The 51,586-nt window shown below is 44.8% G+C and overlaps 1 protein-coding gene across 1 annotated transcript; it reads left to right on the top strand.

The window, feature by feature from the left end:
• Positions 1-24,933: 24,933 nt before the first annotated feature.
• LPL (lipoprotein lipase) lies at positions 24,934-47,663 on the top strand. Its single transcript, XM_035141084.3, has 10 exons — positions 24,934-25,230; positions 32,303-32,478; positions 34,099-34,278; positions 35,273-35,384; positions 37,480-37,713; positions 39,146-39,388; positions 41,056-41,176; positions 43,324-43,506; positions 44,323-44,427; positions 45,441-47,663. Coding segments are annotated over exons 1-10 (1,476 nt in total). The 5' UTR covers positions 24,934-25,109; the 3' UTR covers positions 45,442-47,663.
• Positions 47,664-51,586: the final 3,923 nt, after the last annotated feature.

The following is a 51,586-nucleotide window of genomic DNA, read 5'->3' as shown; positions in this document are numbered from 1 at the left end:
TATCCATGTCTTTCTCTACCATACTATAAACTATTGGGGCTCAAGCAAGCCAAATTACGCCCCCCCCCCCGGCTGTTTGCTTTTTCTTTAGAACTGACACTCAATATTCCACGGCTCCTCCTGTAAATGAAGAATGCGCTCAGTCTTCATTGGGCTGTTGTTGTTGTTGTTCATTTATTTATATCCCAGCCACTCTGGGCGGCTTCCAACAAAAGATTAAAAATACATTAAAACATCAGTCATTAAAGGCTTTCCTAAACAGGGCTGCCTTCAGATGTCTTCTAAACGTCATATACTGTAGTTGTTTATTTCTTTGATGGGAGGGCGTTCCACAGGGTGGGCGCCACTACCAAGAATGTCCTCTGCCTGGTTCCCTGTAACTTCGCTTCTCACAGTGAGGGAACCGCCAGAAGGCCCTCAGCGCTGGACCTCAGTGTCTGGGCTGAATGATGGGGATGGAGGCGATCCTTCAGGTATAGAGGACTGAGGCTGTTTAGGGCTTTAAAGGTCAGCACCAACACTTTGAATTGTGCTCGGAAACGTACTGGGAGCCAATGTAGATCTTTCAAGACCGGTGTTATGTGGTCTTGGCGGCTGCTGCCAGTGACCAGTCTAGATTAGTTGTAGTTTCCGGGTCACCTTCAAAGGTAGCCCCACGTAGAGCGTGTTGTAGTAGTCGAAGCGGGAGATAACTAGAGCATGCACCACTCTGGCAAGACAGTCTGCGGGCAGGTAGGGTCTCAGCCTGCATACCAGATGGAGCTGGTAGACAGCTGCCCTGGGCACAGAACTGATCTGCACCTCCATGGACAACTGTGAGTCCAAAATGACTCCCAGGCTGCGCACCTGGTCCTTCAGGGGCACAGTTACCCCATTCAGGACCAGGGAGTTCCCCCCCCCACCCGCCCCCTGTCTTGTCAGGATTCAACCTCAATCCGTTAGCCACCATCCATCCTTTTAGGGTGTTTTAGGGATTCCCCCCCATTGCATTTCTGCAATGCTCAAGTTCCTCCCAGATGTCCTGATACACCTTCTGCTTGTAACTCAGTGGCCTTATTTTGGCTCACGTCCCTAGGGGCTACTGAGTTCGCTTTTCTAGGAGAGATTGCTGAAGTAGGCTCTAGGCAGCCTTCCTCAATGTGGTACCCTCCAGATGTTTTGGGCTATAACGCCCATCAACCCCAGCCAGCATGTAAAGTCCCGAGGGGGGTGGTGGCTAATAATAGGATGAGAGGAAATGTCAGTGGCACAAAGGGAAGTGGGGATGGATGCTAAATGTGGGGGAAATGCAGAAGTGCAGAGGCCAGTCAGCAGTGCCCTCGGATGCTCATAAATGATCATCCGATGAGAATAAACTGTTTCTAATTATGGAGAAGTCACATGTGAAATCCCAGATGCAGAAATGCATCATGGATGCTGCTACTGATGTTCGATTAACACAGGCATCCCCAAACTTCGGCCCTCCAGATGTTTTGGACTACAACTCCCATCTTCCCTGACCACTGGTCCAGTTAGCTAGGGATCATGGGAGTTGTAGGCCAAAACATCTGGAGGGCCGCAGTTTGGGGATGCCTGGATTAACACAAGTGGCAAAGAGGTTTGGAAAAACTAATACCTGTAGTTAAACCACGGGGTGGGAATATTTATTTATTTATTTATTTCCAACTGAGACTTGCTGTGGTGGAACTAAAGACTGTGATTGGCTACCGGACACTTCATGGGCATCATCCTGCAGTCATTTGGACTCATTTACAGTGCACTCCGCAGCTCAGAACCCACCAGGTCTACTGATGGAATCCTGCAGCCGTTAACAGGTCCCAGACTAAGGTCTCTTTTTGCAGGACCCGGGAGAGCTCCTAGGGAAGAAGGATGTAGCTCCAGCAATGTCCAAAGCTCATTTGAAGTCTATATTTTCCTCTTCCCATCTTATGCTTCATCCGCACCATACTTGTAAAGTTCTTGGAAGAGCCACTATCCTTTGGAGTTGTCACTACCGAAATAGGCGGGTCAGTTCTATTTGGCAGGTTCCCATGTTCAGCTGCTCCTGTTCCCTTGTCTGACAAGCCTTTGGGCAGTTCTTGGCAAGGATGGCAAGTTCTGGAGGCAAAGCTGGCAATGACCAAGCAAGCTGTCAAGCTAGCAGAAGGAGTAAGCAGCCAGAAAGACGAACACTCTTGAGAAGAGACCAGTGTTTATAAATCGTGCAGGTGGGTGAGCCGGGACAGTGTCGGGGGCATAACAGGGGCAGGCGAAGACACACCAACACCTTGTGCTGCTGAGTTGGTAGCTGCGGTACCACCCTACAGCCATCTTCCTTTGTGGTGCCAAAGGACAACTGGTGGGCCAGCAGCTTTCTCCCCTTGGAAGGTGCAGAGAAGTGAAAGTACTTGGTCCAGTTGCAGGTCACTGGCGTGAGAATGTCTACAGTTCCCTGGGGATTCTAGGTCAGGAGCATCTGAGGACTGTAAGACCTCTTGAGGGATGGGTTGGTCCTAGAGCAGTCACCGTCAAGCCGTGTCAGGGGTACAAGAGCCAAGAAATTATTTAGCTGAAGATTGGGCTGGTGTAGTACAAAAAGCACAGTTCAAAGTGTTGGTGCTGACCTTTAAGGCCCTAAACGGCTTTGGCCTGAAGGAACGTATCCATCCCCATCGTTCAGCCCGGTTTGTTCTGGTGGTTCCCTCACTGCGAGAAGTGAAGCTGCAGGGAACCAGGCAGAGGGCACCTGCCCTGTGGAACACCCTCCCGTCAGATGCCAAGGAAATCAACAACTATCTTACTTTTGTTGTTGTTGTTGTTTAGTCATTTAGTCGTGTCCGACTCTTCGTGACCCCATGGACCATAGCACGCCAGGCACTCCTGTCTTCCACTGCCTCCCGCAGTTTGGTCAGACTCATGCTGGTAGCTTCGAGAACACTGTCCAACCATCTCGTCCTCTGTCGTCCCCTTCTCCTTGTGCCCTCCATCTTTCCCAGCATCAGGGTCTTTTCCAAGGAGTCTTCTCTTCTCATGAGGTGGCCAAAGTAATGGAGCCTCAGCTTACTTTTAGAAGACATCTAAAGGCAGCCCTGTATAGGGGAGTTTTTAATGTTTTATGTTTTACTGTGCTTGATGTTTTAATTTGTTGGAAGCTGCCCAGAGTGGCTGGGGCAACCCAGTCAGATGGGTGGCATATAAATAAATTATATCATCATCATTCCTCTCATTCAGATCATGAAAAGGGCCATGGTTTACAGGGTTGCTTCATAATTCAACGACAACATAAGGGCACCTGTTCCTCAGCTCAGGACCAGATTACAGACTTCATCACTGTTGACATTAGTTTATTATCATTTTAAAAACCCACAGCTCTTTTAATTGATTAAAGTAGTTCAGCTGAACTTGCTCCAGATTCTCCCAATGTCAGAGTGACGTTTCCTTTTCCAATTGTTTGGACAACAAGGCAGTGATGGCTCTTTTGTGTCTGTACAGAAAGTTCCCTGCAGGGATTCATTAAGAGCTGCCGCAAGGCAAGGAGAGAGAAAAACCACAGAGTCGAGTGTTGGACTTGGCGTTTAGCTGGGACAATCTGAAAAGGAGTTTTAACGCTCAGTGAGTCAACTTGCAAAAGGCTCCCAGCTCTTCCTCTCCCCTACCATTACTTGCTCTCGTTACGGTTTTTGCAAAATATATATTATTTTCTTAATGCAAATCTTTTGGCTGTTACTCAAGTTCCCATGTGGAGTATTGTGCATGACATACCATGCCGGAATCAGTTCTATTCTGCCTCCCCCCCCCCCAAAAAAAACTCTTGTTCCCTTCGAGGGAGACGGTGCCTGAGATTAGCTTTGCTTCATTTCTGAGAATAACTCTAGGGGACTCTGTGGTTCAGTTTCAATTGAAATGGCACAGAATAAACCAATTCCACAGAGTAAACAAGCATGGACGACAGGCCGGGAGAAACGGCTGAGTCAGAAAGTTCCCTTTCTTTCTTTCTTTCCTTCCCACCCACCCACGCTAGATCAGGGTCTGTAATTTGTGCTGGGGCTTCTCAGCGCTTAGCATGTTTTCAGCGCCATAGCTCAGGGCTTGCTCCAGGTTTTGAGGAGGCCCCGAGAAAGGAGACATCTTGCAGAAACCCTCCTCTCGTCAGTGAGGCCTGATGGATTCAGCTGAGCTCCAAGCACTGCTGAGAATTTGGGTCTTGCTCGCCACCCTTTTGATTCCCCACAACAATGCCCCACAGCAATGCTAGGTCAGAGGTGCAGTGGGAACTTGAAAGGAAGGCTCGGTCCTGTAGCTCCCTGGTAGAGCATCTGCTTTGCATGTAGTGGGCGCCAGGTTCAAGTCCTGGCACCTCTAGTAAGGGCTGGGAGGGAAGCCTTCCTGAAATCCCTGGAGAGTCAGTGTGGACATTATGGAGGCAGATGAACTGATATTCTGATTCAGGTAAAGGCAGCTTCCTATGTTCCAAGATCCAGCCACCTGACACTGCTCAGTGCCAGACTAGAAAAAATGAAATAGATAGATAGATAGATAGATAGATAGATAGATAGATAGATAGATAGATAGATGATAGATAGATAGATAGAGATGATAGATTGTGTCAGGGGATAGTTGCGGCTACTCTTGAGTAAGGACGCTCCAGTCTGCTCTGTCTTTAAGAGCTTTATTGTGCATATTATTTACAGTGCAGAGACATCAGAAAAAATTGACTGCCTAGTCTGATTCAGAACATGGCAATGTCGCTTGTCTGCTTTTGCGCCAGCATAATAGTCTGGGAACCCCAAAACGCCGGCCCCTTTCCCTGCGTCTGGAACTGGGCGCCGGAAGGGGCTGTGTCCCTTCTCCTGTCCCTTGGCTGGAGTTTGCAAAGGCTCCGACACCATCCTGCACTGCCCTTCCTCCTCTGGCCAGCTGGGTCGGTGTTGAGGCTCTGATACGTCTGAGAGCCCCCTCTCCACTCCGCTCCATTCCTCGTTTCCTCCTCCTGACCCGCTGCTCGCGCTGTCGCTGGGCGAAGTGCAGGATGACTGGGGGAGGGTCCCTGTAGGGAGTCCCCCCCCCCCGGATAGAGAGAGAGAGAGAGAGAGAGAGAGAGAGAGAGAGAGAGAGAGAGAGAGAGAGAGAGAGAGAGAGATGATAGAGGCCTCTATCAGCTGTGCATCACTCCACCAGGGTGCTGGGGGGGTCTGACAGTTGCCCAATGATGCCAGGTGCTGAAACTGGTGGCCTTGCCACAGCGTAACCCTGGGAAGAAAATATGATCAGGTCCCTGAGCAGGTGCAGAGTACATTGTTGCTCAGTTGTAGAATAAAATCTTCCACAGAGTTAGAAGCACTCAACCCCAATGATCACAATGGCCTCTTTTAACTGCACGATGCTTCTCAATTGTGTAATGATTGTGTCTTTAATTTTATTTTCCAGTGTGGGTTCATAAGTTGCCCAAATCTTGTTTACTGGAAGGGCATTTTGTTTGCTCTTTTGTGCTCCGAGTTTCCCTGGAAGTCCCGCAGGATTACGGCAGCTGTTTAGATTGGATGCTGCTCCTCTCTACCTCTCTGCAGAGAATCCTGCCTAAGCTCTTCTGTTATCTCTGGTGCTCAACTGCCTACAGAAAAACCTCTTCACCCCTCATCTGGTATTGACACAAGCCTTACCAGTGCATCACAGTTGCCCTTGGGCATCTTGCCTAGCACACGAGAGGCTTTTGATGAGGCAAATACACACAGAGCGGCGGAAGTGTACAAGATGTGTACTTGTATAACTTGGGAAAGGAGAGCCAGCCAGCGGTAATAGTACAGTACTATTGAGTTAACCGCAGATAACCACAGGCCAAATATGCAATGGAAACAGATGCGCCCAGCACAGTGGCATAACATGGGGGAAATCACACAGGTAGTTTCCTAGGGTGCAAAATTCTTAGAGGTGCAAAATTTCAACACTGAGAGTTGCCTCAATACAGCTATACACTTCCATCACTGGGCTCTACTGAAAGGGACTTCTCCATGCAAACCAGGAAGTGACTTCTCCAGGCAATGAAATAACCTTTCTTTTCTTATCTCTGCATCTGCGATTTCCTGGGTGACAAGGACGCCATTGGGCAGTTGAATGTGCATGTGTTCTCTGGCTGTTTCCCTCCCACCCACCGCCCCTCGGTGCTGAACACCCGCGCTATGCCAATGGCCCAGCATAATTGAATACAAATATACATTTTTTCTATATAGAAATTTGCATTTGTTACTCAGCAGTTATATTCCAATTCAACAAAACTAGGGAATTCCTGCTCAAGAATGGGAAGGATGGAAAGAAAAGAGATGGAAAGAAGATAAAGTCCCTACCAGAGAAGAATGGCTGATCAAGTTGTTGCGTTCTGCCAAAACGGCTAAAATGACTGGAAGAATCAGAAATCGGGAAAACCAAAATTTTAATAAGGAATGGGGAAAATTTATAACTTACCTTAAAGACCATTGTAAACAGTTGAAATTGTTAGTGGGATTGGAATCTCACTTGTAGTTTAATGGTGAATTTTGGATACAATGGAGAAATAAAAGATTTGGATTATTATAAAAGATGCAGAAGGAAATGATTAACAATAGGACCCACAAAAGGGGGGGTGAGGGAAGTCCAAGAGATTCCTTGGAATCTTGTTTTTATTTTGTATGTTGGATATGTGACTGTAAAACTTTAATCTGAAAAACCAAATAGATATATTTTTTTTAAAAAAAGAATTCCTGCTCACCCAACATCAATGTTTATAACTCAAATTACACACAATTGCCTTTTAAGGTTCTGCCTTTCACCCTCTCTAACACGTTTCATGGTCAGACTTGGTGTGAGGCAGCTTCCTATAGACAAGATCTCATTTATTTTGAAATAACGAGCTTTTACAGCTCTCTCCTCAAATTACTTATTAGTATTAGTGCACTACGCTTGCATCTTTACCCCTTCCTCTGAGGAGCTCAGCCTGATTTCCTGGGAGTTATGCCATTTTATCTCCACAACGTGCCTGTAAGGCAGGCCAGGTCAATAGACCCAAGAGGGAGATGTTCCTGCTAAATGTGGATGGGAAGAGCAAGTGAGGCCACTCCGGGGGAACACGGGGGCAGAGTTTTCTTGCTGCAATGCTGACAGTAGCTGCCTTGGAATGAGAAGAACCAGGGGTGTGTCCAGAAACATGCAAACAAGAGCGTTGCACATATGGACAAAAAGTGTCAAGGCCTTGAGGGGGAAGCTTGGGAGCTCTGAACGAGCTCACAGAGGGTTTCCCTGCTCTCTTCCTGGAGCAGCAGAATGATCCCATGCCCTGGGTGATAAATGACCAGGGGAAATGCAAAGCATGTTCTGTCAGAGAGGGAAAGGGGAAATCCCTTTCAGCTGCCCTCTGACCTGGGAGAGCAGGCATGCAGTTGAAACAGGGAAAATCCATTCAGAGGGGAGAATTTGGAGTGGGGGAAAAGGAATCGGGGTGGGCAGGGAAAGGGAAGGCGTCTCCTCCTGCTTCCACATCTATGCTGTTCGCAACTGTAACCTCCCAAAGCAGCTCTTTCAATCACGAAAGGGTGCACATACTTGCATTGGTGAGGCACTGCCTCCCTGCCCCCCCCCGGTCTTTAGATGCTATAACCACACTTTGCAATGTGATAAGCTAGCCCCTGTTTTTGCACATTCTGCTGAGTTGGGTCCTGGACTTCTGCCACAAAATCCTACCCTGACGACATCACTGATTTCAACAAGAACATGTAACTTTGCCTCGGTGGTGGTACTAGACGTCCCAGACAGCAGTGAACAAATGCCAGAGTCTCATGCCCCAATGCCCATCCTCTTCCATAATGCCAAGTTCAATTCGCCTCGTGTCCTCCACAGGAAGAACTTTCTGGTGGTAAGAGCTGTTTGACAGTGGAACGGTTTCCCTCGTTAGGTGGTAGATTATCCTTCCATGGAAGTTTTTAAGCAGAGGTTGGTTTGGCCACCTGTCATGGATGCTTTAGCTGAGATTCCTGCATTGCAGAGGGTTGGAATAGAGGACCCTTGGGGTCCCTTCCAGCTCTACAATTCTGTGGTTCTTGCTGGCGATATGCTGAGCATTCCCCTGCCCTTGTTCATGATGGCCAATTTATGCTCTGGATCAACAGCAGGTAACCACAAATGCTAATAATAACATTAAGACTGAAAGGTAAATTTACCTAGGCATTGCAGAGAAGGAGGAACCCAACATAAGGTTGCAGCTTTTGGCAACAGTTCCACATGCTTTTTGGTTATATGTATCTCCTTAAATCGACCTGAGTAAAAAGGAAATTTCACCCACAGAAGAGTTCTCAGTGCACAGCAAATTGGAATGTTGCTTACCAACATTTTAGAAGACATCTGAAGGCAGCCCTATTTAGGGAAGCTTTTAAAATTTGATGCTTTCTTGTGTTTTTAATATTCTGTTGGGAGCTGCCCAGAGTGGCTGGGGAAACCCAGCCAGATGGACAGGATATAAATAAATACCGGTAAATAAATTATTATTATTATTATTATTATTATTATTATTATTATTATTATTAACACCATTGACCACTAGAACGATCTCATGCATGTCTACTCAGGTCAGAAGTAAATCCCATTTAATTTAATTTAATTTAATGGGATTTACTCACAGGTAACTTTGTACGACTGAATCATGAGCAATGAAGAGTCTTGTGCAGGAATGTAAACACTAACAAATTTATTACAGCATAAGCATAACTCATGATAACATTCCATGCATCTGATGAAGTAGGCAGCAATTCATGGAAGATGGTGACACACACACCATCATTTTATTGGGTCATATTTCTATTGGTTTTAACTGAAAACTGCCCTGCTAACCCCAACTGAAAGACAAGGTGTGCATTTTACTAAATAAATAGAGGCTCATGGTAACTCCAGGAACATTATCAGCACAGTTCAATGACTTGCCTTTTTTTCTGATGAAAGTAGATGTGCGCCTTTGGCACACATACCTCGCGTACGGGTCTGTTTGCTTGTTTGGAACGGTGTGTGTTGACAGAACCTGTGGGCTAAGCTGATCGGAGATGGATGTACTTCTGGAAAGTAATCACCTGTGGTCCAAAACAAGTGAGTGATAAATGTCCCTCCATCTTCCTAAACAATGCCCCTGAGAATTATGTCTTAACATGTATACTGATCCTAGACACATTAATTGGGAAACGAATATGAACTGGTTATCATAGGAGAGGAGTAGGCAGACTTCAGGTTTATGAGATTATTATTTTTATTAATTAGACCCCAAGATCTACCAACCAGATCCAGATGCAAAATATATAAATGTAGAATTACAGGTGAAACTCGGAAAATTAGAAAATCGTCGAAAAGTGCATTTATTTCAGTAATGCAACTTAAAAGGTGAAACCAATGTAAGAGATAGTTGCATGACATGCAAAGCAATATATGCCAAGCCTTTATTTGTTGTAATTGTAATTATTTGTCGTTAGGCGGGTCAATTATAAATGGAATGAAAATAATGAAATTTAATAGCAATGTTTATTTTTGTATTATTGTAACTATTTGTTTTATTACTGTGCAATTTCCAAAAAAAGCATTTGTAAAAATTAAAATTTAAATAAAAAATAAAAAGTTGCATTACTGAAATAAATGCACTTTTCAACGATATTCTAATTTTCTGAGTTTCACCTGTATAGTGTTAGAATTAGGGGTGGGGGATAAATTTGATCCAGTTTTCTTTTAAAAGCGAACCGAACTGATTCACACTATCTGGAACAAAACAAAGCCACCTTCAGAATTCTCTGAATTTTGCAATGTTGTTCTCTGGCCAAGAAGCACACAAATATGCATATACTAAGGTAAAGTGTACACAGTGATGCATATATTAGTGAAAATACCATACAGAAATGCATTTATATTTGGGAAAACCTCTTTGCAAAAATGTGTACATTAGGCAAAAATTGCATACAAACATGGATATATAAAGGGGAGTTTGCACTAAAATGCTGGTGAATTTTCAGGAGGATTTTTCTTTCTTTAATCACAAACTGATGCAGAATTGTGGAGAACTGAATTTAAGACTGCAAAAGTGAGAAACTAGGAGAAAATGAAATGGACAGATACACCCATCCTAGTTGGAATTAAGGAATAGGGTTCCTTTGAGCACATTCTGAGCCTAGGCATTTGATTTCATACCAGAATTGCACGGCACTCAGTCCTTTCACACAAAACCCCCGCTCCTGGTTATCTTCCTTCATTAATTTATTGTGGGGGGAGCCATTTTCTCATTGTTATTACTGGGAGTCAGAAACCTTTACTGCAAATCATTCAGAGATCTAACAGGAGATCCTGATCTACTTTCCACCCATCCTGGTCTTAGGGAACCAAAGATAATAACAACAAAATCACAGGGGGGGCCTACATTATAATGTCAGCTAATACATTATCTTCCCTCTTGCTGCAAGAGACTTCATTAATTCTCTTTGCCCTCCAAGGGAACAATGGATTCCGCCTCCTGCAGCGTTAAGTGGTTGGCAACTGGAGCCTGAATTTGATTATTACAACCGAGAGCCAAATTGCACCCCCGAGAGCCACACTTGGAGAGGAGGCAAACCACGTCAGCACATGCTAAAAGTGCCTGGTATGTGCAGGCGTCTTGGAAAAGAGACGGAAACAGCATTGGCAGGCACCCATCTCCTGTACACACATACAAAACAAACTGAGAGTAAGCGGTTTGCAGTTGCAAAGGTTAGAGGTGGCCATGGCAAGGATGCATTTTCCTCTCCATCGCCCCAGGCATCCCATTACCAGCTTCGGAGGAAAGGAAGGAAATGTCATTTTGTAAAGGAGACCAAAAAAATGGTGATTGAGAAGATATATGAGAAAAGACAAAGTCATGGCTTGCATGATGTTCAGAGATCTCTTCCTCTTTCTTCAGCCTACTTATGTTTACGATGCATAAATAGTTTCAGTTTATAGTCCATAAATGATGCTGTAGTGAAGTTGGGGAAAATCTTTGTGTGTGTTAAAAACCTTGGTTCATGCAACGAGAAGCATTCTTGGGGGGGGGGGAATGCCAAACTAAGCCAAACTACAGCATCCTGGGAATGTGTCTTTGGCCCCTTTAAGATAAATGATTCTCTGTCTGGTTTAATTGCCTCCTGGCTGTAAAGGCAGTAAGATTTCCTTATCTGATTTATATGCTAAAGTGAAACCTGCATGAAAAGGATGTATATTGGGAGTAGGGTTGCCAGACTCAATAGAGGACAGGACTTCTGTGCCTTTAATTGCCTTTAAATTAAACATTTAATTGCCTTTAAATTAAACAAAGGGTCTGCTGGTTTCTCTTTAAGGTTTCCAGACCCAAAAGAGAGCAGGGCAATTAAATGCACAGAAGTCCTGTCCTCTATTGAGTCTGGCAACCGTAATTGGGAGGTGGCAAGAGCCACAGGAGGTTATCATCCTAAGTTGATTACAGACACCATATGTGTCAAAGAAGAGCTTCAGAAATGCAAGGGCGTTTCCCCTTGTTCCAAGCCTTGAAGCTTAAGGACATGTGATATCTAGGATGCCCTCTGTTGCACAGAGAAAGCCTCGGATTGTACTGAAGCAAGACCTTATTGGACAAACGGCCCCAGAAACAGCGTGATGTGTCCCCCACCAGAGGTACCCCTCCTCCCCTAACACTCCATACACCCCAAATGACTCCTGTTAAATGTAAGAGTTGAGCAGGAAAGGGAATTTCAGCATGTGCAACTTTTCTCAGTCCTGTATGGCTCGAGTCACACCTTCCAAAATTCCCCCATCCATAGCACTATTAAACAGGAACCACAGCAGCCCCCCCCCCCCTGCTGCTGAGTCCCTCCTTCAAAATCCTTTGGCCCATTCCATCTTCCTGATGTTGCCTCTTCATCTCGCCCCACCAGGTGACAAGAGGGCCAAAGGAAGAGAACCCGTGCATGCTCTCCTTCTGAGCAGTGGTGCGGATTGGGGCCAGAGGGCAATGAGCTGAGTCCACGTGGCCTAAAATCTGGAGCCGAAGCTGCTTTTGCAGGCTAGGAATGTGTACATTGCAATCCACCCAACTCCAGAAGACGCAATGCGTCTTTGTGTCCTCTGCACACGCAAAAGCACATCAGCAAGGCCAGGGGGGTCCAGTCCTGGCTGCAACGCTGTCCCCAAGTGCTGTGCTTTCTTGTATTCCTGTCACATTCACTGATATGGGATAAAATAATGGTCTTCCCGGGACTGGGGCACAGGCTAAATCTGCTCCCTGGATGCCCATCCATCAAGCCAAAATTTATCTCCATGGACCCAGCATGGTTTCCGTTTCTGCGTCACAGGATGGAGTGTGTTTTCATTTATTTATCCCATTTAATTTCGTCCATCAATCTCTTCCCATGAGTTGCATCCAGAAGCATTTAAACAACAACAACAACAAAACCATCAGCAATAAAAAACATCTGTAAATACGATTTTTAGGGCCAATGTGGGTGAAGGCCATGATCAAAATCTCCACTTAGAAAGCTAGTTGGAAGAGGAAGTTGTTTAATAGTTGTAAAGACAATGGAGGCAATGGAATATAGAATGGAAGAGTATTCTAAAGGCTGGTGCTTCAACAGGGTGGGTGCTTCCTGATAAGAAGTTATCCACAGGAGGCTGTCTCTTGGCACAGCCCAATGACCGAATGGGTATTCAATGGGTGGGATGGTATTTCAGGTACCCTGGGGCCGAGCTATATAAGGCTTTGTTTGACAGCCCTAGCACCTTTAACTGATCCCAGCTGCTGACTGGCAGCCTGTCCTTCAGCATTGACTTAACTTGATGGTGTCTTTTTGCCCTAGCAAGCTGCTGCATTTTGCACTAGCAGCAGCTTCTGGCTCAACCTCAGGGCAGCTCTGCATACAGCACATTGCAGTAGCTCAACTGAGAGGTTACCAGCACATGAACAACAGTGGTCAGGCTGCTCCTGTCCAAAAACATCCCTAGTTGACTTACCAGTAGAAACTGCTAAAGACGTCACCGTGGCATCTAGAGAAAGATGGTTCTAGGAGGACCTCCAGACTACTAACCTGTCCCTTCATGGGGGTGTCCTTCCAAAGCAGGCAATTGACCAGTTTCCTGGACTTGTGAACTGAGCTCACCCAGGGTGCCTTCCTCTTGTCAGGGTTCAGAGCCAGTTTGCTGGCACTCCTCCAGCCCACTGCAGAGTCCAGGCACTTGTCTAAGACTTTCGCAGCCTCTCCTTATCCAGATGTTACAGAGGAGCTGTGTATCATCAGCAAACTGATGATACCCAAATCACCGCAACACAGTGGCCCCAATACCCTGTTCACTGAATTTGCTCAGGTCAATGGTATCAAAAGCCACTGAGATATCAAGCAAAAATAACAGAGTTGTACTCCTCCTGTTCTTCTCCTGATAAAGGTCGTTCAACAAATTGATGAAGGCCAATTCACTCCCCAAACCAGACTGGAAGCTGGACCAAAATGGCTTGAGATAATTAGCTATCATGGCTGAGCTCAGCCATGATAACTAATTATCTCAAGCCATGAGGGAGTTATGTCGGCCCTGGCTCAGCTGGGACATTCCAAGATCTGCCTATTCCAAACTTGCTCATCCGAGGAGGGGGGGGGGACCTTGGGCTGGCTTCATTTAAAAAAGCAGGAGCCAGCACAAACCCCAAGGTGTGCCCATCCCATTACCCTGTGCTCCCTGCACCTCTCAGATAGGCTCTGGAGGGAGGAGGAGAGGGGAGATTGTTTCGTCTGGCAAGCAGAACTGCTTGTACAGACGGAGCAATAATAATAATAGCCTAATGTTGAATTCCTCCCCTTGCATTTGGATCTTAATGTTACATGGAAGTGTTATGTTGATAATTTCCCATTGACAATTACAGTACAAGTTAACATGTTTGTAGTCATGACTCTGGGCCCCAGAGCTTGAAAAATCATGCCTTCAGGGGGGAGACATGTTTGCATTTCTGTCTTCTATCCATGTAGAAAATATAGGAGCTACATTCCCCTTTGCATCTGGTGACATCGGTCCAGTTTCTGTACCCCAAACCCTGGTGCAAAATGAAGAGAAGTCAAACTCTTCCAAGATGCTTTTGCTCTACTGTACTCTCTTTAGTATTTTCTTTCCTCCCCACTCCCCAAAGTAAAATAATATTTAGCAATGGCTCAGTCTGTTTCCTAAGCAAGTCCCACCATGCAATCAAATGTCAGACTTTCTCAGGGGGATTGGCTGTGCCACGAAGTCCAAGAAGCTCAGAACTGTGGAATGTATTTTAAATACAGCAACCCACCAAGCTGCCTCTGAACCTCCCTTGCTGCAGACCTTGGTTTCCTCACTTGTGAAATAAGCAGCCCTTCTGAGCATCTGGGGCAAAGATCTTGGAAAGATCTGGGGAGGGAAAAAGCCAGCAGATTTTGAGAGTACCCATGCACAATACGAGACGACAGACAGACCATTGCGTATTTGAAAGTTAAAGGTAGTTTGTACGACTGAACAGTGGCATGGGGGGGGGGGGGAGCACAGGAGCAGTTGCCCTGAGTGCGAAATTGTTAAGGGGCAAAACATTTCAACACCTGGTGCTGCCTCAGTACAGCTGCACGCTTCTGTCGCTGGAGTCTGTTGAAAATGGCCTCTCCATGCAAACCAGGCAGTGGCCTCTCCAGACAATGGAACAACTCTTCTTACTGCTGTGGCTGTGATCTCCTGGGTGACAAGGATGCCATTAGGCAGTTGAATGTGCATCCATGCTCTGTCAGTTTCTCTTTCTCCCAGCCATCCACTCTGCATGGCCCCTGGCAACCCACACTACGCCACTGCGATGGAGGCATCATTTCCCAGTGGCATGAAACATAGGCACCATGTCAAGACCCTGGGGTCGGCAAGCCCAAGAGGCTCAGTGGTTTAGACCACAGTGCCACCTGCGTCCCTCTTATGTGGACATTACCTTCTCCTTAATCATACTTGGCTCACTTTCTGTTCAGCAGTGAGCCTATAATAGCTCATGATTTGGTGCTCTTTTCTAAAGTCCTTGTGCATGTCTCTCTCTACAGACGAATACCAGGAAACAACTAGGAAATGTCCGTTATCTGGCCGTCTGCAATTTGCCCACACAATCCTTCATTGTGGGGAGGGGGTTAGGAAGGAGGGCTGATCATTCAGAGTCATCTTTCTATTATTTTTCAAGGAGACTCAAGGCAGCTAATACAGTGGTGCCTCGCTAGATGAATGCCCTCTAAGACGAATTTTTCGCTTAACGAAGAGATTTTTCAAGTGGAGGTTGTCTCGCTAGACGAATTTGTTTTGTGAAAAATTCGTCTAGCGACTCGCAGTTTCCCATAGGAATGCATTGAAGTTCAAGTAATGCGTTCCTATGGGCAAAAATAAAATAAAATCAATGCATTCCTATGGGATTCGCTAGATGAATTTTTCGCAAAACGAATTGACTCACAGATAGTGCATGACAAATACAGAATTAAATCAGGTTTTCACAAACTTTGCTTCATCAAGCAAAGCATTCTGTAGAATAAGCACCACAGCAGAAAAGGCCCAACCTTGGCTGACACCAGCCTCATCTCCTGATGTCAAGGGATCTGGAGCAGGGGCTCAGACAATATTGGGAGTAGATGAGGTAATGAAATAAGGTGGCTCCAGAGGTACCCAAAAGACAAGCTTCCAGGGGCTTTAGGGGTTAACATTACCACCTTGGCTTGAGCCCAGAAACCTTCTTTTCCTCATCCATGTTCTGCTACCAGCTCTGCTCCTCAAGGCTGTGTCAATGGCTGGCGTGGTGAGTTTTGTCTTTTGCTGATAATGGTGGAAAGCCAATGGGACTTAGCTATACATAATGCAGTGATCTGACCGGAGGGACAAGCCTTGGACCTCAATTATTCTATCGACTGAGCATATAACAGCAATCCTGGCCCAACTGCTCTTGCTTCCCATTAGTTTCCAAACCCAATTCAAAGTGCTGGTTTTGACTTATTAATGTCTTAAATGGCTTAGGGCTGCAATACCTCAAGGATTGCCTCTTTCCATATGGACCAACACGGACCTTGTGATCATCTTTGTGAGGTCTGGAGGGTGGCAACATGAGAACAGGCCTTTTCTGCTGTGGCTCCCCATTTGCGGAATACTCTCCCCAGGGAGACTCACCTGGCACCCTCATTACATATCTTTAGGCACCAGGCAAAAACATCCCTATTCTCCCAGGCCTTTGGCTAATTAATCTTTGACCTTTTTTTTGAGCTGTGTGTACGAGGGGAGTTTATTGTTTTGCTTGTTATTATGTTATGTATCTTTGTGGTTTTTTTTAATATTGTATACCACCTTGTAATCCTCAGATGAAGGTCAGCATATAAATCAAATGAATGAATGAATGAATTTCAACTGCCAGGGAGCAGAAGCCACCTTGTATCTTTCTTTGCATTAGATTGTAATGGATTGTAAAACACCAGGCAAAATACAACCATGTGCAGAATTGCAGCATTGCTTCTGCCCCCTGCCCCCTGCGCCTGTCCTCAAATCAACTGATTAATTCTGTGAACTCAGATTAGGTGAATGCCAAGGTCTGCTTTTGCAAACAGCTGGATCAGCTTCTATGAGCTTCTTGTTAGGCTTTTTTCCAGGATGGTCCACATGGAGAGGTGCAAATATGTGGCTGGGGTAGTTGCTACCCCTTTTCTAGGTTCACAGAACTTTCTTCTAAGCTTTCTACCTCCCCCCGCCCCGCCCCGGCTTACAGAGGTCTTCTACCTTTAGCAACAGAGCTATTGCAGGCTGCAGGTGGAAGAGGACAGGTCTGAAAGCTCAACCACATTGAATAAATAAAGAGACCTTCCCTACATACAGAAATTTAGACAATTTGGGACTATTAAAAACAAAAACACAAAAAAAACCTTAGGCTCCAATCCCATGCAAATTTACTTGGTAGTAATTTCAATTGTACTCAGGGGTGTTTCTTCAAATAGGTGTACCTATTGTTATCAAACTATAATCCCCAAAGTGCCCCCATGGAACAAACTGCAAACTCACCTGTTTTGCAGGTATTTGTGGTGGCGCTGTGGGTTAAAACCACAGAGTCTAGGGCTTGCTGATCAGAAGGTCGGCGGTTCGAATCCCTGCAATGGGGTGAGCTCCTGTTGCTCGGTCCCAGCTCCTGCCCACCTAGCAGTTCGAAAGCACATCAAAGTGCAAGTAGATAAATAAGGACCACTCCGGCGGGAAGGTAAAAACGGCATTTCCGTGCGCTGCTCTGGTTCACCAAAAGCAGCTTTGTCATGCTGGCCACATGACCCGGAAGCTGTCTGTGGACAAACGCTGGCTCCCTCGTCCTATAGAGTGAGATGAGCGCCGCAACCCCAGAGTTGGACACGACTGGACCTGATGGTCAGGGGCCCCTTTACCTTTTTTTCTTCTATACAATGTTGTCAACAGCTCATCCATGGCAGACTGCATAATAACTATGACTTGTAGTTAATTCATACTTGGAGTCTGATCTTTGCAGAACATTTAAGCCTCTTAGGAAGACACTGAATGGGGTCTTTATGTATGTCAAACACAGAGTCATTTATTGCCTCTTTGGGGGTCATTGCATAGTGAGTTAGCAAAGGGATTTGCAAGAGCAACTGTTTTCATTTATTGGCATTCCTCTATGACAGCATAACAATCATATAAACCCTAGAGGAGGCCTACGATTGTAGATTAACTAGTGTACCACATGGTAGACTATGCAATACAGTGCAGTGAAACTCAGGTCATCTCCAGAATGACAGTATTGTGTGGAATGGGTTCAGGTGCATACAAAACATGTAGGTTTGCACAAAGTGAGTTTAAGTGCTCTCTTACCCTGCCACAAAGACCTTTTTGCTGTTAGGAAAGTGATAGGGCAATGGGATTAATGGGAAGACGCAGAACTACAGCACAAACAGATCAGAATGAATTAAGGGACAACGTTGTTTGTCGTATAACCCCCCACTCCACAAACAAATGGCAAGGAATGCTCAATAAGGACGAGAGGTTGTGTAAGTTTTGTGCAAGCAAATCAGGACAAATGCTCAATAAACAGGTCTTCTTGGGGAACCCTGAGAAGAGAGGGAATGGCCTATTCCTAGAAAAGCTGCTTGACGTTTTTTTCACAGCACAGAGATCAACATTATTGCCTGCCAATAACCAAACATCAGGTTTCTGTTAAAGGCACAGCTACAGTTGGAAAGCTGGCAATCCTCGCTTGTGGGGGTTGAATGAGAAAGGTCAGTGGGAGTCCAGAAACTTAAATTGGAGAACTATCCAAAGCTCACTATGGCGCTAATGCCCTCTGCAGATATGCTATTTGTTGACAATCTGACTCTGTTTGGCGGACTTTTATGGGATTTCACTGCAGTAGAATTTCTTAGGCAGGGTTTGTTGAAAAAGAGATGCAAAATTCTGAACAGCAAGCAGATGTTTCTGTGTAATTTTTGATGCTGGCAACCTCATTACCAAAACTTCAGATTTCTGAATTTCTGTGGCAGCCCCCCTCACACCAACCAGTGACAAAATGTTAGTATTTCACACGCCCAAGGAGATGAGAAGCTGTTTTAGATCTTGGCACGTTATTCCTCTATAACCACTATAAGCATTTCACTAAAACTGTAGGACACCCAAAGGTGCTTCGGAGGCGAGGGGAGCTAACTGAATTAAATGGTTTCAAGAAATGTTGAATGAGTTTGGTCCAGCTGGTTGAAATTCAATTTAGCACTCGACATCGACCCAAATCTGAAAAAGTTGCAAGGACCTGAAGGCGGGGGAAGGTTAGAATTGAATCCAGCATTAACAGTAAGCGTGTGCAGCAATCGCCAGGAGATACGATTAGAATTGTAGAAAGGCTCCAGACAAAGTTAATTGCCTTTCAGGAGGTGACCAGCGTTACTGAAAAACTAAGGAAAAGCATACATAAATGCTGCAATTGGGAATCAGATCAAAGATAAGCAAAAGTGACTTAGGATATTAACACCCTGGAATATAAGAAGCTGCATTTATTCATTACTGAGTATTGTGTGTGGGTGCTCCTCTACATCTCCTAACTTTATTTTGTTTGGAGAGAAAGGCTGTGGTCGACAGAATGAAGAGAATCTGTTCCCATGGCTCAAACGATTTGTTTAATAAATAGATGTAGGACTGAAAGGGGGGGGGGAAATTGGCTAGTTCAGAGAGGGTTGGCAAGGGAAGTGACTTTGTCCGTGAGGAAGACAGAGCTCCACAGGAACGAAACGTTTTACTCTTGGACCAAAATAAATAAATAAATAAAACAAAAGCCATCATTCCCCACCCTCCTTTCCCACCAGCCAATCATTTCCTCACTCTTGCACTTTTATGCAGCCTGGCAAAGAGCTGGAGGGACGATGTCTTTCCCAAGCTGCAGAAATAGCCAAGGAACCATGTGAGCCTGATCCACGGAGGAGGGAAAGAACCAATGGCAGAAGAGACTTGGGCTCCACACCCACCACCCACCCCTGGAGTGAGAAGGGGCCGGCACCCGGCTGTCTCTCTGCATCACATGCTTTTAAAAAATGGCTGGCAAGACCACCAGATACACTTGGCAGGTGGTATCTGCCTCTCTGGCATTATGAACTAGACCGTCCTCAAAAAATGCAGAATGGGCTGTTTTAAATCCAGTGTCTGGATTTTCCTGGAATCTGGCTTTTGTTGTCTAAATCGACCTCTTTGCCTACATGAAACAGAAGATTCCCTCCTGCTTAAGTGAAAGAGTTAAACATGCCTCTAAATTGACCCATGGGCTGAAGAGATGCAGACTGGAAGTTAGAGAAGAAGGAGAAAATACAGAAAGAGAAAGAGAGAGTTAAGGGCATCTGAAGGACTAGACGAAGAGAGTCACTATTCTACCGTATTTTTTGCTCCATAGGACGCACCTGGCCATAGGATGCACCTAGTTTTTAGAGGAGGAAAACAAGAAAAAAATATTTTGCTTTCTTGAATCGTCCTAGGCAAAGCAGCCAACTCCTAGAGGCCTAGGTGCTTTTGCCCCCCATTAAATATTTGAGGAAGCTTATTTTGCAAAGGGGGAAAGCTCCATTTTTTTAAGGATCAGCTCAAAGTTGTGCAGCTTTTTTTGCAAATGGGAAAATCCCCGTTTTTTGGGGGGGTCAGCACAGAGTTGTGCAGGTTTTTTTTGCAAAGGGGGGAAGCTCCATTTTTAAAGGATCAGATCAAAGTTGCTGAGTTTCCTTGCAAAGGGAAAAAATCCTGTTTTTATGGGGTTCAACTCACAGCTTCTCTAGGAAAGGTGCCCATTTCTACAGTTTCCAGACAGATAATCTAATCAGCCAGTCACATGTCTCCCTCTACAGACAACAACTGAGGCCTAGGCAAGGGGCCGGGAGGGGCCGGGAAGGGAGCTAGCTCTCTTATCTCCCTCTCCGATCTCTTGCAATCAGCAAGAGTGGCGTTCCACAGGGTGGGTGCCACTACTGAGAAGGCCCTCTGCCTGGTTCCCTGCAACTTGGCTTCTCGCAGCGAGGGAACCACCAGAAGGCCCTCGGCGCTGGACCTCAGTGTCCAGGTAGAACGATGGGGGTGGAGACGCTCCTTCAGGTATACTGGGCCGAGGCCGTTTAGGGCTTTAAAGGTCAGCACCAACACTTTGAATTGTGCTCGGAAACGTACTGGGAGCCAATGTAGGTCTTTCAGGACCGGTGTTATGTGGTCTCGGCGGCCGCTCCCAGTCACCAGTCTAGCTGCCGCATTCTGGATTAATTGCAGTTTCCGGGTCACCTTCAAAGGTAGCCCCACATAGAGTGCATTGCAGTAGTCCAAGCGAGAGATAACTAGAGCATGCACCAATCTGGTGAGACAGTCCGCAGACAGGTAGGTTCTCAGCCTGCGTACCAGATGGAGCTGATAAACAGCTGCCCTGGACACAGAATTGGCCTGCGCCTTCATGGACAGCTGTGAGTCCAAAATGACTCACATTGCATTTCTTAGAAGTCTCATCCTGTTCAGCGGGGTTTACTCTTTTTTAACCCCCATTATAGTGTGCTTATGGTTACAGCCTTAAGGACTGAATTAAATGTGATCCTCATGCAATCAACAATTATGGTATGTTGATGGTTTTTATAATAAATAGCAGGAAAGCCTCCACTCCAGACTGGGACTCTAGTGGGGACGGTCGGAGCCTTCTACATGGTCCAAATCCAGATCAGAACCTTCCACTTGCACATTTACTACTTGCATTGGAAGGTGTGTTTCCAAATCCTTTGAATTAAATACATATGTAATACATTGGATTAATTAAAACAGATCAATCAAAGCCTGTCTGCCTAGCTATCTGCTATGTGTTCTGCTCTCCTTTTAAGGTATTTAAGACAGGACGGTTTCCATTTTATCTTCACAACAACCTTGCGAAGTAGATTAGGGCGAGCACTGATGACTTGACAAGGCCACCCAGCCAGCTTCAGGACATGTATCTCTTATTGTGGCTGGGTCTGTGTATGAGAGGGGGAAACAGACACATTCCTTGAGCAAATGAGCTAAGCAGAATCAATCATTTCCCAACTAGTTTATATGAAAATCTAGCTAACACAATGTGTATCGTATTACGCCAGGATGCTCGCTCCGTCCTGGCTCTGTGACTCTTTGGATATTTCTAAGAGCTTTCTTCCAGCTGCAGATAATTGTAATCAGGTTGAGAAGTGTTTTGTGCCATGGCCTAAATATGCTCAGTCCAATGTTAGCTGGCTTTGAGCCTCAAATCCTCGGCAAAGTACGCAGCCTTAATATGCTAAACATTCTTAGATCTTCAACTTAACTCTCCCACTGACAACAGTGATATTTCAAAGTGCTTAACTAAGGTTGGATCATAGAATCGTAGAGTTGGAAGGGGTCCCCAAGGGCCATCTAGTCCAACCCCTTGCATAAGCAGGTGACCATAGAGAAGTCAGCAAAGGCAGTATGGCAAAGGCAATCAGTTTATTGTGGTCATAGACCAGCAATTTAAAAATGGCTAAAAATATAATAGTTATACGAATAATATCCAATACTTATCAGAACAAGCCAGAATAAAAGCAGGGATACAAAAGAGTCACTAAGGTAAAGATAAAGGGACCCCTGACAGTTAAGTCCAGCCACAGACCACTCTGGGGTTGCGGCATTCAACTCGTTTTACAGGCCAAGAGAGCTGGCATTTGTCAGCAGTTTTCCCGGGTCATGTGGCCAGCATGACTAAGCCGCTTCTGGCGAACCAGAGCAGTGCACGGAAACACCATTTACCTTCCCGCTGGAATGGTACCTATTTATCTACTTGCACTTTGACGTGCTTTCAAACTGCTAGGTTGGCAGGAGCCGCCCCAAGGGGCTCAGGGGTTTAGACCACAGCGCCACCCGTGTCCCTGCAACTAGAATTTTAGCTGTTACTAAAACAATCAATTGCACGCCCGAGAAAAATATGAATGCAGCTTTTTGGGGGGTGGGGGGCAAACTGTGCATTCTCCATCTCACTTGTCTTCTCAGGAGTGTAGAGCTTGGTGACTGGGCAAATAGCAGCAATAGAGCATGTGCTTCTCCAGTGGCTATACTATAGAGACCAGGCACCCCCCCCCCCAAACTTAGCCCTCCAGCTGTTTTGGGACTACAACTCCCATCATCCCTAGCTAACAGGACCAGTGGTTAGGGATGATGGGAATTGTAGTCCCAAGACAGCTGGAGGGCCAAGTTTGGGGTGCCTAATAGAGACATTTGTATTAGCCTCACCTCCCCACTACTCCATAAGTACAATTTTATACCTCCCTGCTGCAGTCAGGTACCAATCCTGCTACAAGATACAATGTTGCCAGATTCTGCACAGCAGCATTCAAAATTTGTCAGATGATTATGACTTGTGCCACAAACTAGATTTAATGAACACTTATACCAGGGTGCTCTCTAAACTGATAGTTGTAGTCTTTTACTGTATATACTAACCTTTTATGCTCTTCCATATCCATTTAATGTTCCTAACCCTTCTTTTAGATTCTTATAGTCTTTTAGATATACTTTCTGTTTTAATACTTTTTAGACTTCCAAAATGTTTTACAGATTCTAAATGATTGTACCCCACCCTACTTATGCTGGTCTATGACCGTATTAAAAATTTGATTGATTGGTGAAGAAACTCTCCATGCAGTTAGGAAGTTGCAAAGTCCTGGGGCTAAAGTTACCAGTGCATTTTTGGCTATAGTGAAAATTCCGAAGCAAGTTTGGAGGCCTCTGTTCAGGAAAAAACCAAAAACCAACAACTTACAAGGAAGGATGCAAGAGAAGTTCAGGAAGGTTTGTGATATTCCTCGGGCGGGGACGAAGGTGGGGAGGGCTCTGCATGTTCCAAACTGTGAAACAGGAGAACATGAGAAAATAAGATGAGCCTGCTGGATCAGACCAATGGGTCATCTAGCCTAGCATCCTGCTTTCACAGGGGCTGCCTGACTAGATGCAACAGCACTCTGTCCACTTATGATTCCCAGAAACCAAGAGACTTGGCAACCTCTGCAAACTCTGGAACATCTTACCAATGAATTTTGGGCACAATACCTCAGGAAACTCTCCTGCGAAATTGAAATAGATGGGGAGCTGCACTTGTTCAGCTCTCTCCTGCTTTCATGTGGGACATGTGTAGGGATTGATGGATATTGCCCTTTATCTTTATATCTGTATATTTTCCCACTGTATACTACTATGTGTGTGTAACTGCATTATTTTTTTAGAAGTTTAAATGCAATGCACTATATCCAAAGTTAAAAGGTAGGCCTAAAGGTAAAGGGCCCCTGACAATTAAGTCCAGTCGTGAACGACTCTGGGGTTGTGGTGCTCATCTCACTTTACTGGCCGAGGGAGCTGACATTTGTCCACAGTTTTTCCACGTCATGTGGCCAGCATGACTAAAGCACTCACCCCACTGCGGTACCCTGTCTCGGGGATTTGAACCGCTGACCTTCCGATCGGCAAGCCCTAGGCTCAGTGGTTTAGACCACAGCGCCACCCGCGGCGTCCCTATATCCAAAGTTAGTTCTGCCTAAATGCAAGTTTTCTGTCAGAGGTTGTAGCCTGGGTGACTGCTGATAACAAAGCAAGCAAGCATTTTTAAAAGTCATTTAAGTCGTAGATGAGTGGGCTGACTTCAGGATGCACATTTACAAAATTCTGAGCTCCATATTGGAGTACGAGAACAGAAAAGAGATCTCCTGTCCCTTTCTTAACAAAAACCGTGTTCCAGAAAATTCATCTCCATTTTTCTTCATTTCAGCAGAGGGTGCGGTTTTCTTGGGTGTGTGTGTGTCATTTTCATATTGGTTAGCAATTGGGACTGCATTAGAAATCCTTGCCCCTAACTCCTGTCATGTGCAGTGTGAGTCCGATGGATGCAGGTATTGCATTTGGCCCCCCCCCCCCACCTTTGCGGGACTAAGGCTGCAACCCTGCGCAAACTCCCCCAGACAGAAATCCCCCTGGCCTGAACACAGGGGGGTTCCACTTTGGCATGCACAGGTATTGATGAAAGTATGGTAGCTTTGGGGAGGAGATATCAGGTGGGAAACTAAACCAGTCCGTCTGGTCCCATTCATGAGTCTCCCCCACCAGGTCTGATTTAGCAAGGGTTTTCCTATATCCACGTTGCGACTTCGGGGACGGGGAGACACTTGAGCATCTTAATTCAATTCACCAGTGGTTTCCTTCCGCGCATTTGGAGCCCCCCCCCCCTGCCCTTTAAGTTTCGGGCTTGCAAGGCATTCCTCCGCCCACCGCCTTCTCAACTCAGAGCAAGCTCTGCTGCGCCAAAGGAAGCGAGCCTTGCAGAACTGTTTGAGGGAAGCCTTCCTCGCGCGCGCCTTGCCCAGCCAAGGGTCGGGCCCCTCCTCCCCTCCTCGAACCAATAGGTGCCGAGCTTCATTTGCATATTTCTATAAAGCGCCGGCTTGGTCTGGGTGGGGGGCAAGCGCGAGTATCTTGCCTTCGTGCCATTCCGAGGGCACCCTTCGAATCCTCCTCGCCTTCGCACGGCGGAACTTGAGGGAAAAACTTTCCCGCACGGACGGCGCCCGCCACCTTGCGCTCGCGGAGCTTCTACCCCGGCCTCTGCTACCCCGGTCTCCGGAGCCATGGACAGGCGCGCGCTGCTGGCAACCCTGTGCCTTTGGAGCCACTGCCTCGTCGCTGTCTCCTCCGAGCCCGGCGCCCCGAGCAGCAACGCCGGCGCCGCCCGCACCACCTCGGTCCCAAGTAAGTGCAGACCCGCTCGCGCCCAGAGAGCAAGGCGGCCACGCGACCAGCGAGCGCTCTGCGAAGCGAACCTGGCTAGGCTTGGCGAGAGAGAAGGAGCGCGGCGCGGCGCCCACACCGGCTTTGGGGTGGCGGGAGGACGAGCAGTAGTAGCAGGTAGACGCGTCGAGCTGGCGGAGTGGAAGGGAACCCGCGGAAGAGGCTGAGGGGCGAAGAGGGCGGGGGGACGACAAGCGGGCGCCTGGAGCGCGAGAATAAGGCGCTGGTCACTCAGTCAGAAGCGGGCGCCAATTTTTGCGGTGGGTCTGGAAGGGCGGCAGTCAGGGCGGCAGTCAGGGCGAGTTCACTGGGCATGCTCACTCCGAAGTAATGCGCGCCGACGTCAGGGGACTTGGCTCCCAAGTTTGAGTGCATGGGCGCCTCCGGCATCCAGGGACGGTGCAAGTGTCAAACGGGGAGGGGGGGGTGTTCGGAGAAGTTCATACCTGAGGATGGTAGGGAAAGGTATACGCGGAAGCGCGGGGAACCCTGTAAGCGCTTGTAGCACAATCCGCGTTTACGCAAGCAATCCAACCACGCGTCCGGCGCGCGCGGGATGAGGCGATTTAGTTTTTGCCGCCTTTCCGGGACTGCGCAAGAAGCAGGTGTGCCTTTTGGTGGTGAACCTGCTCCGCCCGCTAGGGCTTCTTGGTGATGAGGCGCCCTTAAGTGAAGGGCCTGCCGGTTGGATCATGGCGCGGCAGTTTTGTGCGTCTTGGCGGGGAAATGTGAGGCGCCGCGGAAGGGGGGGAGAGAGGGGAAGAAGAAGACCCCAGATTGGAAGGGCGAAAGGAATGGGAGTGGCGGCGGGTTAGGATACATTAAGAAGTTTGGGAACGCGTGCGCCGCGGCTTGACGCGGTTATGGTGCCACAGCTCGACGCCCTGCTGAACTTGAGCCGAAAAGGAAAAGCGCGCTGAGCTGAGGCGAAGGGTTTGTGGGGCTCGGCGTGCACGTCGGGGCGCCGCAGGTTCCGTGGCTCGGGGCGCGCACGCTGCAAGGCGCGTGCCCACGAAGCGCGAGCTGCTTCTTTCCCGCCCCTCGGCTGCTTTTGTACGCTTCCTTGTTTTTGTTGCCTGCCGCCCTTCCTCGTGTCGGCAGACGGCAGCGCCGCGTCAGGAGTGGGCAGGGCGGCTCTCCTCCGGCACCGCGCGCTCCGGAGGAGTGTGTTGGGCGGGGAAGGGGCCCGCCGGCTGACGGCTGCTGGTGGTGACCGCTAGTAACTCCTCCGCTCGCGAGCCCAGGAATGCCTGGAACGTGGGCCAAGGTCACCCTGGTTCAAGGGCTGCTGGGAGCCGGTGCAGGCAGGGAAGGAAGGAGGGAGGGATCGTGCGGAGGGAGAGCGGCTGCCGCCTCGGCTCCAGCTTTCGTGCCGGGGAAAGCCTGGCTGGGATGCTCCCTGGAGGATGAAAGCGCCACTCGAGGGAGGGAGGGGGGAGGAAGTATCTGTGGAAAGTTTTGTAGTAACCAGAGAGAGAAGGGAAGGGAAAAGCGCTGCTTCCCGGGCGTTTGGGTCTCCACAGGGTGCGAATCCAAGCAGCCCTTTGGAAGTCAGTCTTCTGATCCTCAGGCACCCGTGTTTGTTTTTTGTATATTGGAGGCCCAAATAGTCCACCCACCCACCCTATCTCCAGATGCAACCCTTAGAGAGCTGGGAAGAAAGCTGAAAGGGTGGAAGAGATATTGGCCTACACTAGATTTGCAGTTCAAGGGGGATAGATGGACAGTGCCTAAAATTCTCCTTTCCGCTCCTCACACAAAACTTGGCAAAGGGTTACCAAAGGGCTTCTCTAATCGCACTGTGCACACTGCATGTTTTCTGTCTGCAAGATGTAGTCCTTGTTTTCTGGTATATATGCTCCTAGTAAATTACTTTCACTGACTACCACCACCCCATTGGGCTCCTTGGGGATGTTGTTGTTGTTTAAAAGTGTTAAGTAGGAGTTGCTAGAGTTGTTGAAAGTCCAGAGTTGCTTGTCCAGAGAAAGCACCTATTTGTTGCTTTTTAGAAGCACCCTTCACGACTGTACATAGCAAGTTACCATCTGGTAAGTTAGTGTTCAGTATTCAGGCCTATAACAGATTAGTCACCCTGTGACCGCATTCCAATTTTCATATGTTGTGCATTATTCCAGTCTTATGGCTGCATGAGCAAAATGGCAGGACTCATGTGCTTTTAACAGATTTGTGATGGGTAGAAACAGCAGTTCTGCCTTCCCTAGCTTCACATATTCTGAAGCCAAGGTTCATTTTACAGTTTGCTTGCTTAACATGCTTGCTTAACATGCTTGCTTGCTTGCTTGCTTGCTTGCTTGCTTTAACCCATGATCCTGGGTTCACACAACACTCAAAACCAAACCTTGGCTTAGTTGCTGTGCCATGTTGTTTCATCGTTTAGTTGTGTCCGACTCTTCGTGACCCCATAGACCATAGCATGCCAGGCACTCCTGTCTTCCACTGCCTCCCGCAGTTTGGTCAAACTCATGTTCGTAGCTTCGAGAACAGTATGCTGTGCCATACTGACATAATAAGCCAGGGAAGGAACAAAACAGAGGGAAATTCTCCTCCGAGATGCAGCATATTTGCATGGGAATGGCAAACCAAATTCTGACTTACCATGGCATGTGAAGTGGGCAATAATTTTGAGCACATGTGGATTCTTTCAGAGTTTCTGTCTCATGCTGCTCTGTGAATAACGCTAGCATGCATGTCCTGCTCAGACCTCTTTATATATATATTTTTTTGGGGGGGGAACCATTCACATTTATTTTGCATGTGTAAGGTAGCAGCTCCATTCCAGAAGTTACTACAGTGGATTCAAACACAGTGCAAGCATACCTGTGCTGTACCACTGCCAGCTGGGAGGCCAGCATAATAGATCAGCATTGTAGATCTAGAGGGCATTGAGGGCAGCGGACATTTGGCCATACAGTGGTACCTTGGTTTACAAACTTAATCAGTTCCAGAAGTCTGTTCTTAAACCGAGGTGCTCTTTCTCTAATGAGGCCTCCCGCCGCCGGTGCCCTTCCACAGTTCGGATTCCATTCTTAGACCGAGGTAAAGTTCTCAAACCAGGACACTATTTCCTGTTTTGTGGAGTATGTAAGCCAAATTGTTCTTAAATTGGACTGTTCTTAAACCAAAGGTCCCACTGTACAGTTAAGTCCTGCATACTTCACCAGCAAAAGTTTAGGCCACCAGTCTATACTGGGCAGAACAGGACCACACAGCATCAGCTTGAAATGTTCTGTGCTATGCTCTGAAAGCATACATAGCTAAAATGCAGAAAATGAAAAGAATGACAAGGAGAACTCTTTAGTCAAGCATGAAACTCCCAAAGATTTTCTTAATCCCCCCTTGCAAAATACCTCACTTGCAACCAAGTTAAACACCCATTTCTCAAAGATTAGGCTTGGCCTCTAGTTCACCATTGGGTGCCAGTCGGTGGGCTTTTGTTTCTAATCAGTGAAGCTGTTTACAACATACCACTTGCCAGCCATTGATTACAGCATCTTTTTTGTGCCCTTCATAGTGTGTTAGATCATAAAGTCAGTGAGTTACACTGCAGGAAGTGAATAATGTAGCTTATTTAATATATACTTTCCCTATTTCCATAATAGGGAAAATAATAACTACTTCAAAGGAACTTGGCAAAGCTTCATTTTAGTGTGAATTGTTATAGAAAGTTTGTGACCAATAACTTAACATAACATTGATGTCAGTTAACAGCTGAATTGCCAGCTTCTTATCTGTAGTAGTAGTTTCCGGAATACACTGTTTGTGTAAATGCTGATACAGTGGTGCCTTGCTAGATGAATTTAATTCGTTCCACGGGTCATTTCTTATAACGAAAAATTCGTCTAGTGAATCCCATAGGAATGCATTGAATTTTTAAAAATTTATTTATTTTTGCCCATAGGAACGCATTAATTGAATTTCAATGCATGCCTATGGGAAACCGCGATTTGCTAGACAAATTTTTCATAAAACGAATTTGTCTAGCGAGGCAACCTCCACTCGAAAAATCCTTTCATTAAGCGAAAATTTCGTCTTGCAGGGCATTCGTTAAGCGAGGCACCACTGTACAGTAGTTGCAAATTTTAAGTATGGTACTGTTGTTTGTGTAAATTGCAACACTTTTGTGCACAAAGTTCAATAAATGCTCTCCTTCTGTGCTCAGCCGATATGAATGATGGTTGCAGTGTTTTATAGAGCCCACTCTTTCCCTGATTTTAAACTAGCATTTTTAGTGGCTAATGAAGCGCCATGTGGCGAGTGTGGGGCTCATTGGAAAACACTAACTCCCTCCCTGATTGGAGGTTTTGATTAGGCCTCCAAATTGTCGGCATTACAAATTGCAGCAATAAAATAAGAATTTTAATGCAAGTGATGTGTTGGTGTTGCGTCCTGCTTTTGATGGTTTCTAGCATTCCTACTATAAGTAATTGTACTTTACTTGCTTGGCGAATTCTGTTATTCTAGAGCAGAGCTTTCCAAACTTTTCATGTGGGTGACACACATTTCGCATCATTTCGCAACACAGTACTGTAATTCAGTTTTACTAGAAAACCAGAGGTTAAACTTACCCCTTTCCACCAACCCCGGGAGGAGCACGGGGAGCGTTTACGCAACACACCTGCACACTGCAGCCAACACGCTAACATGCCGCAACTCACAGTTTGGAAAGCTCTGTTCTAGGGTGTATAGACTGTTAGTTGGTCTAGACAGTTCATATTTATTTGAGCTCTTCAAAGGTGCTATAGAAATCTTAATAACAGTCATATACTGCATAAAGGCAGTTACTGATTAATGTGTATGCTATGTACACTTAGCTGGCAGGCAGCAATTCAAATGAAATAAGCTTGGTTTTTCATGCCAAGATGTCTTGCTAGGTACAAACTAGTAAAAAGGTTTGTGTTTATGAAATTATATGAACTTACTGGAGTTGTAGAGTAGCTAAATATTGAAATGCAAAGGTGTGAATAAAATACAGACAGGGTGTTCTTCTTTGTGTTCCTGTTTGGAACAAGAACCTTTCATGACCAGAAGTCTATTATGGGGTTTCCTGTATGTATTCTGTATACCGTAGTTGAAAGCTTTTTTTATTTCATCCAGAAGTCTGTTGATTCATCACTTAGTGGAGCAGCTTAAGACCTACACAACTATGAATTTCCTTTTCTTAGTGGGTAAAATGAATATTTATTATTTAGCAATCTGTGATAAACCTAAAGATGTACTTAAGATCTGGCAATAGGTTGAGGAGACACAGCATTTGTTTTGCAAGGACACTGTGAGTAGAACTTGAGACTGAGAACAATGAGGTGCGAAAGCTGCCATAAAATATCATAAGTGGTAATATGAACTAGCACCAGTCAGCGTAAAACAAAACAAAACCCTGTACCATTAAACAGCATAAACCTGGGAATGCCTGCCTGCCTGCACCAAAATTATTGACCTAGGACTGAAGATATAAAATGTATTTCTCTTGAAAGGGCAGGGTGAACGGCATTATGTAAAATAAACAAATGGGAAAAAAATCATTCTAAAATTTATTTAGTTCTAATAAATGCACAATATGGTGTGTGTAATCCCAGCCATACTAAAATATTTTCCTTCAGAGGCAGGGGAGCCAAAGAGTCACAGATTCCAAAGTCTTGAGGATAATTTCCACAAAAATAAATGAGTTTAATTGCTTCCTTTACTTCCCTTCCACTACACACACCTTTTAGCCTTCCTGGCACCAATGCATAGAAGCCAGTGAGACAAAAGTCCTACTGATTTCAACCCAAGGAATATGGTGCTGGACTCATTTTGCAAATATATGCATGCTTAACTTTTAAATGAGAATACACCCTTTGAAAATGCTGGCATTTCTTCACCTAGAGCTTAGGGTATTAAACATATAACTGTTAGAGGGACCATTCGCCTACTTGGATATGATCGGCTGAATCACCCTGAGACCTCCAGGTGTAGGGCGGTATAATAATAATAATAATAATAATAATAATAATAATAATAATAAAAATAAAAATAAAAATAATTCCAGCTCAACATTCGTGATTTCAGTGGGAAAACCTGTCAGTTGAATATTTTTGTGTGTATACACAGATAAACAAGGCAGCTGTGCTGCCGACGTTTGCTATGTTATGAAAAGGTGAATAAATATTTGATAGGTAGAAGCAGACCAAGTAAGAACTGCCTATTCAGCAAAGAACTCATTCTGAGATTAGACCATGCTTAATGTTAAAATTAACCAATCTTCACTGCAAAATACATGGTCTGCCCCTTTTGTTAAAGAGCAAGGTGGAAGCTGCTAGTGAAGGCTAAATGTCTTGATTCAAGTACAGTGGACGCTCGGGTTGCGAACGTGATCCATGCGGGAGGCACGTTCGCAACCTGAAGCGCCGTGTCTGCGCACATGCGGGTTGCGATTCAGTGCTTCTGCGCATAGGCGAGTGCCGAAACAGGTTCGGCGCGGGACGCAACCTGAAGTGTCTGTAACCCGAGGTATAACTGTAAAGTAAAATATTTGATGATGGTAGGGTTTATAGATAGCCAGGCACACAAGACAGGATAGCTTTCATAAACTGTGTTTCGTGAACTGTGTTGTGTATATGCACACACATGCAGATAGGTTACTAGTGTTTGTGAATTAACTTGCAAGGCTGAGCTAAGAAAAAAAACCATTGGTAATGTGATATATTTTTAAATTATAGTAGTATGTGTTTTCTTTGTGCGGCAAATGATTTACATTCTGAATTCCATCGTAGCTAGGGATCAGAAACAGGATGGCCCACCTGTCTCTTTAGCTGCTAATACAGCTGCTAAAGCAATGATAGCTGTGGGCATTGGGCTTGCCAGCAGCCTAGAATGGGCAGGGGTCCACCACCCTCCATACCATCCTCAAGGAAGACCCTTCAAGAGAACTATGGCCACACAGGCTGTGTGTGCAATGCAGAACGGCCACGTTATGTGCTGGCATTCCTGTCCTTTTAAGTCATTTCAATGTTTCAATGTTTTGTTTTCACATTAGGGAGCACTACGGACAAAAAGAGGGACTTCAATGGCATTGAGAGCAAATTTTCTTTAAGGACACCTGGGAAACCTGATGAAGACACCTGCCTCATAGTTCCTGGCCAGGAAACCAGTGTAGCGCAGTGCAACTTCAATCACACCAGTAAAACCTTTGTGGTTATACATGGATGGACGGTAAGGGGGGGTTGCAGTTCACCTGGTGCTTCACAGTTACCTTCTGATTCAGAGTGGTTTGAATAGAGTCTATTAGCGAATTTTCTGTATCATTCTCATATGCTATACCACTTCAAATAGTTGTCACAATTCTGGGTGGCAGATAGCTTTCTGAGCTCCATTTAGTGTTAAAAAGTCTTAGAAATACATATTGTGTGTATGTGTGTTTATATGTAATTTGCAGCAAACACGATATTAAGCTTAAAAAATAACTGTGTCATACCTTTAGCAAAATAAGAGCAGCAGAGTTCAGTGAGAAAGCTAGGGCCAGTCTAGTGCAGGGTCTCCCAAACTTGGTTCTCCAGCTGTTTTGGGGACTACAACTCCCATCACCCCTAGCTAGCAAGACCAGTGGTAAGGGGTGATGGGAATTGTAGCCCCAAAACAGCTGGAGACCCAAGGTTGGGAAGCACTGGTCTAGTCCATCATTCTGTTTCCACCATTGGCCAGCCAGATACTTCTGGAAGCCAAGAAGCTGTCACGGGTGATCTGCAGGCAGCTGCCAGAGGAGAGTCAAGAGCCTGAGAGTCAGGGCTAAGGGGCGAAGTCGGGAACCGAGGGCACAAAAGAAACACACCACTGTCGGAAGACCTTACTATTTAGGTAGTGTCCTAGCCCAAACAGGGAAGGCTTTCAGATTCAGGAGGGCCCAATAAGGCAGGGCCACCCAGAGCTTGAGAATACTTCATTGCTGGGAAGATGTTCTAAGCCGCATCACTTGTCAGGGCCCAATATGGAACTGGAGGTTCCCAGTACTAGCCCTGGTCCTTAAATAAGCAGGGCATTAAGACGAGGGCATTGTTCTTGTTTGACTCCAGCAATATTCAAGGGATATATTGCCTCTGTACATTGAGTTTCCATTTAGCTTTCATGGTGAATAGTAGACTTATCCTTCGTAAGTGTGTCCAGTTCCGTTTAGGTAGATTTTCATGTTGTGTCTCCGAATGACAGTTGCTGGGAATTGCAGGTGGGCAGACCTTGTGCTCAGGTCTCGCTTGCAGGCTTTGCACAGGCAGTGAGAGAACAGGTTGGCAATTGTGAGAACAGGACGCTGGACTAGACGGGCAGAGTCTTGTATTCTTATTTAAAGCCATCTAGGTTTACAACTGATCATCACATCTTGTGACAGGGAATTTTGTGTGTGTTCACTATACTAATAATAGGTCTAAATTGGAAAATTGTGTATTCTGCATGGAGCCCCCAATCTAAGTGTGCATCTGCATTCTGGTGGTTCAGGCAGTGGCTGTTTTTTTATATACAGCTCTATATTTCTTTTCTATGGTTTCGTCATGGCATTTGGCTAGTACAGTAAAGTTTATTTACTTACTTACTATACTAATACTGCTGAAACCTGCCCTCAGTGATTCCCACCCGCCTAAAATATACCTTAGATGCTGCTGTGATATAATTCCCTAGCCAAACATGCTTTCCCTTTACGTTCCCACACTGGAAAGCTTTGGAAATTGTGTTAATCTTGTGTGTTCATACAAATCTTGTGTGTTCATACACTGCTTCCTTGGTTTGGGGGGTCCCTGTGACAGTTTGAGACAGAATAATGTGGTTTCTCTTCCTGTCTTGCAGGTGACTGGCATGTACGAGAGCTGGGTCCCCAAGCTGGTAAAGGCTCTGTATCAAAGGGAACCTGACTCAAATGTTATTGTCGTCGATTGGCTGGCTCGAGCCAGCTTACATTATCCAGATTCTGCTGCCTACACAAAGGAGGTGGGAGAAGATGTTGCCAAGTTTGTTGACTGGCTGGAGGTAAGCAGTTGCATTCCATTTTAGATTACATTCAAGGAAGGTTAAAGGTGTAGAATATGTACTGCAAACGCTATATATTAAAGCATAGCTATGCAGTCAGCGAAATCTAGCGATGCATCTCTTGTTGAAGTGTGCCACATGGGGCCACAGGTGGGGCAATTACATGTTTAAATATTCTCCCAATGGAGGGAATGTCCTGCATATAGACTATTACATACTGGACAGAAGGCCAGGCTGGAGAACCTTCTTTCCGTCCTATTGGATTTCTGGATTTTTAATATGGAAGAACATCTGAGAATCCAAGCTGCAGCTCGAAGCGGTACACTTTGGCAAGGATTGCACCTCTTTGTCCTTTTTTCGTGCGTAGATTGTCTCTTAGTCTCGTGGATATATGAATAGTAGCCATGCTCCAGTGCAGTGTCCCCCAACCTTGGGTCTCCAGCTGTTTTTGGACTACAACTCCCATCATCCCTGACCACTGGTCTTGCTGGCTAGATATGATGGGAGTTGTACCCTGCTCTAGTGCAAGTTGAGTAAGTTTGTGGTAGGCTTCCTGCTGTAGTATTTTTGGTCTAAATCAGGGGTGAGGGCCACGTTCTTGTATAGGCCACCTTCTGGGAGCTTCATCCCTGTTGCTGGGAAGCACCGGAAGCAAAAGTGGGCATAGCAGTCAATGTGAACTTTACCTTTGTACTGTAGGTTGGTATCTACACACACACACACACACACACACACACACACACACACACACACACACTGTTCTCCAACCTCCATCCAAGCAGGCAAGAGTTCAAGGACCCATTCCAGGCAGGCAAAAGCCCTCAAATGAAGGTGCAAAGCAGTGCTGGGCATGACTTGGGATGGTGTGTGTGGTCTGGGGCAGCCCAAGTGCCAGGCTGGCCCCTGTCACAGTTCATCGGCTGTTCATTGTCAAGCAAGATAAAAAAACTATAGATTTAGAGCTTAATCTTTCTAAAATGATTTTTTTTCATAGGAGCAATTCAGTTACTCACTGAATAAAGTCCATTTGCTGGGATACAGCCTTGGTGCCCATGCTGCTGGCATCGCTGGGAGTCTGACCACTAATAAGATTAACAGAATTACCGGTAAGCAAATATTGATGCCATTGAGTTAGAAAAGAAAAGGTTGAATGCCTTGGTTGCTTCCATGTTACAAATGTAAACTGATTTGTAAAAACGTAATGCGAGACATTGCACATATCTTTGTAAACCAAGAAAACCTTTAATAAAAAAAGGGGGGGGAAAGCTTTTATGTGAGAATCTGGAATTTAATTATATCGGTAACAGTGGTACAGTGTAAGGATTGTACTGAAAATAAAGCATATTTTATAACGTGCCGCTGTCCCCCTTCAATGATTCCGTGCAGGTACTGTGTACCTACCTTCTTAAAAAAGCAAATATACTATACTGAAACCCTTTGTTCTGTGTCATTATTGATTTCAGTGAGGTTTGTAGCTTGGTATCTTTATTCGGTGTAAAACTGGCATCTTGATCTGTTGAATAATCAGAATAGCACTTAATTTGGATTTTAACAATGTCTTAGCAATTAGAGACCTTCAGAAAACAAGTTATGCAATTCATGTACAATGTAGGAAAGACCTACATTGGCTCCCAGTATGTTTCTGAGCATAATTCAAAGTGTTGGTGCTGACCTTTAAAGCCCTAAACAGCCTCGGCACAGTATACGTGAAGCAGCGTTTCCACCCCCGTTGTTTTGCCTGGACCCTGAGGTCCAGCTCTGAGGGCCTTCTGGTGGTTCCCTCATTGCGAGAAGTGAGGTTACAGGGAACCAGGCAGAGGGCCTTCTCGGTGGTGGCACCTGCCTTGTGGAACACCCTCCCATCAGATATCAAGGAAATAAACAACTATCTGACTTTTAGAAGACATTTGAAGGCAGCCCTGTTTAGGGAAGTTTTTAATATTTGATATTAAATATTTGATATTTTAATATCCTGTTGGGAGCCGCCCAGAATGACTGGGGAAACCCAGCTGGATGGGCAGGGTATAAATAAATTATTATTATTATTATAACAGAATCCTATAACTATTAGCACTACTTCCCATTTCAGAAAGGTTGTAATGCCTTTATGTGACATTTTAACGACCCTTTCCTGATTTTCTTCTGAGGATAATTCATTTTGTCACAATGTTTGTCTTTGTTACATCTTTGCTTTAATATCTATCTATCTATCTATCTATCTATCTATCTATCTATCTATCTATCTATCTATCTATCATCTATCTATCTATCTATCTATCTATCTATCTATCTATCTATCTACTTCTATGAGAAGAAGCATTGATGTTTCAAGACATTTATTTCTCATTTTTCTGAATACAGCTAAATCTTTTAAAACCACTAATTCAGTGAGTGTTTCAGGCAATAAAGTTTAGATGCCATGCTGCTTGCGTGGAAGTGAATATACGTAGAATGTATGAGGAAAGCCCAAACTATGGTCTGTGACATTTACACAATGGAAAACAGAAGGTGCAGTTGAGATCTATTTATATCGGTGGGAATTTTGCCATTGAACTGAATGAGAAATGTGGAGAAATTCAGTGTTACACCAATCCACTGGTACAAGTATTTCTGCTTGCCTGCTAAAACAAAACTCCCCTGTCCTCCCACTGGGGTTCTTGTAATCCTCTAGAGCAGGCATTCCAAAACCCGGCCCTCCAGATGTTTTGGGACTACAATTCCCATCACCCCTGACCACTGGTCCTGTTAGCTAGGGATGATGGGAGTTGTGGTCCCTAAACATCTGGAGGGCCGAGTTTGGGGGGTACCTGCTCTAGAGTGAATTTTCAAAGGCCCGTTGTGCTAGCGGGAGACCTTGCACTGGCTTCTGCTAGAATGCAAGGTTAGGTGAATCCGGCCTATGGACTCTACCACTAATATTTATTCTTTTAGACCAGAGTTTTCCAAATTGTGTGTTGCGACACATTAGTGTGCCCGCTGCAGTGTGTAGGTGTGTCATGTGAACACTCCTTGCACTCCTCCTGGGGCCGGAAAGGGGTTAGTTTAACTTCTGGTTTGCTAGTAAAACTGAATGACTGTGTTGTGAAATGATGCATGTCTTAAAAAAAACGGGTATCACCAACATGAAAAGTTTGGGAAGCTCCGTTTTAGACAATGTGCCGTACAAAAGCATCGTACTTAACAGTTTTCTTCCCTCCTAAGGTTTAGATCCCGCTGGCCCTAACTTTGAATATGCTGAGGCATCCGTACGCCTTTCCCCAGATGACGCTGTCTTTGTCGATGTCTTGCACACTTTCACAAGGGGGTCCCCAGATCGCAGCATTGGAATACAGAAGCCTGTTGGGCATGTTGATATCTACCCTAATGGAGGTATCTTCCAACCTGGTTGCAACGTCGCGCAAGCCCTGCTCCTGATTGCAGAAGGAGGACTTCAAGGTGAGTTTTCAAGTCTGATTGTTAATGAAGGCATAAATATGACTGAACGCTAGTGGTTACTTGCGTTTGTATGTGCTACTGAACATTACATCCTCCTGAAAAATTCAATTCTCAGCTGGGGAATTCAAGAGATGCAGTGGATGAATGGTTAAGACAACACTCAATATTCTCCAGAGGTGTTATGCATTAGAGAGCTGCTTATTTTTATACTGGATGGCTAGGTCCAGTATATCCACTGCAAATAGGGACTTGACCCACAATATTTTACAAGTAAAATACAATCAACAGTGTCACAGAATGCATCATCCTTAAATGTGTCAGAAACACTCGTTTTTAATTTATGATAGTTTAATCAACTAATTAATCAATGCAGGTGGCGCTGTGGGTTAAACCACAGAGCCTAGGGCTTGCCGAGCAGAAGGTTGGCAGTTCGAATCCCCATAACGGGGTGAGCTCCCGTTGCTCAGTCCCTGCTTCTGCCAACCTAGAAGTTCGAAAGCACATCAAAGTGCAAGTAGATATATGGGTACCGCTCCTGTGGGAAGGTAAGCGGCATTTCCTTGTGCTACTCTGGTTCGCCAGAAGCACCTTAGTCATACTGGCCACATGACCCGGAAGCTGTACGCCGGCTCCCTTGGCCAGTAAAGCGAGATGAGTGCCACAACCCCAGAGTCGGTCGCGACTGGACCTAATGGTCAGGGGTCCCTTTAATCAACTATAGTGGTCCCTTGACTTAAGAACTTAATCCGTTCCGAATGCACATTCGTAGGTCGAAAAGCTCGTAAGTAGAAACGCGGCTTCCCATAGGAAAAAAAGTATTCGGAAAAATTCGTAAGTTGAGGAAACCGCATTTTAAGCTGCCAACGGTTTCCATTCGGATGTAGAAAAATTCGTAAGCGTGCGGCCATTTGTCCCGTTCGTAAGTTGAAACCTACGGATGTCGAGTCATTCGTAAGTTGAGGGACCACTGTATAGGCTTTCAACAACCCCAAAGTCTGAGGATAAGCAGCACAGGTGTTTTAAAGGCTGTTGTGAACAACACCATTGAAGGAGATTACAGTTGCTTACCCAGACCTTGTTACTGGTTACAAACTGGCCCCCATAACAGTTCAAACTTCAAGGCCTCCTGAATGTAGATCTGTCACTGATTGGATGTAATGACTGATGTGATGAATTCAGAGAGGGCAAAGAAGTGGCAGCTAAAGTGAGGGCCCGAGGATTAGCACTGAGAAAGCAGCATCGAGGAGAAACTATTTTGGGGGGCAGGCGGGCGGGAGATCTGCGTGATTAAAACTTATTAATTTTGGCCTCCAAAAAGTCAAAACCGGAGGCCATTTACTGCACCTGCGTATATTGAATTATGTTATTTAACAAAGGACGCACACCTGTAAGCTGCTCACTCGTTACATAATTTCTTCCTTTTCCTTAAAAGATGCAGATCAGCTGCTGAAATGCTCCCATGAACGCTCCATTCACCTCTTCATCGACTCCCTCTTGTACGAGGAAAAACCAATCATGGCCTATCGCTGCAACTCAAAAGAAGCGTTTGACAAAGGGCTCTGCTTGAGCTGCAGAAAGAACCGCTGCAACAATTTAGGCTACAAAGCCAACAGAGTGAGAAGCAAGAGGGGCACCAAGATGTATCTGAAGACTCGAAGTCAAATGCCTTATAAAGGTAAAAGTGGTGACTTTCTCTATTCTAATATTTGGTTTTTGTGTGTGTGAATATAAATAATTTAAAGAGAATGATGGAAAAGCCTGGTAGTTCTCTTGCATAGGTACTAATTCAAAGGAGCTTGTGCAGGAACCTTCCACATGAATCATGCCTCTCCTTTCCCGAGTGAGGAGAGAAGCAGGATGTGGCCGTACCAGCAGTTTTGTCTGGATCTGACATTGTTAATTTCGCTAGTGGCCCACCTCAGAACTGAGTTGGGTCTCCTCTCGATAACACCTGGAATCCATCTAGCCTACCTCAGATACTGGCACAGACTAAATGCCTACTAAGTTCTTCTGGTTAGAGCAACTAAAAACAAGTGGCTGGGTGCAAAAGTGTCACACAATAAGTTTAGGGCTTACAATCTCCAAATGGAGAAATATTTGGCCCTGAGTTTGCATGGCCTTAGAAATTGGATCTTTGACCAGAATGCCAATCAAGATAGAGCATCCATTATAGCTGCCCATTACTTTGTCTGGTACCCCCAAGTTAAGATCAACCATTCAAGACCTTGAGAAACTGACTTTCCTGCGACTGAATAGGACATTTGTTGAACTAAGGTTCCAAAAGATGTCCTCAGCATACTTAGAGGGGAGATACCTGGGAATTCCCAATATGGAAAGCAAATGCATTTATGGATGCAATCAGGTTCAGGATATCATGTGCTACCTGCTAATTTTACCCCTCTATACAATATAAAGCCAAATCCCCCAGGGAAGTGACAGTCAAACTCTGATAAAGATTTACAGATGACACACTTTGCTCTGGCAGCTAAGAAGCTCAGTTCCAGACATGTTAATGCTCCCTAAATTTAAAATTTTATCCTGTAAATTTTTATAGGGTATGTCATGAGATTTCAGAGGAAAGCCATTTCTTGCCCTCAGCTGTAAAGGCCTTTGGTTATGCACAATAAATTGATTGATTGATTGACATTGTTAATTGATTCCATTATTGGTGAGAATCCAGTCACAATGCAAATATCAGATATCAGATATTGTTTGCAGATATCAGATAATCAGATAAAATTATATGATTGGGTATAAATTTATTTATTTGTTAAATTTATACCCCACCTTTTCATGACATCCTACAGAAGGTGGTTATCAATGGATTTTATGATCTTTTGTTAAAGGATAGTGAAGTAAATCTTACAGAACTGACTTTGTGACTTGGATACAGAAGTACTGTATTGATATGCTTGAATAAAAGTAGTGGCTTCTAACTCAAGATCATGGGTAGGCAAACTAAGGCTCGGGGGAAGGGTCTGGCCCAATCGCCTTCTAAACCCGGCCTGTGGATGGTCCAGGAATCAGTGTGTTTTTACATGAGTAGAATGTGTCCTTTTATTTAAAATACATCTCTGGGTTATTTGTGGGGCCTGCCTGGTGTTTTTACACAAGTAGAATGTGTGCTTTTATTTAAAATGCATCTCTGGGTTATTTGTGGGTCATAGGAATTTGGTTTTTTGTTTTTGTTTCCCCCCTCCCCAAAATATAGTCTGACCCCCCACAAGGTCTGAGGGACAATGGGTCTGCTGAAAAAGTTTGCTGAACCCTGCTCAAGATAATTAAAAAGAATTGAATTTAGGTTTTTCATTTGTTGCTTTTGTCTCTCTTTTTGTTGCTTAGTCTTTCATTATCAAGTCAAGATCCATTTTTTCGCAAAGGTGAATACAACCAAGAAAGACCAGCAATTCCGTCTCTCTTTCTATGGCACTAAGGATGAAAGTGAGAATATTGCGATTTCACTGTGAGTATTGACAAACAACTGCATTTATTTTGTGTAGTAGAAAAATGTTAAATGTATGGAATCTGGGAAGGGGGGAAAGCACTTTGGGATATAGTTTAGACTTCAGAAATTTCAGCAGAAAATTTCCATTTTCCTTTAATTTGTGCATGCATCCACAAATGCATTCAGAAGGCTCACATATTGCCTGTAGGGCTAAGCAATATCTGGGCAATGTCAGGAACAAGGTTGGAGCTGGTTTTCAACATTGTGATATATAACCAGCTAAACATTGCCACATACCAATATACCATGATGTCTGAAATAAGGATGGATCTATTTAGAGACAGTGGTTGGCTTAACGGTTTTCCCCACATTGTGTTTTTTGCATGGCATGCATAACACAACATAATTTCCAATATATTCCCAGGTCAAAAATTAAGAAACCGATGTCACAATATGGGCTTGAAACTGGTTTTGGACGATATATCGCCCAGCCTTAACAGACATAATGATTCGAAATATATTGCCAGGTCAAAAACTATGAAACTGATATCACAATATGGACTTCAATCTGGTTTGGGGTGACATATTGGCCAGCCCTAATTGGCTGAATGTCAGCCATGCCTGTTAAGAATTGACACCTGCATGTATATAGGTTATACAAGGCAAGCATTGAGTAATGGATTGGGGCCCCGCTTAATTTTTTAAAATTCTTTTTAAAAAATATTTAACATAGTGCTGTATCATGAAGATAAACCATAGCGGTTTACAACAATTATAGAAACACAGAACCAAACAAGAAATGTTTAAAAGCATTTAAAATAAAACAAACAAACTAACACAGGTCATTGTGGGGGGGATGCACTCTTACTTACCTGCATTACCTTTATCACCTGGTGAAACAGAAAAGTTTCCAGCAGATGTTTAAAATTTGGCGCAGAAACTCTGTTAGCAGGGTGTTCCACAGGACCGGGGCAATGAATTCCATCTATTTCACTGGGATAAAGGTGGTTCTGATGTGGATCTATTTTGTAAAGTGAGAGGTAGCTCTCAAGCAGCTTAAATATGTACCAGAGTAGGGGAAATGAGTTTCCTCACCCACTTTCAGAGAAATGTGCAAAGGGGGACATAAGAGGCTTGCAGCTCCTTATCATTCATCTCTTTTTATTTGGGCACTTCTGTACATACACACACACACACACACACACACACAGAGAGAGAGAGAGAGAGAGAGAGAGAGAGAGAGAGAGAGAGAGAGAGAGAGAGAGAGATGCAGACTCTAATCAATCAGTCATGCAGAAGATCGCTTCTCACTCTGCATCTTGTAGTCTGGCTGAGTCGAAAACACACGCCTCAAAACACTTCCACATACAAAGACAGCTATCCAGTTTGAGAACTAGTTAAAGAGCTAAGCAGCTATGCAGGGCAGAGAGTAAAATCACTTTGCCTCTTTCTGTATTATGGGACTCAATTGACCAGGTATGGCAAAAGCTTCAAATTGCTTAGGAGTTGTGTTGTGTAAATGATAAAGCTATGAGTAGAAGTCTTATGTGTTATTCTTTATGCATGCAGATCTCCACCCACTCACTTTAAAATAAAATAAAATGAAGAGTTCCGTTTCAGTTGGAACTGTATTTTTATGCCCTTATGTCTTGTGACTTAATCTCATAGATAACTGAATTTTTATTGCTGAGTTCCTCTAATCGTATCTTTGTGTACAAAGATTACAGTCACGAGACAGTTAGTGGCACCTAAGTCCACCAGAGAGTTAAAATTAAATCTGAACTTCCTTCTCCCATGTGAGATTATGTGGGCAGATGTGGTCTAATTATGGTAAGGAACAATGGGTGGTGGGCTGCTGTCTCTACTTCTTGCTCTCGTTTTGAGTTGTCTCAGCTTGGAATTGCACAGAGGTCTGTTGCAAGCCACTGTCCCACTTTTGCTCTAGTGTGCCTGCATGGTTGCTACAATAAGTATTGACCTAGTGGGTGGAATTGATTATTTAGTGACACATACATGTTTGATCCGATGTGTGCTGTGTCCTATGAGCCAGCTCACCTTAGTCTTTTCCATGTTTCCTCATTTAAGAAACAACTGCATTCTCAGATAACTGAATTTCTTATAAGGTTCCAGAGGTATATTGCCTAAGCATAGATTTTCTTTAACAGGCCCGAGATCTCCACAAACAAAACCCATTCATTCCTGGTATACACAGAGGTTGACATTGGGGACTTGCTCATTGTCAAAATCCAGTGGGAGAAAGGGTCATTTCTCGACTGGGCCGATTGGTGGAGTACCCCTGAGTTTGGCATCCAAAAAGTCAGAGTCAAGGCCGGAGAAACCCAGAAAAAGTAAGAGAACGGATTGTGCCTCATGACTCATTGTGTGTGTGTGTGTGTGTGTGTGTGTGTGTGTCTGTCTGTCTGTCTGTCTGTCAGTCAGTCATTTACCTTGCAGCAGATTTTGCTTTCATCTAGGACTAGCTGCCATCTATCCATTCTCTGTGAAAGTGGTATGCTGAAATTTTCTGTGGACGGGAAACCCAGATGAGTTCAGGCAGGGCCCATAGTCAGGGAACATGGGATTTATAGTCCAGCAATATCAGAGTTCCACGGGTCCACCAGACTTGAGTTCAAGCATCTCTACTAGCAGAGTTGAGAGAGACCTTGGCACAATGAGGTGCCACCATGTAAGCAAAAGGCAGTTCTTCTCATGCAAGGGATACTGACTCCCCTCACCGCCACCAGCCTGCGACACCATATCCCACATTGTTTGAGGGTCCTCTGACTCTTGTGATAATCTTCTTTGGGGATGCTGGAGGATGGAGAGGAACAGCTCATTCAGTGAGCAGAATACTTGGCACTCTCTGGACAATTTAGAATGTCTCCCAATCAGGACAATATTTTTAATGCCGTAAAGCCTTTCTGGTTTGTAAGCAGAACTTCTGGAATAATTGAAAGTGCCATATGTATAATTTCATCATAAGTTAACATGTTAATTTATTTCTTCTATCTCCTCCCCCCCCCAATTATAAAATGCCACTATTCAGAAGACTTTTCCAGCGTAAGAAACAGATTAAATAACAAGAGATAAGACGTTGCATTTAGGATAGTGTATTAATAGCTGTTTCGGGAAAGAGCTATGGTAATATTCTGTGTATTCTGCAGGTTGGTGTTCTGTTCTCGTGATGGATTCTCTTACCTCAAAAAAGGAGGCGGAGCTGTGGAATTTGTGAGATGCCTTGGGAAAAACTCCATTGATCACGATTCATGGTAAGAACTTTGCAGCTGTATCACTGAGAACTCTGTCATGAGTGATGGGTTGCAACCACCTTTCTCACAATGGGTGGGGCAGGGCAGTGGTGGGTTTGGAACTGCACAGGAACAGTGGCGGACATGATCCAGCACTTCTGCCGGTGTGCCCTCACAGCCCTTACATCATCACTGCCCTGCCCCATCTCACTCTGATTCAGGCAAGCTGCAGCAGAGCCATTGTTAGTTAGCAAGGTAAGTGTCTTGAGTGCAGCAGCTCTGCCCCACCGCACAGGTAACTGGAGAATCCAACCCATGCCTGCTCTTCCTAAATGGTGATTAAGAGCCAAGTTCCATTATAAGCAGAATCAGGTGGTGCACTCTTGCTAGACTGCACCTCAGAGACAGGGCCAGCTGTGCCACACGGAGAGCGATTGGGTCAATGTGCGTGTGAGCATCGTGCCTCCTTCCCTAAGCTGGGCAGAAGCTTTCTGGGGTTTGGGAAGGAAGTGACAGGCCTCTGACAGGTTGCTGGAGCCCTGCTGCCTCTTTCCCAAAGCTACCCAGCTTTGGGAAAAGGGGAGGGGGGCTCTTGGACCCGTTGGAGCGTGCCCCTCTCCTTAAGCCAGACAGAAGCTTCCTGGGCTTTGGGAAGGAGGTGCCAGGGGAACATTTAAGGGGCTAGCCTAGACCCGCTAGTCCACCGAAGGCACATACTGCAGGGTTTTCCTCGTTCTGTACGTAACCTGCTAGGGCATTGTAGAGAAAGTCAAACATAACACTTCTCTCTGATTGTGTGCAGGCGTCTTCCCATGGGATATAATTCAGACATATGCTCTGCCTTCTGAGGGAGAAAAAAAAAATCACAAACCACCAAACAGTGAACCCTGGTGGGCTCATGCTGACAAGCTATTTTAACTGCCCCCTCTTCTGCCTTCTGTCAGCAGTTCCCACCCCCACCCCCAAGTTCAATCTTGCTGTGCCCATGGATCTCATGTCCCTCCTTCTTTGTCACCCCATTGTTTTCTTTTTAGAGACCAGGTCAAGTCACGAAATAAATATCAGCGCTTGAGTTCCTCGAAGAATAGCAAGTGGATGAAGAAGTTCCATTCAGGGAAAGAGCCAGTACGTTGGCTTTTCGGGGACTGAACCCATTGAAATATTTATCGGTCTTCTGCAATGCTGTCTACTTTCTTCGTTGCTCTACGAGACTCTCGCCCAACCCAGGCTCTCTAGACTGGTTGCACCAGAATGCGGTTGGGGTTGCCCAGTTGAATGCACACCCAACTGAAATGAATGCAGTGCAATAGACAACATTTTCAACGAGAATTCAAATCCGTACTGTATTCCCGATCCAGCAAATGATATGCATGCAGAAGCCTTAAAATATGGGGATGCCCTTATGTGGGTCAGAGCATTTTTGTTTCATCTCAGTATGCAAAAGAGCGCACATTAGCCAACTGTTCTTTTTTTAAGGAAGCCTCTCATGTTGCATTATTGAGAGCAAACTACCATAATTGTCACACTGCCTTGTTACAAAGTTCCTCACTTTTTTATAATGTACTGTGTGTGGGGAAAAAACAAACCAAAACTATTTATTTAAAGGCTAGATATTTCAACTGATGAGTTTGTTTGGTTTTGATAGTTTTTTTTAAAATGATCACTTGGACACTTTGCTGGACAATTTCCATTCAGGTCATTCATTCATTGTTGCATCCTTTGACTGAAAGGCAATAATTTCACTTGAAAGGGGGAGGGCAATAGATAAAGAGTTTTCACTTAACGTATTCCTGTTATATACATTTCTTATTCAACCCTGAACATGACTGAAAGACTGCAAGGTGAAGTCTCTGCAGCTGGTTAGCACTTATGTACACTTAAGCATTACTTATTGAACACTTACTTTTTAAATAGGATAATAAATTTTCCAGAGAAGAAGCTAGCATTTTTTAATGTCCTATCTTCATTTTTTAAACAAGAATACAGTGCATCTGTATAAAAACATATGCACCCTCTGGCACTGTACCAAGCAAGTAGTAAAAAGGAGTAACAGTATGTTAAAACGTTGCCGGAACACTATTTCCGTTATCAATTTCAATTTGGCAACTCCTAGTCTTGAGCAATTGTTACAGCTGCAATCACTGTTCCTAGGACTAGGATGAAGGACAAACACCTCTTTGCTGCTGGTATTCTTAAATTTTGGAATGAATCCTCTTTTGTTGCTCAGCAATATGAAGAACAGCAGAAGCTTGAATAACAAAGAGTGTTTGTCTGAAATCACGCTGGTTTTAACAAAAAGCAGTATTGCACAATTTTAGAATATGCACACTTTCAGATTACGCACAAGCATTACATCCTTTGAATCAGAACGTCATGGACACATGGACAAGCTATAAAACAAAGGGGTCTTTACTAGCTTGCTCAGAATACTTTACTAGTCATTTCAGTTTTGTAGCCGATAACTCAGTTAAAACATAAAGCTGTTGTTTCATGAGGATACCTGAAAAAGCATACCTGGAAATATATATGTACTGACCTTCTAGCTCTTGTTCGAGGGGCTATCTGACATTTAATATTTATTGTTTGAGCAAAAACGTCACAAATAAATTGTTACCAAAATCCTGTGTGGTGACAAAACTGTAGTCCAGTATGCGCATACCCCTGTCTAACACAACAGAAACGGAATCCTTCAAGAACATTCTTTTTAAAAAAGAATGCATAATAGTTTAGCAGGCTCAAAAATGATTTCTGTGACCTTCTTTTTAGGCAGGATAATTCTGATTTTGATAACTAAGTATTGAAGGAGATCTATAAAGATGAGGCAGCGTTTCTTCTTGACGGAAGTTCATACTTCCATTTTCAAATTCCTGAAAAGTGAGGGTTCAGTATCTATAAATGTGTTACGAGATGCACATTTCAAGGCAAAATCAAATATAAATATCAACAGCATTTGATCACCAAATGGCAAAGTGTTTTATATGTGAGAAAATAAAACTAGGCTTTAACTGTTCTTATTTATTATCTGTAAAATACCTGTATGTATATGTGCCAAAAGGTTAGTTTGTATATATTGCTGAAGTTATCACGGCTATATGCATAATTAAAAAAATAAGTGCCAATTTTTCTAAATGAGAAATTATCTAAAAATTATATGAAAAATGCTGCAATGAAAAACCTTTTCCCCCTCCCCAATACGCATCTCCATTTTGTACTACACTGAAATATGAAAGCTCATTAAAAGTTAATCTGGAATAAAACCACTGGCATGACTTTCTTTGGAATAGGTGGGGAACTATAACAGATCATACTTTCAGAAAGAAATTGAGCAATGCACTGGAATATATGTGTGAAATTAACACTTTCATCCCGTCTGCAAGCAACAACCTGTCTCCATAAACACGCCCTCTCTGAATAGGATGGGCAGTCCATTCATATAAATAAAATCCCAGCAAAATATTGAGTAAATGAAAACTTGGTGTGATACATTAGGGCAATCCATGGGAGGAATCAGCCCTTTGCTGCTTCAAGGTATTTCAAATCAATTGTTCATAAGGTGCAAATTGTCCTAGGATCCCTACCAGAAGCTAAATTATGTAGAACGTTTGTGTGTTGCCTTAAATCACTTGGCACTAAGGACATACCTTACATGCTGTTAACAGTTTCATATTAATTAACTGTTGTGGCATCCATCAAAGAATACCACCACCACCATCACAATTATTTATACCCTACCCAGTAATCTGGGGAACCAGGTTCGCGTCTCCGCTCCATCCAAACCCTTCAAACCCTTCTACCCATCTGGCTGGGTTTCCCCAGCCACTCTGGACAGCTTCCAACAAAATATTAAAAATACAATAAAACATTAAAAACTTCCCTAAACAGGGCTGCCTTCAAATGTCTTCTAAAAGTCAGATAGTTGTTTATTTCCTTGACATCTGATGGGAGGACGTTTCACAGGGCGGGCGCCACTACCGAGAAGGCCCTCTGCCTGGTTCCATGTAACCGCTTCTCACAGTGAGGGAACTGCCAGAAGACCCCACGGAGCTGGACTTCAGTGTCCGGGCTGAATGATGGGGGGTGGAGACGCTCCTTCAGATATACTGTGCCGAGGCTGTTTAGGGCTTTAAAGCTCAGCACCAACACTTTGAATTGTGCTCGGAAATGTACTGGGAGCCAATGCAGGTCGTTCAGGACCGGTGTTCTGTGTTAGGTAATTTTAATTTGGCAAGGGTGCAGAAAAAGGTCCCTGTCTCACTCCTCTCCACAGAACTAGTTACTTTTTAGGTCATGAGGCAAGGTGAGGTTGACAGCCTTGGGCAGCAGAATCCACAGGGTTTAGCAGATCTGGCCTCCGAGGAATGCATCACTCATTGCCACAGTGTCGCTCACTTCTTGGAAGTCAGATCGGCCATCTGTTTGGCAGCCCCTTCCTCCAAGACACCTCACAGCCCTAGTGAAGGAATGCCATTTAGTGGTTCGCCTCGGGTGCCAGAATGGGTTGGGGCTGGCCTTATTTGAGTTGCTTCCAGTGTGGAAGTGTGTGCTAAATATTGCAAATGGATATCACAAATGGGTAGTTGGCAGCTGGCTGGTGTTTTGTTTTAAACAAACAAACAAACAAACATGCTGCAATTTCCATGGAAGAGATCAGTGTTGATTAAACTGGGAAGAATGAGGGCTGACATTTTGTTGCCAGTAATTATGTGAAAAATTCAAGTTTGTGAGGGGCACCCATCACACAACAAAGAACCATCTGGAATGCCCAATGTGGCGCGATAAACCAGCAAAGGGCCCCCGGACGTTTCACGGTCTATTGACCCAGAGCCTCCCACGCCTTTATACTTATTTGCTGCCACCAACCAGTAACTGTACTGGTACACATATATTGGATCTCAGTCAGGTGAAAAGTAAACCAAACAATTAAGTTTATTTAAGATGTTCTCACAAGCAAATAAACTCTTCACAGTTTCTCAGGTACATTTGCTTAAACTTATCCTTTCCTACTAGTTCCCTCAACATCCTCCTGTCTCTGAAATTCCCTTCTTAATTCTCTCTCGGACTCAGCACAATAGCTCACCTCTCTATCTCTATTCTAACCCTCTCCCTCAACTCGCTCACTTAAATCCTCCCTGCTTCTGCCTGCTGAGCTCCTATTGGCTCTTCACTCTCCCTTACTAATTAACCCTTGCTGGTCCCCTAGAGGTAAAACACCACACCCACCCATAGGGAGTGGAAACTGTTGTGAAACCAGTTTATTCTGTTTGGTAGATATACCCCCTTTTAAACCCTCAATGGCTGAATCAAGTCCAGAAGGTTTTCACGTGGTTGGAAATAAATTCAAAACAGTAGCAATGAGCACAGGTGTCTGTAAATCGGGCTGATTGTGTTTCATTTTGTTTTCATTTACAGTATTTATATTCAAAAGCTTTATTGATTCTATGATGGCTCTGACTGACAGCACCCAAATGCAGAGGCCACAACAGTCTCGTTTATATTGGTTTCATAAATTTTAGACAAATGAGCCAAATGGCAGCTCTATTTTTAGTTCAGTGTTTCTCAACCTTTTTTGGGCAAAGGCACACTTGTTCCATGAAAAAAATCACGAGGCACACCACCATTAAAAAAGTTAAAAAATTTAACTTTGTGCCTATATTGACTATATATAAAGTAATTCTCTTTATATATAGGCCATTTGTTAATGCCCTTTGTTGACTTTAAGCCTGGGTGGCTCTTTTTAATTTTTTCCCCCTTGCCACACAGTACAAACATTCTCAGGCGTTAAGCTTTCCTTGCCCTGACTGCCTCCTGTTCATCTGGGACTGCGTGGGAGCTAAATTTAAACTTGATTGATAGCTTTTAACCTAGGGGGAAGGTCAGGATGATATTTTCCTGTAAAAATATCCATTGGAACCCGCGCGACCCCCCGGGAGCAACGGGCCTGCCCCTCCTCAGTCCAGGCCAGGCGCCTCACCTTCTGCAGGGCGCGCACGTGCTCCTCGCCGAAGAGGCCGCTCACTCCCTGGTAGACGCCGCTGGCTGCCCTCCGGAGGCTGTTCTGCTTGTCGGCCCGCGGCCTCGCGCCGACCAAGCCCCGGGCGCCGCCAGCAAGAGGTGAGAGAGCGAGACAAGGAGCAGCAGCAGCACCCGCCGGCCGCCTCTCACGTCCGAGGCCGTGGTGGTGGCTGTTGAGAGCTGCGCTCGCCCTGCGTCATGACCCGGCCGGTTTCCTTTCCGGCGGGTCAGCGCCCCCTAATGGCGGCCGCCTTCTCGTCGCGGCATGTGACCAGGCAACAAATCGCCCTTCTTGTCACGGCACGTCGCGGCACACCAGCCAGCGTCTCGCGGCACACTAGTGTGCCGCGGAACAGCGGTTGAAAAATGCTGTTTTAGTTTTCTAGATTCCTGATTTTCAGGACCTTTTCTTCATGAGCTGTTGCTATCAGGATATATAACCTGTTGGCCACTTATCCAAATAGCTTGGCTAAATAAAATAAAATAAATTCCTTCCAGCAGCACCTTAAAGACCAACTAATTTTTTTATTTTGGTATGAGCTTTCGTGTGCATGCACACGAAAGAAGTATCTGAAGAAGTGTCTGAAGAAGTGTGGATGCACAAGAAAGCTCATACCAAAATAAAAAAACTTAGTTGGTCTTTAAGGTGCTGCTGGAAGGAATTTTTTAATTTTGTTTCGACTACGTCAGACCAACACAGCTACCTACCTGTAACTTGGCTAAATAGTTATGCAATTTTATTTAGCAATAAAATTGTGAGATATCCTGTTGTGAATGGGAGATATAAGAAGCATGCATATGGTCTGGGACTACCCAGTTCGAAGCTTTCACTATAAGCCCACATAGCTTCAGTGGCAAGGAATGTTTATTTCCACTTTCAGCTGGTGCACTAGCTACAATAATTTCTGAACTGGGATAGCTTGGTGTAAGTAACCTATGCTCTAATATGTCCAGATGTTGGGCTGTCCGTGAAGATTGTCTGGAAGCTTAAGCTAATGTTTGAAAAGGCTCAATTTAAGGCTCTGTACCCAAGTACAGACATCTCTTTTAAAAAAAGACAGGGTCTTTTAAAAAAATTGAAAGTTGGTACATACTGCAAATAAGAGAAGACAATGATTTATTTAAAGCCAAAAAAGCTCTCAAAACTACTGACAAAGATCAGTAGTAA

The sequence above is a fragment of the Zootoca vivipara genome, chromosome 15 (assembly GCF_965207765.1).
Source record: "Zootoca vivipara chromosome 15, rZooViv2.hap1.1, whole genome shotgun sequence".
NCBI classification, from domain to species: domain Eukaryota; kingdom Metazoa; phylum Chordata; class Lepidosauria; order Squamata; family Lacertidae; genus Zootoca; species Zootoca vivipara.
Note: the sequence above shows the minus strand (reverse complement) of the source record. Positions and strands in the feature narration are given on the sequence as shown.

Bases quoted from the DNA above. Each gene is read 5' to 3' on its own strand.
- LPL (XM_035141084.3), top strand. From the start codon at position 25,110: ATGGACAGGCGCGCGCTGCTGGCAACCCTGTGCCTTTGGAGCCACTGC. The intron at 32,479-34,098 runs GTAAGGGGGGGT...CCTGTCTTGCAG, and splicing joins TGGTTATACATGGATGGACG to GTGACTGGCATGTACGAGAG. The intron at 43,507-44,322 runs GTAAGAGAACGG...TGTATTCTGCAG, and splicing joins GCCGGAGAAACCCAGAAAAA to GTTGGTGTTCTGTTCTCGTG.